The sequence below is a fragment of the Atheta coriaria genome, unplaced genomic scaffold (assembly GCF_025399875.1).
Source record: "Atheta coriaria isolate IRGN ID8LTWV9N9 unplaced genomic scaffold, Caltech_Dcor_3.1 hic_scaffold_3_pilon, whole genome shotgun sequence".
Classification (NCBI taxonomy): domain Eukaryota; kingdom Metazoa; phylum Arthropoda; class Insecta; order Coleoptera; family Staphylinidae; genus Dalotia; species Dalotia coriaria.
The window spans coordinates 6,218,161-6,283,680 of NW_027045445.1; the positions used below are offsets into that span (position 1 = coordinate 6,218,161).

A 65,520-nucleotide genomic window follows, 5' to 3' on the forward strand; every position below is an offset into this window, starting at 1 on the left:
CGCGCCGAAAAAGCGTCATCAATTTTTATTTCCGGCAATAAGTTAGCGCTCGGTTCGTGTTATTGCATTCCGGTTCAGGATAACATGATAAACGGATAATACTGTTGCCAAATGGTGAAAAAACTACTGTAGCAGGTCTGCAGTAACAAATAAATCAACAAAATCAATCAAAATCAACATTTTTTAGGTTCGATTTCAGTGCAATTGAAGGAAATAATTTTGACGTTTTGAAACATAACCTATTGTGAAATGTCAAAATTTGTTGTGTTTTGACATTGAGGTTATGACATTTTGTCAGCTAGGTTAGAAAACAGTTCAAAATTAATCAAATTAGGTTACGATGATTAATTGAAAATCACATTTTATAGATTTTTTCTTTTTAATTTTTTGACATTTCTAAAGCTGTTTACTGGTTTTATGTTTTTGCATTCTGTTTAAGGATAACACGATAAAAAGGTGTAAGATTAACAAAATAGTAAAGATATTGCCATTTTGGTCTGTAAGCGCAGGTAAACATTAAAATCAATCAAAATCTATTTTTCTGTTGATTTTTATGCAATATCTTATGAATTTGACTTTACAACATAACCTCTAACTCAAAATCAATAAGGTTATGTAATTTGACGGCTACATAAGAAAAATAACCTCAATATTCTACCAAATTTACCAAATAATCAATTCAAGGCAATTTTACATAAACCGCTTTTATAATTTTCAACAATTCCAAAACTAATTTAACCTAAGAAACTAAAATAATCTTCTGTGTCTTAGAAGAAGCTTACCTAAATATTCCTCGGAGATTTTCCAAGCATAACACTTCCACATCTCAAGGTTTTAATCCAGGTACATAACACTGGTTTTAAACAACAATTGAAAACAAATCAATAATATACAAATACAAAAATATACAGGGTGTTTGCAAATTTCAATAAAACCAAAAACATTAAAAAACTTGCCTTATCATCATATCGTATGCCATTCAACTCAAGCATTTTGACAACCACCGTGGAATTACCAGCGTGGAGCGTAACAAATGACAGAATCCATAGTAGATTGGGGCAAAATTGACACATACGCATCATTAAACACCGTCTCATTCGCCCATCTTGATGACACGCCTGTTCACCCAACGTTGACACTTCCTCTCATCCGGTGCAAGTGTCAAATTCATGGCTGCGCCAGCAGCTCTTTCACGTAATTCCGCTTTGGACAACGATGCATGTTGTCTTGCGAAACTCTTCATCCAGATCCATTTTAATATTGTATAAATCAACGCGAATTTTTATATAAACACACTGTATACACAAATATTTATTAAATACACGGACACACTGTATGAGTCACATTTTAAGCAGCAAGATGCAAAGTTTTCGCCTATTTTTGCTTGGCGTGCGTAGGCGGCGCCGGACACACGTTATCGCATGCCAGCGACTGTAATTAGCCGAATGTCGTCGGAGTTATCATCGCATGTGTAACAAATTTTATTCCTCTCTTATCTCTTGGCGGCGCGCGGCGCCTATAGTAAACAAACCGCGAATCTGTGTTAATCTCCTCAAAACTCATTTTGCTTAATATTCTCTTCGACTCGCGTCACGCCCGTGTGTGTTTTCCACAATTTTCACGGTAAAAATATTATAAAACTCCGCGGGAAATTCCGCTAGATGGCGTCACTGTACACAAAATCCACAAAACACTTAAAACTATTAATTAAATACAGAGATTATAGTAGATATTACATTAAACATTACACATGATTATTTTTAGATGTTGTTGGAGTGGATACACAGGGTGTTTATAGAAATCTGCAACAAAAATTAAAAATTAAATTTTTTTTGATGTTTTGAACACTTTTGTATATAAAAGTATACATTTTGCTACATCTTTTTGTCTTAATATTTACGGCGGCACAATGCCTATTATCAGACACATTTTGTTGTTAATTAACGATTTTAAAGTGATTTATTGGTACTTGTCTTTTTGAGGTTATTTACGTATTTTGGTTATAAAAGAATTATCTCAACGGTGGTAAGGTGCTTCTGTGCGTTAATCTGTAATCTGTTTATAGGTTAATTATATTTCCGAGGTTTTTCGACTCACCACGCTGCAATTGCATTAGTGTAAACTTGTGCGCACTTGCTGTGAAAATAAGCGTGTGAGCAAATTTAATATAATGAGATTATGATTACACAAAATGGCGCGCTGGTGTGCGTCCATGTGTGTAAAAATATGCTGATGTCATCGGCTGTGGCGATGTGCGAAGATAACCGATAACCTTCGATGTGTGTGTGTGTTGTTGCCTATCACCCAAACGCAAAACACTCATTTGTTTATGATTATCAATTAATACTAGTTGGTAACTGAGTGTGGGTAAACATAAAACAAACGGGATTGGATTTAGTTGTGTGGTTGGATGTTGGGATGTTTTGGCTGTTTGTGCGTTTAAAATAACTATTTTTAGGTTTAAGGGTCTGCAAGGCGTGTGTGGACGATATAATGTTTATTTCATTTGTTTATGAACCGTTATTGCGTCATAAATAAAGTGCTCGACAATCTCGCGGCCCGTGGCGCGTGGATTATTAAAATCGAGCGGGGTGTAATGTGATATACAGTGTGTAACCATTAAAACATTCACTTCCGGTTTTGGGAAATTTTTATAAATTGTCAAAAATGTTTTAAATTTAATTTATTTTTGATTTAAAATAGTTTTTTTAATCTTGTTTTCCATAGGTTTTTCGGTTTCCGGTTTGGGTATGCCTAGCTCTAGTTTGGTTTAATTTCCTTGCCAGCGATAAATCCTAGACGTCTGCCGCATTTCTAGTGAACAATCCTGTCACAGGACAATTTAGTTTCACTACGGGCAACCGGAGGTATAATTTACGTACAATAGAATGGTATTTATAGTTTTAGACATTTATATTATATATATATTTTATTTTTTATATTATTTATTATCTTAAATATTTTTTAATTTTTTTTGTTTTTATTTCTTTTCGGTATATTTGTGATTTGTTTTCTTGATCCATAATCCCGGATGCTGTGCGTGTTATGACCGTCTACATGATCCATTTAACGAGATCCGCCCGTAATACGGAATCCACTTTGATTGAGATGACGCGAGCATTCATCCCCAGCGAGAAAAAGAGGAAAACGGAAAGTAAGCTGCGCGTGACGCCTGACGTTGATAGATGACGCTGTCGTAAATTATAGAAAAGCTATTACAATCGATATAAACCTTACACGAAATCACACGACGCATGAGAATATATAAATATTTTCAAGATAGCTTGCCATGTGACACTTTCACTTCACTTTTATATTCATTGGTTTTATTTACTTTTTTCGTTTGTTTTGAACATCTCTCTATCACTCGATTTAATAAGATTTGCGTCCATTAAAATTTTCCCTCAGAAAAGTTTCAGGCAATACAGCAGTTTCCCTTTCCAGGCACAAGTATTTCTGTTTCGTCAGCCGTTTTTCCAAAGTTTCCACATTGCGAAAATAAGAAACGAGCGGTTGAAAAAGGACTACCATAACCATAGGTAGCATTAAACGTTAGAAGACATTAAAAACGAAGAAAAGAGAAACAATCTAACACGCACATTTTGTACGCTGGAATAAAATAAACCGACGATGAAGTTTTTTCTTTATTGTATATACAGTGTGGTTAGTAGTTAATTTCGTTTTAATTTTGATGAATGTTTTTATGGTAATAGTTGGATGTTTAATTTAGTGTTGTGATGTTTGTGGCTGGGAGAAGAGGTAAGTCATTTTGTTGGTAGTGAGTAAGAGGAAAAAATATTCAACCTTGTTTTGGAAGATAATGAATTTCGACCTTCGCTGGCCTTTCTGGCGCCCTGGAACCTGCTTGTCTCGCTTTCCAGTGGTTTTCTCATAATTTCTCGCGACCTTTCGCCACGCTTGTCTCTACGGCCTTATGTTTCATCATGGCCGACTTAGCATGACGGGTTACTAATCCTTTAGCTTTTTTGGGTTAATGGGGAAACGCATTGTTTTGGTTAATATTAAGTTAGGTGAAATGTTTTTGGTTTTGTGGGTGTTTTAAGAGGGTTTTTAGAGGGGTTTTAAAGTTGGAAATGTATGGATATCATTGGGGACTCTTTAACTAGTAAATGACGAGTTAAAATAGTCATATTATTTGTTGAGACAGGAGATGCAGATTGTTTTTTTACGAGTTCGTTTTTGAATTTCGAAAACTTTTTGAAAAATATTAATTTTTTGACGGGTGTTTTTAGGGCATTTTGAGGAGGGGTTTAAAGGGTAGAAAGAAGTTATGTATGTGTCATAAAGGACCTTATCTGTTAAATGACATGTTAAAACCGGAAAATTCTCCATGGACATAGAATTTGGCAGGGTGTTTTACCACTCTATGATTTGAATTTCCTTTTAAATTTACAAAATTTCAACGAGTTTTTATGACATTTCCACATAATGTAAAGCCATCAAAAATTCACACAAATCATATAAAGAAACTCTCACCACCAAATAACGTTGAGATAATCAAAACTCTCAATTTTTACTACAAAGATACGGGCTTACATTTCTCTACATCGTGTTTAAAAAAATGCCAAAACAAAAAGCCACCAAATGCGACATTGTTTTACGCATTACTGTACTAACTTATCCATAACCCCGACACATAAAAATATCTCTTATCCTGAATACTATAACGCATTACACTCTCGAGCGTAAAATGCGCTGCAAAATTACCACGTAAAGGCAATAATTTTAATTAAACCACCTGATATCGCATCAAGTTTGTTGCGTGCAGCTACCGCCACTGGCCAGTAGTAATAACCATAGTATACGTTACAAAACACAATACCGCTAATACAGAGGGGTATGTTAGTAAAAGTTTTATACGCCGTTGCTTCCAGAATAAAACGTAGGAACAGTTGAATAGCCTGCAGCTTCCAGCGTCCAAAAATGCCGAAAATAAAAACGAACGCAAAAGTAAACAACATGTTATGCAACTTTTATAGCGTTTTACGTAAAGGAGAAGGTTTAGCGGGAATTACATAAAATTCCATATGTATGTAGAAATTCATTAAAAATAATGCGTATTTTAATTTGGTACTTCACCAATATTATTTTAAATTATTTTAATTTTCGAGTATTTTTGCATGAAATGAATTCACTTAAATGGAGGCGAGAACGTGATATATTCGCTAAATAAAACGCTGTTACATTTAATATCACCTCGTTCTCAATTTGCTCATACTTTGTTCCGGTATGTAATGGTACCAACCAAAGTTAAGGCGCCATTCCCGAACGTACATTTCGGTTCCGCTTCATTTCGCCGATACTACAATTGTATGTTTTTGTTTTGATTTTTTACCACCACTGAGTCTTAATTTGGTCGGTGTAGAAGTAATTTTGGTTTATCATTTATTCTTCATTTTTCTTCTGCAGACTTGAAAATAACTTTTAAACACTCATTTTTTATATTACTATATGCAAAAACAAACACAAATGACCGCCGATGCAAATTTGCTCAATATAACCTTATATTGTGCTGGCCTATGCGTGTAGATGTCGCCACTCTGGTAAATTAAATAAATGTCTGTGCGGTTGCTCGCAAAGCGGCGTGAATTTGGCTCTTGTACGTGAAATAAATTACAATTACGCGCATCGCCCGTAAAAGAAGCTTCCACGAACGTATTCGCTGTCAACAAGCACCGCAGTGATCTCTTTCGCGGTGCGTTTCAATAAGCGTGTCGTTACGTCGCTGGGTTCCAAATCTCCCATCCAACACGGCGTCCGCCACCTATGTAGGCAACCAGTTAAGTACAATACATCCCATTTCAATGCTTTATAAACGGAAAAGTTCTGATGTTTGTTACACTTTCACGCAAAAAACTAACCGGATCATCATGAAAAATTGCGGCACATATCCTTAGTGGTCCCCTGAATGGTTATAGGCTACTTTTAGAGCGGCTTAATAAAAAAAATTCGTTTTAAATAAAATGTGCGAAATTTAGTTTGTAGCCGACAATACCTACCTGGCTATTTTACCGCCTACACGCCATCCATCTCTGCAATGAAGCTCAAACCTAAGTACCTGGCAGTACCATCACACCTGTATTATCACACTGGTATTACCGACAGCTACGTCAACATCAAACCACCTCGACTACACGGACACGTGCCACTATACTTCCATAGACTATACTTCAGCCTTTTACTTTTGTAAACTTCCTGCCATTCTACTTCATTGTTACTTCTGTGACTACGCGGCATGTAATACGGAAGCAACCATTTTAGATATTCGCGAGCTGTGCCGCATGCTTTTTCAGTGTACATAATAAAAATTGTATATCTGTAGGGTGTTTCCTGCCGGATATATATGAGTAAAAGCAAAAGCATTATTATTTTTTGCCGCTTTTGAAGAAATTTGCGGTATACTCTCGTGTCTGTGCGGGTGTCTAAAGCCAGTGATTTGGCGGAGGGAAGTGCTTGGTAAAATGAAAAGAGTGTGAAAACGAGAAAGGCCGTGGGGGTACTTCACATAAGCATGCTAGAACACAATAGCGCAATACGGGAGTCTAAAATAATTTACGAGGGCGGTTTCCTGCTTTAAGTTTCCTCGTAAAGACCTAAAAAGAAATTTCAGTCGGCAATAATATACATTTCTATAGGTTACATTACGTACACTTATAATAAAGTGAATAGGACACAGGAATAATAATCATAATAATAATACAAATATTAATTCAATTAATTTGAAATTCAGGGAATAGTTTCGTAGTTTTATTAGAAAACTCTGAAATTGGTGTCATTTTGAAATTTGTTTAAGATAATTATTGGTACATATATGTATAAATTGTTAAATTTAGTATAAATTATTCGTAGAAATTCCTCTTTCATTCGATGTTAAGTATATGTGAATTTCTATGGTAGTTCAAAAAAGTTATTAATGAAAAAACTACCCTACAAAAAATAACGGAAAATCGATTTATTTTCTATACAAAATTTAAAAATAATCTTGATGGATATCATTTTATTCGTCTCACCCTGCGTCGATTGATATAAAACAGTATAGTATTGCTAATTATTTCTGAGTTACGGCAAAAACTTAAGTAAAATTAGAAATTTTACTTGTTTTCAAATTTTGACCAAATTCGATGTAAACCTATACTAACAAAAAATATTAATTAACACCATGGTTATTCCATAATTCCTCTTTAAATTTGATGTAAAATTTTACGAAAAATCCATTGACGCAAACAAAAGTTATATTAAAATTCCACTTTTTCATAATATTTTTCACGTCTACTTTCGTATTCTTTGTTAAATATCCCATGGCTCGCTATACAAAATTAATGTTAAGGCATAAATCCTCGTATCTCTCTCTGTCCCTATACCTTAAAAGGAAAAACAAATGTAAAAATAAAATAATAAAAAATTCGCTCGCGAGATATCACCATTAAATTCTTCAAGAAATGAAAATTTAATGGAGTCGCTTTCATCACGCAGTGAATGCATATAAAGATGCCACAGTCGCGAGTTTCATGCACCTTGCCCTGCTCCAAGCTTCCCAATTAACACAACAACGCACACACTACCACAACAGTACCTAATAATAAATTAGCAAACGGTGACCCCGAAAATATCTTACTAATTTACGCATGGGGATGCAATTATTGGAAATATGCAAGCGGAGGCAGGAAGCTCATAAACACACACTCTCGCGTCGAACATATTACCCTGTGTTTCAGCATCAATTTAACCTCAATTTTATCACGCTCATCATTCGCCATCGTATCATATTTTGCTATAAACTAACCTACGGTGAATAAATTGTCAATTTGTAATTAAATTATTTTTATCTTGTTTGGGCATTAGGAAATTGATTTTAAAGAGCAAAAAAAGCGAAAAGAATGAAACCGAAACCGGAAGTCAACGTTTCATTTGATACAATAATATACGTTCGAATTAAAAGCCATTGGCGTTTAAAAATATTTTTGAGCTAAAAGTGGAAACTGGAAAAACCGGAAGTCAAATTTTATTAAAGGATAATCTGTTGAAATGTCCATTGATTGTTTTTTGAGTTTATAATGGTATAACGAAACCGGAAACCGAAAACTAACCTGAAACCACAAAACCATTGAAATATTGTATATAAAGCACGCGCATTGAAAGGAGGCTTCGTTTGACGAGAGAATGCTGATGATGATGATCCTCGTTGTTCTATTTCCAATTTTATCCTCACAAAGGCTTTTATTCGCATTCGTTTGTACTCGCCAAGTCTTTGTTGCTGGCGTGATTTATTGTTTGTTAATAAATAATTATTACACACACCTAAATTATTTTGAGAGCTTTTAATATTATATTTTTCTTTTTTTGTAAAAATATTTGTAAAATATTTGAGGCGTGGAAAAGAGTGTTTGGTTAGTTCTTTAGTTTGTTTGGCGCAAACAGAGTCGGGGAAGTGGGAAGTTTCCACAAGCAATTTATTAATTACTAAACCAAACACGGTTTTAACCAGTCACTTCCGTGGTCATTTGGGTAATATTTGAACTGCGGGAGCTAATGAGGCTGCAGGCAACCAAATAAAACATCAAAAGTAAATTAAGTTATGCAGTATAAAACTTTTGAGAACATTTTCTATGTTCAAAATAGTAAAAATTAATTATTTTGTGGTGGATATTAAGAAAAATTGTTTTCTTTTTTAATTGCTGTGATGGATATGTTTTTTGTGGATTTCTTTTCATGCAGTAGTTTAATAGTTATTAACAAAACTAAATTTTTCACTAAAATAATAACGTAAAAATTCGAGTTATTGTTCATAAAAAATATATAAAAGTAATCATGTAGGGTATCATTTTATTTGTAATTAAATTCTGCGTCGATTTGCAAAAATACTATTAAATTAATTAGTTCCAAGTTAATTAAAAACTGAGGTAAAAAGGAAAATTTTCAATTTTTGATATTTTGAGTTTTGATTGCCAAAAATTAGTTACAAATGAATTTTCAAAATTAACCCATGTCATTCTCTAATTTCCTTTAATTTGATAATTAAATTTAATAAAATCCATCGATCCAGGCGAACAAAAGTTATGAGCAAATTTAAAAAATAAATTCTACATTTTCACAAATTTTTGCCATTTTATTTATTTTAAATCTTCTAATAAATAACCCGCATGCAGCTGTGAAACAAAAGTTACAAACCAATTATTCCTCCTCTTGCATGTTTTTTTAACAATAATATTTTATATTTTTCTAAATCTGCTATAAAATCAGCTTGCATTTCTCGTTTTACGTTATTTTTGTTATTTCCAACTTTTCACGCGTAAAACGAAAAAAAAATTGTTTTATTAATGTACGCTTTGAAAGACGAAAACTTCATACACCTCATCACGTCAATTCACTCGACTGTAAATCAAAGCGCACCAAAACGAAACAGAGTGCAAGTGAAAAATTAACGTTACTCCTGAGTTTCTTGTTTATTCCAAAATATGATTTTTACATTTTCACATTATTTCCTGTTAGGTACTCTTTAAAACTTTTTAAAAATTTTATCAAACCCATTGCGCCATTATTAATTCAGCTTAAAGCGCCTAAAATTCGAGGTTACCTCTCATAGGCAACCACAACAATACACACAAGTCAAAATCACAAAAAATTAAAACAACATGCGGTGACACACAAAATGATTTCCCATTAAAGATGAGTGTATTCTGCGTTTATCCAATTGTACCGAAGGCAAAGTGTTATTTATCGGTGCATACTGCGTATGCACTCCAGAGCTCGCGATACGTTGTTTGGTGCGGCTGTGCCTAACGTCGACGTGATTGGAGTGTTACACATTACGAAAACGAAACGAAGTGGTGCGGAAAAGCAAAAACACAGCGAAATACGAGAGTGATAAAAGAAAAAATAAACAAAATAATTCAGCTGCAAAATTCCGCGCTGACTAATTCGTTTTAGACGCTAATTAACATGCTACCAATTGTCTCTGCCAAGTGACTAATGATGTAGATACTAAAAATAAATACTTTTTAGTGTTTCTTAGTATCTTTTGCTAAAATAAAGCCTGAAACTTTGAAAAAGGGCTTTTTTTAAGCTTAAAACATGCTAGGCAAACTAGTCGAACGTTCTTATTTCGATGAAGAAACTAATAAAAATACAATTTTTACAATATTAAAATGAAGTGAAATAAAGTCTTGAAACTTAGAAAAACGGTTTATTTAAAAGTTTAGATAATTGTGAAAATCCAGTTTAAACTGGCAAAAGTTGCCTTGTTATTACCTTTCATTAAAAGCAATATTTTACATAATTAAAGGAATATTTAAAATGCTTTGCAAGCTCTACAACACAAATTGAAGTTTCCACTCATTTTAATCAACTAATTAATGAACAAAACTACTAAAATTCATTTCTTTGCTAAATAACATTTAAACTTCTATTTAAATGTAAAATAAAACTGTAAAAACTTTTTAAAACAAGTTTTTAAGCCCAATCATGCTAGGCAAACCAATTGAACGCCCATCATATAAATAAAAGTATAAAGTTAATTCTTTGTCATTATTTAAAAAACAATATTTCCTTAAATTAAAAGCAAAAATTTCAGAGTTTTGCCAAGCTTTCCTTCGTCACAAAATTGAAGTTTCATCGAAATTAATTAACTTTCTCTACCAAAAAAACAACACAGACAACTAATCTCTTTAAAGTGCAAAACTAAATTCAAAACCAGACATTGTGTAATGTAACGCCGGTTATCTAGGAGTTCAACATGCTAATTACGTCCACAACGTGTTGTTAACCTTTGTATGCACAGTTCGCCGTTCGCAAAACGCTGAATGTTGCTTAAGCAAATTCGCACTCTAAGCAATGTGGATGCATCTTGATACTAAATACCACCTACCTGGCGAGTATACGTTAAGCACGCAACCAAAAATTACCCACACTCTGTGAAATATTTCCAAAAAAAAAAAAAAAAAAAAAAACGCGTGTCTGCGAGTGCAAATAGTGCGCAAATTGAAAGAAAAAAAGAGGTGAAAAATTAATTATTATTTTCCGTGGATATTGAGAAAATTGTTTTATTTTTAATTATGTTGTGTGATGGATATGTTTTTGTGGATTTACATGCAGCAGTTTAAAAGTTATTAACAAAAAAAACTATTTTCAAGCAAAAATATTAACGTAAAATTGAGTTATTTATAAAAATGTACAAAAGTTATCATGTGGGTGTATCATTTTATTCAGAATTTAATTCTGCGTCGACGATATATAAAACAATATAATATTAAGTTAATTAGTTCCAAGTTAATTGCAAAAACTGAGGTAAAATGAAAATTTTCAAATTTAATATTTCTGAACTTTGATTGCATGTAAAAATTATGCTACAAATGATTTGGCAAATACCAATTTACCACATTCCCTGAATTTTCTTTAATTTTATACTAAATTTGATAAAATCCATCCAGGCAAACAAAAGTTATGAGCAAATTTCTAAAAATAAATTTCCTACATTTTTAAGCAATTTTTCGTTATTTTATTTATTTTTAAATTTTTTTGTTAAATAACCTGCAGCTCATGTGAAAACAAAAAGTTACAAATTGCACTCAAGCAATACATGCGGATGCATCTTTGATACTAAATTACCTACTGGCGGAGAGTATATACTTAAGCACGCAACCAAAATTATACACACTTGTGAAGCCTTAAAAACGCGTGTCTATGAGTAAAATAAAGTAAAATTGCATGAATAATAAACAAAGTCGTAAAATCATAAACTCATAAAAATGCACAATTATCCACTTTGAAATAAGAAAAAGCATTTAAAACACAAACAACACAAAAAAACAGCGCCATCTTTTCATCACGTACATAATTGGTACATGAAAAAACATAACCTAAATATCACAACATTTACGCGTGTAATAAATAAATATCAAGTCAATTAATTAAATTTCCAAAATGAAACAATGTATTGTAAACGCTAAAATAAATAAATACATGTCCGTAACGTGTTTATTTATTTAAAACTCTAATTACATGAGTGCAGCTGACGATTGAAATCGAATATGAAATTGATCGATGGACATGCTCAACAATTGTGTAAATGTACTACTATACACTTGATATTTTTCACTGCAACCAATACGGCTACTATGTATGTGTTTGGTGTGTGTGTATTTGCCCGCGTTCTCGCAGCCTATGCGAGTTTGTTAGTTGGTTGTATACAGTGATGGGAGGATTTACCCTCTGTTTGCAAATGTGGTATCACGATCTCCTCCGTCTCAAACGACGGCGAAATACAAAATGCTGTAAAACGACGTTTTCTTTGCGATTTTATTTTGCGTTTTGCGCGCCATTGTGCTCGCTCGCGCATTGCATTGTATTTTTATGTGGACGTGGCTTCCTTACTTCCCACCGCCATTTCCTGGCTATGTGCTGCGTCATTTTTGTCATTTCCACCACATCACATCTTCCAACGCACGGTTGTGATTTAGTAGTGTGTTTTATTTTTTATTTTTGGTTTATTTTTGCAGTTTTCAAATAAAGTTGCGTGTATTTTTACTTAGATGGCATTACTATCGCTATTAATACAACTGTGTTTTGTGTTATTTTTTGTGTTATTTTGTCATTTTACATTGCTTTTAAATGTTTTAGTCGTAATTTATTGAAATATTGATTTTTGAGGTTTTGGCTTATTTTTGGTAGTTTTTTAACAAGTTGTGTGTTTTAAATATAGGCGCTAGTTGTATGTATTATATTACAACTTAAATTTTATCGTTTGTGCTTGCAATTTACTTCTGGTGCTATATTTTTTACAAAGCTTTTAAATTTTCATTTGTTTCTATAAGTTTCAAGATTTTATTATAGACTGCTTTAACCCTTTTTGCTGCTCGCAATAATGAAGCGCCTGTAGTCACAGAAATAGCACAATGGAATGGCGAAAGTTTTACTGGCGGCCGCATGTTGTGTTTATTTGATGTTGACGGTTGCCGGTAATACAGTGCGATAATACAGCGTGATGGCAATTATAGTACTGCGGTTTGAGCTCAGTTTGCTGGAATGCTAGATGGCGTTGAAGTAGTCAACAGCTAGATGCAGAGTGCATATTAATCAATTTCTTTGCCTTTTATTTAAAAATACTATTTTTATTAAATAAAAAGTAGCCTATAACCATTCGGGGACCACTAAGAATATGTGTACAAATTTTCATGATATCGGTTAAGTAGTTTTTGCGTAACAAACATCAGGGATATCTGCATTTATAATATTAGTAGAGATGACGCTTACTTTGTGTCAAATTAACCTTCGTTTTGTGTTATATTTATACTCTACTAATTTTACCTCATTTCAACGCGTTTTCTCTATACCCATTATACTTTTACCTTTTTTACTTAATTCTAAAACATTTTTATGTAACTTCAAAGTATCGCAACATGTATGGCGTTACTAGTTTGACATAAAATTTAAACAGGATGTCCGATTGAGTAAAACTCTGAAACGTTAGATAGCCACACCCAAAACAGTATTACGTGCGGTTTCCTAAAGCGTAAAATAAGAAGCGAAGCGACGTAATACAAGAACGCGACGAAAAGAAACGAAGAAAACTGAAAAAATCGAAACCACCTGTGGCCACTGTTTACGCCGCTCTTCGCTCAAAAGCACTGCGTAGTGTTAAAGTAACACAATACAACCCCAAGACGCAGGGGATGTGCTTAGCCGTTTGCCAGACCCCTCAAACGCCGAAGGACTTGAGCGGCGTATACATCAAAATAACAAGCAATACACCACAAGCAACAACTTACGCGTGCTCTTTAAACAGATGACAGATTAATATACTCATAGTATTTTACTAATAAATTCATTATCAAATGTTTAAATAAAACTAATTATTGTAGAAAGTGATTTAAAATATTTTAAACCTACATGCCATATTTTCCGCGAATACTGGTGACGTTGTTTGTTGTTCACGATAAATTTAGCCGATGAAAATTGTTTGCGTTTACGACTTTTAGGCTTTCGAACATTTTAGCGCGCGCTTTCGCACAATACGTTGTCCCTGCCGCATTTTACCGGTGATGCAGGTACTGGAACGCTTGACGGCTCGTAACGCGAGGCGCGGCAGCCGGGCGCCTACTCTGACGGAGGCGGCGGCGGTGGCGGTGGCAAAGCGGTAGAAACACGGCTGCCGCAGTGTCGGCACGGCAGAGCCCGCCCCGCCTATGATGACGTCCGTTAACTGGCGGTACCATCTTCGACAACCCATGAACCAATTAAAATATTGTGTATGTTTATTGTATAAAAATATTCAAATCAAAACTAGTTAATCACAAATGGCGCTTTGAAAAAAAAAACAGTTTTATTTGATATTTTTTCATTTTGTTATTTATCATTTTAATTCGTGCGTTTGATGAAACGTATGATATTTATTTTTTATTTATTTATAACTATTTTGATTGATGCAATATCTACAAAATAAATATGGCTTTTTTATATTTAAATGTATTTGTTTTATATTTTTGTATGTGTTTTGTGTTTTATGTGCATGCATTATGAGTTGCATGACAAATGTCAATCGTCAACCTGTCAACTGCCGTAGAATTTCTTAGCCTACCTGTAAGTAAACTCCAAATACGTTGTTTACCTTAAAGTTTAAAGTCAATTTAGCAGTGCACGAAATTTTAATTCAGAGCTGCCATGGAAGGCAGCACCGAATGTCGTGCGGTGGCGGCAGAGCGGCGGCGTGAGTATAAATAAAATTAGTGCATCTGCTGCACTCGACCGTAAATTTTCACACGCAAGCCACATAAACACACAGAGACATAATTACCTGCAAAACCAATGAAAGCTAAAGCAGTTCCATGCTTAAGTCACCAAAATATTCATTATTTAATCCCTACTAATATTATAAAATGCGAAAGTCCTGATGTTTGTTATGACTTTCACGCAAAACTACTTTTAACTGGATCATCATGATAATTTGTACACATATTCTTAGTGGTCCCCTGAATGGTTATAGGCTACTTTTTATTTAATAAAAAAAAATTATTTTGAAATAAAATAAAAGAAATAGCGTTTAGCTAATAATACTCTGCACCGCGCTATTGACTACTTTAACGCCATATCTAGCATTCCAGCAATGAAGTCAAACCTAAGTACTATAGTACCATCACACTGTATTATCACACTGTATTACCGATAGCCATGCCAACATCAAATCCACCCCATCGGCTACTCATGGAGATCACACTATAATTTCCCATAGACTAAATGTCACTTTTTAAACTTCCCGCCATTCTATTTCATTGTTACTTCTTCTGCGACTACAGACGCGTAATGGAAGCAACTTCATTATTTTAGATATTCGCGAGAGAAGCTGCGGGTTAAAGCCAGTAGTCTAAGTAATTTTCAGTTATGCAACTCAATTTACAGCTTATAATATTTAGAAATATTCTTAAACAAAAATTGTAGAAATTGGAAGAAATATTTAGAAATTTACAATTTTTAAACTAAAAATCAAGTTTGATGGTTTTTTCCGCCATTTTAATAGCTGCTCAGAAATTAATCCAAGTATTCCTGATATGTTACCCTAACGCCCTCTATTGTTTTTTTGTAATTTAAGCTGAATTAGATATTCGCGAGCGAAGCCGCGGGTTAAAGCTAGTAAACAATTAAAAGAAAATAATTGCTTCGGACACATTGTATGATATTATACTAAACAATAGTCTCGGTTTGGTTTTGGTTCTGCTTTTAGATAATCTATAATATGAATAAAGAGAAACAAAAGAAAATCGCGCAAACAATACATCAGTGGATGGGTAGGGCCAAAAAAAAAGAAAAAACAGCCAAATCGGATCAGTAACGATGAAAAACGATGTGAGGGAAAGAAATCCAGTGGCGGGTGACGTCTTTCAACACTTTTATACATTAAATGGAGAAAAAAATCGTTTTTAAAGAGTTTTCATCAAGTTACGTGAATAAAAACATAGATGGCGCTGTTTATATGACATTTTAATTTACTCTTTCAATGTTTTTATACATTTTGAATGTATTAGACGCTACGCCACTGGAATTTGGCGCGGACGATGTACAAATAAGACTATTTGATATGTCAAATATTGTCCGGCTAATAATAATGTCAATATTGACTCCACGACTGACTGGCCGCTGTGTGGGTCAATACACGTTGCAAACAAACGCTAATAAATAGAAATCAACGTGTATTGGGTTGCATACATTGCAAAAAAAAAGCCGAAGTTAATTACATGTTTGCATAATATATTTTTATGCTTTGATAATAATTGCGTGGATATTCTGCTGGTATTTGTTACTATTTTTAACGTTTTGTCGCTGATTGTGTGCTAATTAGCCGCGTTTATAAACCGCTCATCGTGTTTGTTTGTTTTTTTTGTTTCCTCGGCGTTAAAAAACGTAAATAAATCATAAAATGTATAAAAATATATTGATATTTATTACACTCGGAGCAAAGCTGCAGCAATTTGTATTACATGTGATGTGTATTATTGGTTGCCTATATATGTGTATGTGTGAAAACACGCAATGATAATGATTATCATGTTAATCGTATTAATTATGGTAATCGCTTAATTACCCCGCAACAGATGTTTGCATTATCGGTTGATTGTCTGTCGCTGACGCACATTACGAGTATATCTGATTATAGGTTATGTAAATGTCACACACACAGAATGACAGATGTGGGCGTGGTGTGAGATTAAGAAATATGCTTTTAAATTTTAATTTTAAACTCACTCGCCGAGTGAAATATAAAATAGTGCGTCGATGAAAATCGGCGATTTATGAGTGTGTCGCGCGCACACGCTTGGAAATGCGAAAATGATGGCCGAGAAAATGTAACTAAGTCACCAGGTCGTCACCAGACGTCGAAATAATAAACGAGCGAACAATTTTAAATCGAAAAAAATGAGCACAGAGAAAAATTTAATAACAAATCACAAATCATGCGCAGATTGACATGTTTTTTCAATCAGAATATGTAAACAATGATTTTCTGGGTTATTAACTTAATATAGGCAACCAAATGAACACAAATAAACGAAATAATGTGTTGTTTTGCGCGGTGTATGTTTGGTTGCGGATTTATTACACTGCAGGCTTATAAATTACAAATTGCAACGAATATGGATGAAAGTCTAGCGCAAAACGCAGCCGCACGCATCAAATATGCTAATTTATTAATTAATTTAAATTCACGTCGTTCACCTTGACACTCACAAATATCATATGCAAAATTACAATTCAAATTCAAAAGCGGAAATATTACATCATTAATTATTATCAACAATAAAATTACTTACAAATTAACTTTAAAATATCCAATAACAAAATGGCGGCTTTAAATTTATATAAACTGATTTCTATTAAAACTATTAACTAGTCAATTGAATAGCGTTGACTTTTTCACTTGACACGCGCACTCGCAACATTCGCGCACTCGATTCTGATCAAGAAACAACTAGCAACGCTTCGTGTTAATAACATTCGCATTGCGTCCGAGCAAATACACACATTTCACACCGACAGGCGACGCAACAACAACTCGCGATGCAAACAAGATAAAAATCGCAGAAAACATCATGTTTTTCATCGCGTATACACGATAAAGCAATCATAGGCAACCCGTTACACGCGCACGTGTTGCATTTGCATAACATGATGTCATCTGAATGTTAATATTACAAATTATAACGTTGTAATTATTCGCCGATGACACAATAGATAATTTTAGCGTTTGATTTCGGTGTAAATGTCGCGCGGAATAATTTAAATCTAGTTTAATGTTACTAGCCACGCCCCCTACGACGAAATATTCAACTATGGACTATAATTAACCCGTGTAATTAGAAATTTAATGTTGGACAAGCATAGATTAATTTCGTAACTAAACCAATACGGTTGTTATTGATTAAAGTTTAAATATTAATTCTACGGACACATTGTATGTTTGGGAAATGATTTTATAGGTTATCATCTGTTTCCCATGCAAGTATTGTATTCATACTTGCAATGTTTTTTGTACTCCATGGTTCGAGAGGATCTGGGTCACTTTCTGTGCTTCCTGGGCTTGTTTGTTTGACAGCTGATTGACAGCCGCGGGTTCCAGGTGGCGCTGCTGGTGAAACTCTAAAATTTTAAGGTTAAACTATGTTTTTGAGATTTTTGTGATGTTTACCTGTTATTTTTAGCTGTTTTGGGTCTTTTTGCACGTTTGGGTACTGCTTGGTTGTCAACACCTGCCCCGGAACCTTCGACCTTGACCACATCAGTTTTGATATCTCCTTTTGGGCTTGGTCCTTCTTTGACAGCCGCGTCTAGGTTAATAGGACGGATATTCTCATAATCTTTGATGTTTGTCTTTAAATATTTCATTCGGAGGTCTGCGTCGTCTAATTCGATAGCTTTGTTGTCATAACCTGTCTTTTTGGGTTCTACTCTGATGTTTACCACAGTGTCAACTGAACTTGAGTCACTTGTGAGGAGTTTTTTCTTGTCTGATGTTGTGGGACGTATTTTACCAGCTGATTTACGTTGTGTTGCACTTTTAGCTCGTTTTATACGTGAGACCCTTCCGAGGAGTGGGACTTCACCAGGACCATCACTGTCTGATGGGTCTAAGGCGGTGTATTTTTTCTTTACGGTTGTTTCGACTTTTTTGACGAAGGATTCGGTACCTGCGAAGATCCCAGCTAGGGATTTCGCGGATGATGAAGTTTGGGTTTGACCAGGTGTTGGAATCATGTTGGTATCTGCAGATGGGGTTGCTGCTTGTTTAGCAAGTTGGGAAAGCAGGTACTTTTCCTCGGAAGTTGTCATAGACATGAAGATAAGGTCCCTAAGAGGGTCTTCTGATTGAATACTTGCGGAAATTGTTGGGATTTGAGGTTGGGGACTTTGTATGACTTGTGGGATCATGGTCATTTGGGTTACTAACTGGGGAGAAGCAACTGGGGCTAGTTGGGTTAAGGTATCCAACATTGCTATGTCAGTTAGAGGTGTAGGTGATAAAAGGGTCTTAGGAGTATCACCTTTAGGTGTTGTGGCATTAGTAGGACCTATTCCAGGTACTGCAAGTAAATTAGGTACTACTCCAGGACCAGGTGTTGGTGTTGGTGCAGGTGGTGGTCCATTCCCAACAACATTAACATCATGTGCAAAACTAATAACCTCTAGGGTAGCACTAAGGGCCCCTTCAAACCCTCCCATAATACTTGGTCCCATTGGGTCCAACAAAGGATCTCCACCTTTGGGTCTAGTGTTTTTCTTCACAGGAGTGTTAATACTCTCCCTGCCCCACATAAGACACCTCATCTCCTCCCCGGTCATCTTTTTACGTTTCATTGCTGTCAAGGTCACCTTGCACACTTTTCTCCAGTTGAGTACAGCACCTTTACGTTGTTTTGCTCTAGTTTTACTCTTACTTTTGATAACCATCACTCCACGTTGTTCATATTTGGGATCATCACTGGGACCAAGACCTATGCTGTATTCTTGAAGGTAGTGATGGGCATCTGCTTGGGGAATGGCCCTTTCTAGACTTATGACGATTTTTGCCCATTGCTTCATCCATTCTTTTTCGCTTTGTTCAATGACATGCGCGTAGGTGTTGCCCATCATGGCGATCAACATGTTTAGGAGTAAAATGGGGACAAAGACCATAAAAAGGGCAAATACTGCTTTCGCCATTGCAGGGTAAGAAGTATTTGACAGTTCTGAATACTAACATAACCACAATTTGTGTTTTATTTTTGGGAGTTATGAAAAAAGTACTTACATCATAATTTCCAAGGGTTATTTGAAAGAGGGCCATCCAAGTTGTTGGGTAACTGCTATACAGGGTGTTCTTAACTCCAGGAAAACCTTTATACAAGAAATAGAAGCATTGGGAGAACCCAAATAGGAAAACTGAGTAAATTATTCCGAAAGTCAACATGTCACCAGTTATCATGCTGTAGATCATTGTCACAAAAGGTCCAGTCAACTTAACAGCCCTTAAAATTGCACTTTAGAGTTTTTGGGACCTAGGTTAGTAAAACATAACCTTACCCAGCAAAAAACATGAGTAGGAACCAACTCCCAGGGACTGCAATCAATAAAAGTGCTTCCTCCATGGTTCTATCTCCTTTTAACCGGTAGTAGATACAAGCAAGGATCAAAAAGTTAGCAACCAGGAAGATGACCTTTGGAGGTGAAGCCCATTGTTGTTTTAGAAAGGTCCAAAGACCTTGGTTTTTGATTTCATCGCCTTGTTGTAGAATTAAGTAGCTTAGAACCCCTAAAACAGTCCCTATCTCTGCTACATATCTGCAAATTACCACAGGGTCATCTGTTGACCTTAATAGGGGTTCATCAGGGTCATCAGGTCGAAGGTACACAGCTCCCGAGAGAAATAAAAGATGTACGAGGAGAATTAACAGACGTTTCAAGAATTGATTCTAAAAACAATCATTTTTTAAGGTTAGGTTATTAAAAAAGGGTTTTTAGTACTCTTGCAAAGGTTTTCCACTTTTCCTCGAGTAGTCTTTGAATAATACCACCATCCAACATGTCTAAATGCTCTTGTTTGGTTCCATTCAGGATAATAAACAACGCAGAATTCCAATCTGCAATTTTTAAATGTTTAAACGTATTAAAAGTTGCATATATTATAATTTACTAGTCCTGCCATCTGGTAACAACGTATCTAAAGCATTCAAAGGGTAACCAGAACAGGTTATGTTACTGTATCTCCAGAATTCTCTCGCAGACAACTCCAACATCTCGTTGAAAACTTCCGCACGACCAAGTTTACACGCCAAAGTTAACGGGGTCAAACCAGCAGTGTTTACTATTCCGTTACGGGCGGGCAACTTTGGATGTCGCAATGCATAACCAAACATGTCCTTTGAAATAATTTTAAATTCTCAAAGTCTTTGATGTTTCAGAGGTTTTATAGGTTTAATTATTTACCAGTTTATCGCAGACGACAACCATGTGTAGAATCATGTTACCAAAACTGTCCTGAAGGTCAGGATGGGCATCAAAGTCCAGTAAAAGATTATAGACACTTTCATTAGCGCAGCACGCGGCCCATGCCAGGGGATATTCTCCCAGGTATGCCAACCCTTCGTAATCAGTGAGTTTCGCGGGTTTGTCACGTTGTTGGTCCCGGGAAGGAAAAACTACCTGGGGAGACATTTTTTTAGATAAATTTAGGCCCAAGGTTAAAAGGTCATAGGTCTTAGGTAATATTGATTACCTGTGGCTCTCTGGTTGACGTTAGCTCCTGCTTCAATGAGGTCCTGGACCAGTTCATTGTTACTGTAAGCAATTGCAAGGTGCAAGGCCCCTGCTCCTAAATATTCTTCACCTTCAACCACATCCAGGGCCAGTTTTGCAAAACATCTAATCAAGGTCCGGGCTATTCTCGTGTGGATCTTGGTATCGCAGATAATGAGGACATGGATTAGGGTTTCACCCAGGGACCCGCGATATTGCATCTGCCAACATGCTTCGTGGTCCTCCCATTTTGCAAGAGGGTCATGAGGGGAGAGACTCGCTTCAATCGGGAGGACCACTTGCTCACAATCTCGGAACTTCCAGCGTAGATACTCGGATCTGTTGATGATTTGGCCTTTACCATCGTTGTACATGAACTGACCAAACTGTTCCTTGATTAGTTTCTCCACTTCGATTTGTCCTCCCAAGTTATAAGCTTCTATTAACTCGCCACCTTTTTTGTAGTTTGCCAGTTTGTAAAGGAGACATTGGTCTTCATTTGAGGATTGACTGATGACCCGATCCAAGATGGATCCACCAGTAAAATTTGATTTTTTCTTTGATTTGCAGGGTTTACAGTTTTTTAAACCCATTTTTTAATGATAATTGGAAGATACTGTTAGTAGGAGTAAACTTAGAACATAAAATGATTGTGGGGAAGGTTCTGGATGGTATTATCATTGATTTTCACAGAAGTGGTACGTCCTGATACCTCCTGGTACAAAATAACGATTTTTTGTTCGGAAATATTTAAAAATTTGTGTATAACTGGTTGCCTACGTTATTTAAGCATATCTCAAATGAATTCAAGGTTATTCAAGGGTATTACACAAAAACAGTTAATATTCTTGTTTATTTCTTTATTATTCTTTCTTTTTAAACACTACAGATGAAACAAGATTACCTACTTTACCCCAAACTTAAACTGAGGCGTTGGAATTACTTCCACACATGCAAAACTTTTGTCAAAGTGTTCGCAAAGTTCTTCTTTAGTCCAATTACATGAAGTTAGCACTAATCTTGCATTCTCTTTCATAAACTTATAAACATTGTCAATATAAATTTGTCTGTTGATGTGTGAATCAGTACTTAAACTAATTGCATCATAAGTGCCTTTATCTAACAAAATATCAACATTTTTCAGTAAATCATTATCATTTGATAGAATATCTGCTTTCGCAAAGGTCACAGTTGTTTCCTGGGCTGTAGCAACTTCTTTTGCCAAGTTTATAGCATCTTCTGAATAATCCACACCTAAAAACAGTTAAAAATTAGATTTTTTGTTGTAAATTAATGATTTTTATGGTTATTATACCAATAATGTTTGTGTAGCCTTCCTTGGAGAGTTCTATTGAAAGCATACCATTACCACAGCCCAAATCAACAATTTTGAGTCTTTATTGTCTACATTTTTGTTCATCCATCTGATTATTCGCTCGACAATGTCTTCACCAAACCAAACTTCGCCTACATCGCCATGTGCGCGGAAATTTTGGATTTCTTCTTTATAACGATCATCCCAGTACTCTAAAGTACCTAGTTCAGATTCTCCGAGTTCATTTTCCATTGTTTATAAGGTATTTATTTAGTTTTTAAGAATAACAAGGTTATTTTATTGACAAAAACATCACATGTGTTTATTTCATTGCTGTGCATGTGGTTGCCTATAAATCAAGCACGATTTATTTTATTTTATTGCAATAAAACTTGTAAAATACATTTCATTGATAAAAAGTAATCTATAAGTTGTAGAATTTAATTATGGTTCTATTTCAAATTAATTGGGCTGTGGGATTAGTTCATTAGTAATAATTTATCATTTTTTGCTTTGTGTGTTTGGACTTTGAACATTCCTGCTTGAACTTTGCTTTGTGTACAAAAAATATTAATTCATTGGTTATCCAAATGTAATTAAAGCTAAACCTCATAAGTTTCGACACTTACCATTTGTATTTCAAGCCAAAACGTGTTTATAATCGCTGATAATTCGAAAAACTCAAAATCATTGTCATTGTGGTTGCCTACCGTCAATGCACCGCAGTGTAAAAACAGATGATCGTATACTCATAGACATTTTGTAGTTAGGTTCGTCCGGTGCGTTTGTGCGGCTCATTTAGCAATTGTGCGTACGTTTCGCGTGCTTGTTCAATGCAAAACTAAATTATATAAGACTCACAACAAGGATGACGACCACCGTCGATGATCTGGATCGCACCTTCAACCAGAATCCGGCGCCACGCGAAGATATCGTAAGCAAAACAAAACTTGTTTGTTACAACAACAACAAAAAAAACATGGTGGTTGCGTGATCGGCAATTGTTTTCAGATTCAAACTGCCGTCAAGTTCCTTTCGAATGCGAACGTTGTGCGCACGCCGCTCGCACAAAAGCAGAAATTCCTGCAGCGCAAAGGGCTCACCAATGAGGAGGTGCAAATCGCCTGTGAAAGAAGCGGCGCGTACGCTCAGCACGAGGAAGTGCAACGCACGCCGCCCCCGTTACCACCACAGCTTGTGCCTGTAGGTTATAGGCAACATGCACAACAGCAAATTACCCTTTTTGACAGAATACGTGACATTGTACACAACGCGGCGGTGTTTAGTATTGTCGCATATGCAATTTATAAATTTTACGAAGTAAGTCGGTGTAAATTTACAGAAACAATGTGTTTAATCGATTGTTTTGATTTAGAAATACATTAAACCATTCCTCTTTGGTATACGCAAGAAATCTGTGGAGGATTCAATAGAGGACCTGAGTAAATCAGTAAGCGAGTCAGTCACAGAGCTCAAAGACAGTTTGCAGTCTGTCAAGGTCGAAGTGGACCGCATTAGTCAATCAGGGGAGAGTCACGTTCAGCGGCAGCTGGAAGTCCTGCAGGGTGATATTGCGACTGTCAAAGGTCTTCTTTTATCAAGGTAAGTGATATTTTGAGGTTAATTTAACAAACAACCTCAAATATTCGCGTTTTTTGACAGTTAAACTCAAATATTAGCTGTTTTGAGGTTATTTTGATAGTTGACGTCAAAAATAAGCAATTTTGACGGTAATTTGACAGTATTTTGACATATAACTTCAAATTTACACAATTTTGACGGTAATTTGGCAGTATTTTGACAAATAACCTCAAATATTCGCGTTTTTCGTGGTTATTTTTACAGTTAAACTCAAATATTAGTTATTTTTGAGGTTATTTTGACAGTTGATGTGAAAAATATGCAATTTTGAAGTTAATTTGACAGTATTTTGACATATAACTTCAAATTTACACAATTTCGGCGGTAATTTGGCAGTATTTTGACATATAACCTCAAATTTACGCGTTTTTAACGGTAATTTGACAGTTTTTTGACATATAACCCCAGATTTACACAATTTTGACGGTAATTTGACAGTATTTTGACATATAACCTCAAATTTACGCAATTTTAACCGTAATTTGACAGTTTTTGACTATAACCTCAATTTTCCCAGGAAACAATTTCCTTCCGTGTCAAATAGTCCAGTGGTGCCTCAGTCAATACCCGCCTGGCAACTATCAAGCGTTCAGGACGAAGCCGAAGCCGATCCCGACCCGAAATCCGAAGAATTAATGGACATGTGTTCCGGTTCCGGATCCTCCGATCCCGAACATGCCACCAAAACAAGTGATAGTAGTCTGGAAATAATGTAAGTACCCCCAATAATAAAAATCAATAAAACTCGATTAATACAGGGTGTGTCGTCCATTTTGTGTGTTCTTAGACCGTCGTGTTGTGACAGTAATTGATGTGGTGTGGCGGGGCGTAGTGTATGCAACCAAATAAACATAACAACGTTCGTTCGTTGGTCTTCCACGACACGGCGAGCCAATCACCGACGAGGTCATCCTGCAATCTGATACGCGCAATACAACTAACTAATTCCTAGGTAGGCACCAAATTAAACAAATGGTTAACCAATGATTTCTCTTCTCTATGTGTGTGGTGTAGGTGGGTAAACCTATTTTCAGTCCTCTAACCTCAAATCAAACAAAATGCAATTTTTTACATGAATTTTAAATGAATCAATAGTGGATTTGTTACTTTTGTTTTGTTTTGTTATGAATAAATGCGGACGAAGGAAATAAACTTGCAGGTTTATTTCGAATATCGAAGTCCAGAACACGCTAACCTCAAAATTTACAAAATTCAAACTCTGCGCAGCGGCGTTCTGAAAATGTGTTCAATTCGTACTTAATGTAATCACTAATATCTTCACATTTCACTTTAACTAGGACTATATTTACAATATCTTAGGTTATGTTCTCTAGTTTTGCTTATTATTAGTTAGTATTATTTAGGAGAAGTCTACGAAATTGGTAAAGTGGAAAAGTACGCGTACGAGATGAGAAGTTTCTTTTAGGTTAGGTTACAGTTAACCTTAAATCACTAACCTCAAAGTAATGACATATAAAAATATCTTACTCTCATTCGTCTTTGACAACGCCGCGTAAACAAGTTTTATTATTACTTAAGTTGTACGGTAACCTTTTTTATGTTTTTCTATGATATTTTACCTCTTTCCACTTCAACGTTTTGTTTGTTTGGGCGTCGCATGTGTTTAACATCGATTAGGTCCTTTCATTAACGCTAACAATTATTATTCTGTACATATTAAGAATTATCTCAAGTTTAAACGCTAGTTAAAATGATCTCAGTGTGAAATGTGGTGAAAATCAGGTACGATATTATTTGTATCTGTTGGTTTTCTGTGTGTGTTGTGTGTTTTGCGTGTAGTTTGTGTTGCCTAACATAAACTGTATGTATTTGGTTGATACTTAAGTCCACTTAAACGTATCTTACAAATGTACACGAGTTATTAACAGCGCAGCAAACATAAAAATAGTTTTCATCTGTATAAAGTGCAGTGTTACAAGTTTTTTCCTTAAAATTTTAACTTTTAGGGCGTAACACTGCACTTTTGACAGAAAATAAATATTACATGTACAAAACTTATTACATAAATAGCATATTGACAAGTTCTGGCCGTTCAACAAAATCAAATCAACAAAAATTAACAATTCGCATTAAAATACTAACATTTTGTGAGGTTTTTCTCATGTCTAATATCGAATAACTGATAATTTTTGAGTGGATGATGTGTAATGAGTATGTGCATGTGTGTAAAGTGTTTATTTATCGCAAACTGATCAATTTTACTAAGTGTTAATAACGCACAGCAAAATATTCGGAGATATTTTGTGTTCTGAAATGTTGCATTCTTTCTTTTTAGGTTATCCGCAAAAAATAAATAATATATACTTATATATTAATAGTCAAAGGTGTTTTTAAGTGTTTAAGGTTATGTTGCTTGTAGTTTGTACCCAATTGGTTTGGTAGTTGTAGATGCGCAAAAGATCCAACCTAAAATAACACGCAATCGACTTTAGACGGGAATTTAATGCACAATATATGCGAGAATATAAAATAAATAAATTAAAGCGGGTAGGATTCGAGCATTCGGTGTGGAGAAGGACTATTGTAGCAGGTATCATCGGGAGGTAGCATTGGACGATGGCGACGGTAACGTTCTTTTGACCTTGGGGGCAAGAAAAATGTTATTATTGCATAATACTTACTTAAATGTATGTTTTATGGGCGGGATTGTTGTGTGTGAGTGTGTTTATTGTGAAAGTAGGCAACCAATCTACCATAGGCGATGCAGGTGTAGATTGCGCGAGAGTACGCTGCGCACGTCCGTCGTGAAACGCAGCGCGTCCAGCACCGGCAACAGATTCAGCAGCGCCACGTCCGTCGGATCCGAGAACCACGACTTTATCGGTATGGCATTATCTAAAATAATTAATAATTTACTAAACCTTGAACTGTTATTGTATTTGTTTTTTATGTAACCAAGATGATAAGTGGTTAATTGTTTCGTGAATCGGCGTTTTCGATGCCGTATTAATCGCGATTATAAATAACTTTTGTTTTTGTGTGTTTTATATTGGTACACTAGTGATATTCCACTAGTGTAATCCCCTAGATTTTGCAAACTCACCAGGGTATGCCCTGTATGCGCCCGGGCTATTGTCTAGGATAAAAACCGATGAGAGATCACTGCAAATCGCGCTCAGGTTCTTCGTGTACGAGCCCATGTCGGGCGTGCAGTGCTGTCGGTAGAAACGCTTGTGGAGGATTCCGCGGCCGCCGTCGAGACGATCCGCCACGGCTTTACCGTAGATCTCCATGCTCGCGGTGAAGACAACCAATTCATACCTGGGGTGAAAAAAAGTAAGTTTTTTGTTGTTTTGTGGTGTTTTTTACCATCGTGAGACGATGTCGAGGAAAGTATCGACGTGCGGCCGTTTGTGCACGAAGAAGCGCACCGGATGTCTGTCGATAGTCACTTTGAGGATGAAATCAGGCGGTGTGCCTGGTCGGACTGTTTGTCGAACGACGCCATCGTGAAACGAGTGTATAAGAGTCTCGTCCAGGTCCAACACTAGCGTCTTTCGCTTTACTATACCTAGAAACAGGTAAAAGTTTAAATTATGTTGTCAAAACTAACAAAATATTAATGTGTATGACTGGTTGCATATCGTGAGTTGTTTTGACATAATTATTAGTTTTTCTTTAATAACTCGGTGAATTTTAATGGTAGATTAATAATTCTTGAACTAGTTGATGCAGAATTAAATTCTCTACGTGATTGTTTTTAAAGTTTTAGTGAAAGTCTTTTATTTTTCGAGTTATGAAGTAAAACTAACTATAGTATTTGGTGTGTGTCTGGTTGCATATAGTTGTGGTGTTTCTAACGAATACTCACTTAATCTATGCCTTGAGAGTGGTGATAATGGAAAAATATCATATTTCACCGACTGGTGTTGGATTATCTGCGAAACAAAGACCAGTACCAGCACATAATTGCCTGAAAGTCGTCAATTGCGTAAATAAACTCACTGATCGCGTCTGCTTCTTGACCATAAAGCATAAGCAGTTCCATACTCGCGACGCGAGCAGCAAGAACGCCCGGAGTCCCATTTGCACTTGCTTCCACATTTGTACGAGTGTTTATATTTGTTTCGCTGGTGTGCTGCTGCTGCTGCAGGGGGGGCGCGCACTCACACCCTCCGGCGACGGCACCGGCATCACTTCGTGAACACGGCGGCGGCGCGCTTTGTCATTGCGCGCTAGAGCTGGTGGCGGCAGCTGGTTCGGGACGCGGGTGATTTTGGGGGGCAATGAGCCGACGGAAACGAGTACACACGGTGAACAGCACCACGAAACCGCTGCGAGACGCACACACACCGCTCACCGCGACAGACGGTTGTCAAATGCTGAGCGGGGATTTGTTTTCGCCCGGGAGAGCTCCGTGCGAGCGAGATACAGTATTTGACAACCAGTAAGTGCGAGTGAGGTTAACGCAAAGTTGTGAATATCTACCGCTAGAGGGCAAAGTTATATTTTATGATACACATGGTTAAAGGGGAAATTCCAAAGTAATTTGTTTAATATCAAAGCAAATATTGATATTTACTTGGAAATAATTATAATTTCTGAGTAATTATGATTATTTTAAAGCTAAATACCCTAAGAGTAGCTCTCACTAACTATTTTTATTAATTTTATAAATTAAAATCTACTCCTGTGGACACGGTGTATATAACTTTATAAATCTGCACGAAACATGTCAAAACATCCACCAGATGGCGCTACCAGTACCAAATTTATGTTAAAATAGAATTTATTGCAAAAACTATATTACAGCTCAAAAAAAGTAACAAAATCAACATTTCAGACATTTATTTTGCTATAAAATCTACACATTACTAATTTTATAACCATAACACACGTGTAAACATTTTTATTACATTGTCTCGTGTATTACAGGAACCTGTAATGTGTGCATAACAGTAGCAGCAGCAGTAGCAGCAAAACCTGCTGCAGAAGATGTTGATGTGACAGCTGTGACGAGCAGCAGCAGGCGCAGATGAGCGAGGATAATCGCGCGCGGGTGGATAATTGTGCGTTCTCGTGCGTCCCGAGGGTGGTTGTGCATGCCCGGTGAGCAAACGCCGCGACAGACGTGAGTATTCGCGCATTTCGCTGCGTTTTTTTTATGTGTCACTGCTCTACTCCTACCTCTGTGTACTCATTGCAGAAATCGTCGAAATCGTCGTGATAGATGCGCAAAACAAAGGAATATTCATGGTTTCAAGGTTAAAATCTGTTTGTTGCCCTCGCCAGCGTGTAAACAGCGACGTTGCAGCCACTGCCGGGGTTGGAGTGTTGTTTAAACACCTAGTGGAACAGTGGGCTGAGAAGAGGACTGTCTAGATGTGACCTTGTTTCAATCAGAAGGTGAGAAATGCATTAACATTGCCCCAAAGTATATCAAACAGAGATGTGTTACATAAACATGTCAATGTTTTTTGTGTTGGCATTGTTTTTGCTTAGGAATTGGTGTAAGATGCCAAAAGTAAACTTATTCATATATTGTACATGTTCCGAAGGATAAATTGACTTGTATTTTGTTTATTTTTAGATAATAATCAACGTAATAATGGATTAGGCTGATTTTCAGCCCGTCTACACGCTTCAAAACAATGATTAATTCATGACGCCTCTCAGTTTAACTTAGGCAACCCACAATACACCTCATAGTACCACACACACACGAAGGTAATACAATACCCAAACAGGAAAAACACGTATTTCTGGTTGCGTTCACAACTTTCGCACCAATCCGCCACTCGTCGGGCGGCCATGATGAGTGACGAGCAGCGCACGCGCAAGTGGACGTGCGACTACTGCACGTACGAGAACTTCCCCTCGGCAATAAAATGCACGATGTGTCGTGCCCCGCGTCCGTTTCAATCGGAAGACATCTTTGGTTTGTATGATCACCATCAATCGGCGGAGAATGCGTCTCCGCAGGCGGAGTTACAACTAGGCGCAAGCGCATGTCAACGTGCTGCGTCACCACCGTCATCTTGTAAAGCATGCACGTATCTCAACAGAGGGCGCGACAAGTCATGCATTCAGTGTGGCACGGCGAATAACCTGCATGAACATATACAACCTCTACGGATATCGCCGAGTAATGCTGATTTGGCTGCTAGTTTACCAAGGTCACGGAATAATTCACCACCGGCGAGTTTGACGAATTTGGAGAATAGCAGGCGGAGTAAGGAGAGTAAATGGAATTGTATTGTAAGTAAATTTAAATATTTTTACATTTTGAGGTTATAATTTTTATTTTGTAAGGTTTGTACTTATGAAAACTGGCCACGGACGTTGAAATGTGCAATGTGCGGCAACACACCGAACAATCTCTTCTCGCAAGCGTCCAGTCTGATTTTATCATCACCCGAGCGAGATGTTCAGAATACCAGCACACCTATAGGTTAGAAATAAATAATTTTCACATATTTTAATAATTATTGTAAAAATTGTAGAATCCATCTCGCAAACCTCAAATAACTGCGAATACGAACGTAAACTGCGTCATCTCCGACGTCAAGCCGACTGGAACTGGTTGAATGCCTGCAATGGCGTCATTGAAGGCGATCCCAATCCAGTCGAAGTCTACCTATCCTCCGGTGGTGACCCAGCGCGTACACTGACAGCGTCCGAAGTCGCCATCTTGAATCGATCTTCTGCATTCGACGCAGGGCATACATTAGTCCATCTAGCGATACGTTTCCAACGCGAAGATTTACTCGCCATTCTTTTATCCCAGATAGAAGGTTCTGGATCGGGTATAAAACGCGTTCCGAGTTACGTGGCGCCCGATCTGGCCGCGGATATCCGCCGCCATTTTGCGACAACAATCCGTCAGAGGAAAGGCAACTTTCCGTGCAATTTCGTCACGGAATTGCCTACATTCGCGCTGCCTGCCGAAGTGGATGAACTCCCAGCGCCGGTGCAAGAGCAGCTGTTTACGGAGTTACTGGATAAAGACGCGCAGGAGCAATTGGAGAGCGATCCGGCTGTGATAAACTGGTCGCTGGATCTCACCGTACGGCTGGGGTCGAGGTTATACGCGCTGTGGAATCGTTCCTCGGGTGATTGTCTGCTGGATTCGGTCATGCAGGCGACTTGGGGTGTGTTTGACAGGGATAATGCACTGCGGCGCGCTCTAGCGGAGAGTCTAAGTCAAGGTGGGCATGTGTTTTATCCCAGATGGAAGGAGTATGAGGCTAGCCACGCCTCTTTTTTGCAATATTCGCTTGAGGAGGGGCAGTGGAAGGAGGATTGGAGGAGTTTGTTGTCGTTGGCTGGACAGCCGGGGACTAGTTTGGAGCAGTTGCATGTGTTTGCGCTTGCGCATATACTCCGCCGGCCGATAATCGTGTACGGCGTGAAGTATGTGAAGAGTTTTCGCGGTGAGGCGTTAGGTTATGCGAGGTTTGAGGGTGTGTATTTGCCGTTGTTGTGGGAGTCGAGTTTCTGTGTGAAGACGCCGATTGCGTTGGGGTATACACGCGGGCATTTCTCGGCGCTGGTGCCGTTGGAGCCGTATAGTCGGCTGGACAGTCGGCCGACTTCGCAGAATCCCGATCAGATGCAGAGTACTTTCTTGCCGCTCATGGATAGGGATAGGAAGTTGTTGCCGATACATTTTTTGACTGAAGCTGAGGTTTGTATTTTGAGGTTATGTGGGGCAAAATTTTAATTTTGTGTGTTGTAGTTGGGTCGTGAAGAGATTATTCTGCGACAATGGCTGGATGTGTGTGAAACAGAGGATGGTATACTGGTTGCGCAGCATTTCATCACGAAGCGCCCTCTGTTGGTTGCTCAAATGGTCGAGGAGTGGCTGAATCATTACCGGCGTCTTGTGTAAGTAAATTTTTTTTAATTTTTCTGTTGAATTATTAATAATAATTAATTTTTTTTAGGCAAATGTCGTCGGCTCCATTTGTTAGACCTCTACCCATTCAGGATTACTCGAGCGATGGCGACACCGACGAGGAATAACGCAAACTGAACGCCAACGCCGCCCAGCGCCCCGCCTCGCACAACTAGCGCCCTCTGCTATGCTATGCTATCCCCACCCTATCCTAGATTATCACATCACAAAGTTATTCATTATTAGGCAGCTGGTATTTGTTTGAATCTCAATCTATGCAACCCAATTCACTCTTTCGCACACACAACAAAAGAAAAACACATTAATGTGTTGCTTGTTAATAAAAAACAAAAAGTACGTGTGATAATAAGATGGCGGATAAAATTTACGAGATTTTATTGCGCATGCGCACGCCGGGAAACAGTTTTTTGTGTGCTGTTGGTTGTCGAATATTTATTTATCGGGTTTAATTGAGGTTAGAATATTTGTAAACCGTAGACGAATCACTACAAGTGCTTTCTCTGAACGTCCCGCTGTCTGCGGACGCATTGTATATTTATAGAATGTTTAACATTGTTGCTTTTTGTTGTTATTTTGCGATTTATTACTAAACATACAGTGTGTTTTGTTCAGCAGACACACACTGTATGTTTGCGCATATTTTATTTATTATTTTTTTGAAGGGAGAAAGTTATATTATATTATAACCTAGTTGTTAGGTTTAATTATTATTTTTGTTTTGGATTTGATGCGTTTTTGGAAATTTTATCATACATACATAGTGTCTGAGCGTATTGTTCGCAATTCTATGTCTTCGTTCTCGCTCTCGTCTCTTCTCTTTACTGTTTAAATCGCGTGTTTGTTGTTAGTTGACTTAATGAGAGAAGAAACAAAACCTAACCAAAAAAAAATGCGAAAGTTTCAATTAGTATGTTGCGAAATCAACACAAGTTGTCAAAGTTGTAATAAGAAGTTTACTGTCAAATGTCAAATTACGATGATGAGTTGAATGCAATCAGTGTGCGTGGATGTGTAACTTTAAGCACACTGTATGTGTATCTGCTTGTTGCAAATGCAAAAGTGACGAATGGTGGCACACCGAACGAAATTTACGATTATTGCAATGGATTACAATGATTATTACAGATTTAGACATATTCTAATATGATTATTATTGAATTTTGAATTTATTAACGATTATTATATGAGATATTGAGAATATTATATGAATATTGTTAACACAGTGTGTTATAAACAGAAGAATCTAGAATAAAGCGTTCAAATTATTATCGGTTAACAATTTAAACGTTTTAAAACAAATTTGTTTAATTTTTAATTTGTTTATGCGTAAAATTCTGTTTGCAACACTCGGTTTATATAAAATATGCTGCACTGCATGGTGGCGCCCCCTACACACTTAGTTTAGGTACTATACAAACACACAAATTATTTTAACGTTTTTCGCGTAAAATACGCAAAATTAACGTGTAAAACACCTTAAAAACGGTGTAAAACATTATGTTTAATAGTTTTATATATAATTTATTGTAAATATCAACATATTTGTTGATATATTCCAAAATTGTCAAAACTAAAATGTAATTTATTTTAGTTCCGCAAATGACCGTTTTGCCGGTGTGGCACTACTGGCGCTGCACTGCTCCCGCTGCTCCGTTGTTTCATGCACCTCGCAACCGCGGCGAGCTGAAACCCTGAAAAATAACCGGTGCGCTACGTGCGTAAATCGTGAATTAATCGACATCGCACCAGTGCGGCGGCGAGCGGATGCCAGTCTAGTTGGAATCAGTACACACGCTGTTGCGTTTACGTGCGGGGAACGTTTGGCGATGTGCTCGTACTCGTACTCGCTGCGCCTGGTAGTGCCCGTCAGAGTCGACGTCCAGCAACGGCGGTGATTGCGTGATTACATTACACACAGAAACTACACACAGATTGAGAAAGAAGCGCGTGAAATCATCAATTTTGGTATCATCAACAACCAACAGCGCACACATCAACAGCAATGGGTGAGTTCGAGTTACATAAATTCGTAATTATCATCAACATACACACTAACACATTAACATTCATACGAATATGTAGAGTAGAGTACGCGTACAACCTTCGGGCACAATTTACAATTATTCAGTTGAGTTGTAAGGTTTCACAGTTTGGTTCACACCCTCGCTAAAACGGCGGCGGGCGAACGCGGACGAATAAAAAAACGAACGTGCACGACGCCTGAAAAAAACAAGATGGTTGTGTGTGTGTGTTGAGGTTGATTTTTGCGTGAATTAACAACGCGAACGCCCTTTGACCCATTTTATCTTTGCCGGCGCCATGCAATCACTCAACGTGGTGGTACTGATAAAGAAAATCAACAGAGTAAGTTTAAATAAATATAAATATGATTAGAATACATCACAAACGCATTAAATTTAAGGTTAGTGAAATAATTTTGAGGTTATGTCATGCGTGAAGGTCACAAATCGATATTTTAGGGTGTTGAGGTAGTGTAGGGGTGTAGAATACCACCGAGGGTGTTGATTTGTATTTATTTAGGGGAAATATTTGGACTTTGATTGTTGATTGAGTCCATCGAGATTATTTTTAGTTGTGTCTCGAATCTCGAACCTCGACGGTTATTGAGGTATTGTGGTGGATTGCAATTCAAGTACGGTGAGTAACTAGTACGCTGAGGTGCGTGTGACGCGACTTCCTGGGTCTTTAACCTTTTGCAAGATGGCGGGCAGGTCGAGGCGGCATTCACATTCACTTCATCGATGTAATAAAATTAACTTTCATTGATTCATTTTGTCACTCGTTTATTTATTTATTAGGTTTTTTGGAGATCGAAAGATCAAGTGAGTGGTAAATATTCATCGTGTGTATTTAAGTCAAAGAACAGGACCGTATTTAATTTATTTTAAGTAAAAAATTTAAAAATTTATTAAATACGGGCCTGTAAAGTGGTTTTAAGTGTTGGTTTTAATTAAATTGATATTGATTTCAGTTTGGAAGTGTTTAGGCGGTAAAGGTACGCAGATCAAACAATTTGTGTGAAGTTTTACTTGTTTAAGTAATAATACTTAACGATTTCTGAGAAATTAAACATTTGCGAAGTAATTTACGTACTAATTTTCGATAACGATGTATTTAATTTAATTGTTGTAATAACTGCGTATGCTTGATGTTAATTATAAAATTATAGCTTTGGTAATAATGTGACATCACAGCAAATTTAATATTTATTGCATATTTTGCATAATTTGTGTTTATTTATGTTTTTATTTTGATTGTACGAGCATAGGTGGCGTTAGTAGTGTTAATTTCGGGTCGGAAATGCTCAATGATCAAGGTGTGGTGCAGTGTTGAGATGACTCGGATGACTCCTCGCGTGAAGTTAAGCGGATCTCCGAGCTTAGCCGATGTTAACACGACTTAAGTCGATGTGCGCAACACCGCAGTGTTAACTCTGCTTCTGCTAGCGGCTGTTTAGTATTGTGTTCGCATTCGTCGGGTGTAGATAAGAATAAAAAAATAACAATACTTAAGTTAAGTCACAACTTAAGTCACTTTGAAAGTTGTATATATTGTTACAATTCGTGTGAATTTTAAGTTTTGTTGAATGCAAATAATTTCGATTGTTTTTGGGTGTTGAAAAGGTGGTTTAAGTTGAGTTGGAGTTTAAGTTGGCTTAAACTGAGCCGTACTTAAATTAGTCGTGTCACGATCGGATGGTTTTCGGTGCGTGCGCGTAAATAATTTCCTCTACACAAGAATAACAAGTAACAAGTGAAGTGACCCGCAGGAATTCCTGCGCGAGTTCACTTAAAACGACTTAAGTTAAGTCAAGTTGAAAAAATAAATTTCTAGTGCGTGTTACTGTTGCATCGTCCCCGAAAAAATATAATAACACACAAAAGAAAGTGTACTGACATTACTTAAGTCACATCACATCACATCAACCGGAAGTGAATTGTTTATTCCGAGGGTAAAAAGTAAAAGAAAAAGTTTTAGATTAGATTAAGTTTAGTTTATCGACCAAAAACTGCAGAGTATTTAATTTAATATTTCTAGGTAGGAGATACAGGGTGTTCATAGGTTTTCTTTGTGTTTAAATATAGATTACGTAATTTTTTTTGTTTGATTGTCGTGTTATCATTGTTTGTTCTGATAAAAACACAGTCTACAAAGATGACATCATCCGGTGTATAAATATTACGTCAATAACCAATATAGAATATAGAAACTTGTATCACCAAGCACCTACTTAACTTAAGTACGATCACACTTTAAACAGGTTAATTAAATGATTTCATTTTTTGATTTCTTCTAACAAAACACTCTGTATATCATTATATCAATACATATGACTTAAGTCAATTTTACTTACTTTAAGTACTTAACTTTTAAGTGCCTAGTGATATAGTTATGATTAATTGTTTATAATTTTTAACTATTTTTCAAAAATTTTGATTATCATGACTTGTGACATGTGAGTAATCCAATTACATATCAAATCGTATTGTGTTTCTTATCATTATCATTAAAACATAATTTATTGTTTTTCTGTGACACTCGGTGTGTGATCGAAAACAATACGATTTTAACTCACGCCGCGGAGACGCGATTCGTGCCAAGGTTGTTTCTGCTTCTCGTTTCCAACTATTTTTGCCTGTGCGCAACGTGTTTTTCGCATTTTTCCCGACTTTACTCAACAAGTGCGCAATGCGCATGCGGTGTTTACTTAAGGACTTACCTGCTTGCATTTTGTGGTAATGTGATTATGAATATTGTGCATAATTAGCACATTGTGGTGTTGTTTTCACTTTTAAGTCGACTTAAATTGACTGAGTGTAATTCACATTTACATACGATTTAAGTATGTGGAGTTTATAAGTAATTACTGGTTATTGATGTTAATGCGCGCGTGAGTCATAAGACTTAAGTCGGTTAGGTTTGATCATGCGCAGGTAGCTTAAGTATGGTATTAAGATGAGTGCTTAAATATTACATAATAATCGGTTACTTACGGTGTTTTATGTGTTTTAACACTTTGATTTCATCTGACGTCATTAAATGTCGGCCATTTTGTATGTTGTAGGTGTATTACGTCATTGTAATACATTATTTGCATTCTAAAACAGCTTCTTTGACATTTTACGATTGTTTTTATTTTTATTTTCATTTTAGTGTCGTTTTTCACTTGATATCAGATTCCGAGTATTGTTTTCAATGCCAACAGCTTTATTCAACTAAAAATAAAAATAAAACAGAGACGTATTTATTACTAAAAATTAATTAAAAAAAAAAGAAAACTGTTTCATCTTTGCGGATGAAGTCAGCTTGTTTGATTTAATTACTGAGGAAGCAATTAAACTGCTTTAACAGCACAACGTGCACACTGCGCATGTTCTTCTTACTTTACTGCGCCGCGTTATAGACGCTGAGTAAGCGCGCTGCGACTTCAGTCGAATATTTTCTAAATATAGCATCAATCCACGACTACTGTTGGATTTTTTTGGTTAAATTTCTTCACGTTACGTCTGGAATCGATGAAAACCCACGTCTTAAAATAGTATAGTTGAGTTATTTATAGGCAACCCAACTTACACACGTGTATTGTACAATTTTCAACAAGAAAAAAATACTCTGCAGTTATTTTTGGTCGAATTTAAACTTACTTTAAAAAAATATTCGTTTAGACACCGTGAAAATGTTGAAATTATTCCGCGGAAGTAAATCTGGCAAACACAAGAAGGGCAAGGACAAGTTAGATGCCAAAACAAGCGCGCAACAGTTGATACTCGCCGAACAAGCGGACGCAAAAAACAGGAATAATCAAAAGACCTACCACCAGAAGTGTTTCACTTGTGCACGATGCAGACAAGCGTTTCCCTCCGGAGAGAAAGTCACCTACACCGGAAAAGAGGTGTTATGCGGGCGGTGTATGCACATCCCAACAAAACAAGTCATCACGCCGAAAGTAGGCAGCCCAACGAGTAACACTAGTAAATCTAGTACTAATCAAAATGGTAATATCACCAACACAACATAAAAATCCCTAGATTTTAAACACAAATAAAATTTCAGAATGTGCTGGTTGTAAAGAAGAATTAAAGGAAGGCCAAGCACTCGTGGCCCTCGAACGACAATGGCACGTGTGGTGTTTCAAGTGTGGCACATGCGGCGCTGTCCTACACGGCGAATACATGGGCCGTGATGGCGTGCCGTATTGCGAACGCGATTACCAGCAGCAATTCGGCGTGAAATGCGCCTATTGTCAGCGCTTCATCAGCGGCAAGGTGTTGCAGGCGGGTGACAATCATCATTTTCATCCGACATGCGCACGATGCACGAAATGCGGCGATCCATTTGGTGATGGTGAAGAAATGTATCTACAGGGTGGGGCTATCTGGCATCCACGATGCGGGCCAGGTCCGACTGAGAACGGGCAGATTCTCAATGGGAGTGGGGATCAAAATGGCCACTGTACGGATACAGATGGCGGGCGCGAGTTTGATCGCATGAGTAGCTCAGCTGTCAGCGAGATGCAAGTAAGAATTGTTTTGAGTGAAAAAATTAAACCACGCCTCTTTTTATTTTTTTATTTTTTATTAGAATTAAAAAATTGCTTTAGTTGTTGATTTTTGTTGGTTTTTACTGCACGAGTGTTTTTTATTGTTTTCTTTGCAGTTTTCGATGCGTTCGCGCACGCCTAGCTTGAACGGTTCCTTGTATTGCGCGAGTAGCATGTCTCGAAAGGTTTGTTTCATTTTTTTCTTGTGTCGGCCATTTTGTTAAGTTGAAAAATTAATATTTTGTGTATATTTAGCACTATGGATATAGAACGCCATCTCCCGGGCTTGTTTTGCGTGATTATAATCGTTCTACCACACTGCAAGAAGACATTTCGAAGCTTTACACCTATAGTTACCTCACTGAAGAGCCATCTCTCGGGTATTTGAAGAAACCGATTGATCCGTATGACAAAGCGCCTGTTTCGCCACATTTTCATCGACCTACATGTAAGTAATCCAATAGAAACACATTTTTATGTGTTTTTGAGGTTATATTGATTGTTTTTTATGATTTTTAGCTCAAACTTCTCTGAGGGGTTTGTCTTCCGGTAGTGGGCGTTTCCGACAGACAAAATCCGGTATGATGGTTATGGTGGACGCTATGCGATCGGAAACGCCCCGCCCGAAATCGCCGCACATGAACAACGAGGAGCCGATTGAGCTTGCGCACTTTCCGGATGCGAAACCGCCGAAACCCGGTGATAAACCGAAGATTGAGAGGGATGATTTTCCGGCTCCGCCGTATCCGTACACTGATCCAGGTAATACATTTAAAAAAACATAACCTAACTTATAACATAACCTTATTTATATTAAATTTGTGGTTATGTTTTTTAGAACGTAGAAAAAGAAGGTCGGATTCTTATAAAGGCGTGCCTGTTTCGGATGATGAGGACGCCATTGACGGAGAGGTGCGCACACCGCAGGAAATTGAAGATGCGCAGCTCAAGCGTGAAGAACAAGAGTTGAGTAAGATTGCGACTGGAATTGGTAAAGTTTTCCTCAAGAATGTCAAGGAGAGGGAGAAGATCAAGCAGTGGAAGGCTGCGAATCTTGATCCACGCAATGCTTCAAGGTAAAAATTTAATTGTTTGTATTTTAATGTTTTTATTTGAATTTTTATTTTTTAGGACACCGTCTGCTAATAAAGAACCAGGTTATCGACTACGATATGATTCGCCGATTGGCGCGAGTCCTTCACGAAACCTCGACCACCAAAGACCCTTTGATGATGAAGAATTCGATCGTTCGATGAGTTGCCGCTCGTCGATGGGCCGCTCCACCGGGCAGATACCGAGTTACAATGGTGAGTATAGCGCCATCTTGTTTGGTTTTAGTTAAAATAAGAAAAACACGCGAATTTATTGAAATTATCATGTGAAACTTGAGTGAATCTAATTGGCCACTTGTTTAAGTTCGAAAATTTAGTAAAAATGTCAAAACAATAACAAAATTACACGAAATGACGAAATTTTAGAAAGGTAACTGCATTATCGACCTGCGAGGTGAGCGAAATAACCTAAATTTGTGCATGGATGCAGTTTATTATTAAAATAAGTTTAAGATTTTTAATTATTTGCTAACAATGTGTGAATTTTATGTTTTTTGTTGGTTTTTATTTGATTATTTTGTTTTTGTTTGTTTTTGGTTATGTTTTTCGTTGATTTTCTCACTGGTGAGTAGTCGTGTCGCCTCTGCGTAACCCGCCTCGACCGGGTTACGGTCTGAAGTCGTCCACGCTGCCCGCCCGCAACGGCTACGTAAGTATTACTTAAACTGCATAACATAACCTACAAGTCAGAAATGTAAAAACACTCATCATCACTCACTCACACCGCTCACTGGTAGGCTATATATATACAAGTAGGGTATACATATGAAACGCGTGGCCAATTATGACTCAGCATAAATATCTCTCTTGCACTCACGCCGCCATTTTCATTCTCGTCCCCGCAGTCGTGAGCGCCCTCCGACATGTCCCGAAGCCGGGCTATGGCCTCGCGCCGCGCTCGCACACCTTCAGCTCGACGGCCGGTAGTTATACGCATATTCCCGTAAGTGCAGGTTGTCATAACCTCAAAATATAACACAGCTTTTAGTTATATTTATGATTTAATCATATTTCAATAGTAAAAACATTATATTTTGATCATTTTCATCAAATTTAACGTATTTACACACATTTCACATCTCATTTGTTGATTGTTGAGTGTTTTTCCTGATTGTTTTCAATGCAAGTGTTGATGTGACTGTTGAAACTTTCGCAGGGCGATTACTCGTTTAGCGGGATGGGCGTGAAAACGCATAGTACAGACTTCAGCAGCGGGAAATCCGACAGTGAGTATAAAATACACCACCAACAAAAAGGGAATCAACTAATAATAACAACGCGACGGTTCAAATGTTTATATTCTTTAAGTTTTTATTTATTTTTATCGCTTGTTCGGTTATATGCTTTCCTAATGGCTTTCACTAGTACCTATTGCAGCGCCCTCTTGTGTTTCAAGTGTAAAGGTTATCTTTTAGTTTCTTGGGTGCGAAAGTAACAAAAGTTTATGGTGTTTTCAAACATGCTGCAAGCGCGAATCGATGGCGGTTTATAATACACACACTTTTCTTCTTATTTTCGACAGTTTCAACTGGGTCCATCACTGATGTCGAACGGCGTCCGCTGGTATGTACATTCTCTCTCCAAAAGCGGCCATTTTGTTTTCTGCACACACACAACAAACACTCTTCTAGTTTATTTTAGTTATTTATTCAATTTCAATTCGGCATGCGGTTCTTTTTTTGGTTGTAGATGTAGAAAGATGTAAATTTTTTGCTTATTTTATCAGTTTTTATGTTGTGTGTGAATTAGGGGTGTGAAATACCGGTATTGAAAATAACGGGTTTTTAAAAAACCGGTATTTTAATTATTTTTTATATCGGTATACTGTTTATTTTCAATATCGGTTTTATAAAATACCGGTATACCGGTTTTTTAAATACCGGTATACCAGTTTTTAAATATCGGATTTATAAAATACCGGTATACAGTTTTTAAATACCGGTTTTATAAAATACCGGTATACCGGTTTTTTAAATACCGGTTATTTTTAATACTCAAAATTCACATCCCTAGTATAAATCAGTTTTTCTAGGTTATGTTTTGTAATCTTTTGTATCTTGATGTATAGAATTCGGAAATGCCGGTATCAACGACATACACGGGCGGATTGGGCCGGTACCCAGGCGGATTCGTGTCACAAGTGCGACGCTCCCTGCCGACCCTGGCGCACACGATGCTCATCAACGAGCCGGCGAAGATCTACCCCTATCACCTGCTGATGATCACCAACTATCGCCTGCCGGCCGACGTTGACAGGTGTAACCTTGAGGTATGCAACATAACCTCTATTGCGAAATATATTATAACTAATTTTGTGTTGTTTGTAGCGACATCTATCGGATGCCGAGTTTGAGATGTTGTTCCAATGCCCCCGGCCGGATTTCTACCGTCTGCCGACATGGCGTCGCAGCGAGCTGAAGCGCAAGGCGCGACTTTATTAATTTTCATGCCTAAAGAAACAAAATGGCTGCCATTACACAACACACACACATACACACAACGCATGCGCAAGCATACGAAACAAACAGAAAACGCTGTTTTTATCTCTTGAAATTCTTTTCTTCTAAAAAAGAAAAAAAAACGTTTCACACTGATATCTTGCACGCTGCGCTGACATTTATGTGCAAAACTCAATCTTGCCACTTGGACTCTTACAGTGTTGTCAGTTTAACAGTAGATTTTTACGGGTCATATTCAGACCCGCCATTTTGCCATTACGAGATGATACTAACCTAAAATTGCGCAGGAATTATGTTGAGGTAATTGAGATATTTTTCGTTATTTTGCATTTTATTTCGTGTTTTACGTTTATTAGACCGTGCTTTCAGTTTTTCAACAAGCTGGAACAATTGAATTGACATGAAATACAAAAATATATACAAAATGCAATGCTGTACGCTTTAAAACTTAAAATTCAGTTATTTACTTCATTTTTATGTATTGCTGGAGTATATACTGCTGTACAAGGTCAATGTGGTGTATAACTGGTTGCCTATGTTAAATTTCTAATGCTGCTTTCATATTCTCTCAAATTGTCAATTATATTGACAATCAAAGTCAATGTATGATGCCTACACTTTAAACTTTTAAATTTTAATAATTTACTGCTTATTTCGTAATATTAATTCAATATTAGTATTATTTTGCTTTACTGTGTCAATGTAGTGTATTTCTGGTTGCCTATGTTAAATTTTCAAACATTTTCTCATACTGCCATTGCATACTAACATTATATTGTCAATCAAGGTCAAAATAGTGTATGCAAGGTTGCCTATATTAAAAACAGGTATTTACTTAAACCACATTTTTGCTCAGTGTGTTAAGTGAGCTTGCCGTGGCCGCACGTGAAAGTGAATTTGGCATAGATTAATTATTAATTAACTCACTACCGGTTAGTGTGGTTAAATTCAGTCAATCAGTCAGTACTGAACAGTGAAAGTGTCGCCATTTTTCACTCTGTTAGCATACACGAACAGTAGTTGTTTGTTTACCGCGTGCTTCGTTTGTTTCACGAATCAACCACACAGCAGCATTGACACAAATATTTACGTAAGTTAAACATCATAATAATAATAATAGACTAAGTTTGATCATCATTGCCATTGTCGCCATGTTAACTACATAAATCGTTCGTTCAATTAGAACACAACAGGTTGTTAACAAAATCAAAAGCAAAACCGTTCGTTGAGTTTAGTAGGGTTAGAATTTACTCATCGATGTTTTATGAGTTTGTTGCTCGGCGGATTTGTTTAATACATGCGATCAAGGTCAATAAAAACGAAAGCTGAGTTTCGAATGAGAATCAGAATAGGAATCATGATTTTAAGCAACTAAATATTAAAACTTTCTTGTTTCTTGTTTCATTTTTGGTTTACCGGGTCAGGAAACGTGTGCAATCACAACATTCACTTAGTTTTGGCTTCTAGAAACCAAGAAATAAGTGAATCACGTGAATCGACTAACAAACAACTGAAATATTCATGTTATGTCATGAATAATTGTAGTTTTTAGATGATTTGGCATATTTTTAAGTGTGCAAATGGTGAATTGCGATTATGTAAGATTAGTTTTTGCATGTTTTTTATTTTTTGTTGGTTCAAGGTCGAAACTAATGATAAACGCGATGATGACTTGTATTTTTAGATGTTATATTAGATTCCATTAACGTTCGGTGTTGTTTAGTAATATTTCTGGTTTTGTATTCAAAATGGCGGAGGGAAAAAACATGGCGTCGTGTAGCGCATGTTAAATGACAGTTTTTTGTCATTTATTAAATATATTAGGCTGAATATTGAAGAAAAGTGCTAATATTTGGTTATTTCTGTTTCTGCAAATGATAAAATGTAGAATATTATCATTTTTATGTATTTCTTGGGTTATCTTTTAATTTTTTGAGTTTCCAAGTAGTATTTTTCTCAGTTTATCTTTATTATACAACTGGCTTTAACCCGCGGTTTCGCTTGCGAATATCTAAAATAGAAGTTGCTTCCGTACGCGTCTGTAGTCACAGAAGAAGTAACAATGAAGTAGAATGGCGGGAAGTTTAAAATGGCTGAAAGTATAGTCTATGGAAGTATAGTGTACAGTCTCCATAGTGTAGTCAATTGGATTTGATGTTGACGTAGCTGTCGGTAATACAGTGTGATAATACAGTGTGATGGTACTATAGTACTTAGGTTTGAGCTTCATTGCTGGAATGCTAGATGGCGTTAAAGTAGTCAAATAGCCAGATGCAGAGGTATTATTGGCTAAACTATTTCTTTATTTTATTTTTAAAATAATTTTTTTTATTAAATAAAAAGTAGCCTATAACCATTCGGGGACCACTAAGAATATGTGTACAAATTTTCATGATGATCGGTTAAGTAGTTTTTGCGTGAAAGTGTAACAAACATCAGGACATTCGCATTTATAATATTAGTAAGGATTAAGCAGAATATCGAAGAAAAGTGCTAATATTTGGTTATTTCTGTTTCTGCAAGTGATAAAATGTAGAATATTATCATTTTTATGAATTTCTGGGGTTATCTTTTAATTTCTTGAGTTTCCAAGTCATATTTTTCTCAGTTTATCTTTATTATACAATAATATGAGTAACAATGCATGTTTTTTTTCTTCATTTTTTTCATTTTATTGTTTCAATTCATGCCTTATCAGTGCATACAAAGTGTAAACAATTCCAAGTAGACATTTCATATTATTTACGATTCCAAAGTTAAACACAATTCATTAAATTATTTTCCATCTTTCCATCATGATCTCATCATACTCATTTGCTTAAAAAACATTTTGCACCGTTTATTATCACTTTTAATTTGTTTCTCCCACATAACTCTCTTAATATCTTCAAAATATTAAATTCTTCAACTAATACAAGTTGTAATCCTGATAATTCCCACCTCCACCATCCTCCCCATGTGCCTCATTAACATTAACATACTCTATACTTTGATTATTCTCCCCATTCTCACCCGGATTAGTAATAATCAAAGTAGTAGACAGTGTTGGACAAGTCAAGATGGCATTCGTAATCGCCGGTGTTGGTGTGAGTGATGAACACGTGATAATCGTATTCGCTTCGTTATCACGATCGTTATCTATGTTTATATCATGCCCAACAAAATGTTGCATTTTCCTGTCTCTGTCGCGTTCGTCCTTGACACTATTCACGTTTAGATAGAGATTTAACACCTCGTATTTCGGACGGTTTATTGACTGCTTATCAACTGTTTGATTTGAGTTCTGATCGGTGAAGTCGAGGATCTTCACGCCTTGACTGTTGAAGAACATCCCGGCTTCGTTGAGGCGGTTTTTCAGCGTTACTTTGTGCAGGTTTATGTTTGCTAAGTTTAGAATTTCTTTGCGTGATAGGTGGGGGTTTTCTTTTACTAGTTGGATGATTCGGGCGTCTTCCTCGGGGGTTGTTTTGCGTGGACGCCGGCCACGTTCTTTTTTGTCTAGGTTTAGGCCTTTGCTGTGTTTGCTTAACCATCTTTGGACAGTTCTTCTCTGGAAATATAAAATTAGAGTAGTAAGGAGTTAAATATCTTGTTATTATTTGTAGAAAGTGATGAAGAAGAGGATGGACTGGAGGAGGTCTCAGGCACGACTGAGCACGCAGTGCATGATGAGCTGCCCTTTTATACCTGCGGTTTTGCACACGACCCGCAAAAAGTGGTGGGGGTAAGCACCGTAGTTCCAATAGCAGTCACGTTTTGACTTGCACGCGTTACAGGACCATGTCCGAATGTGCAACGTGCGTTTATTGATCCGCATGATTACCCCCTCCACTTTTTGCAGGTAACCCACAGGTATAGAAGGCCCCGCAGTGAGCAACATGCTCAGTCGTGTCTGAGTCGTTCCCTAGTCTACTCCAACCTCTTTTTCGGTCTGTTTTTAGTAATTTTTAATCTAAAACTTACAGATTTCTTCAATGATCTTGCAATATCCTCTGTTGTCATCCCGCATTCCGCCATAATCAATATTTTCTTCTTCTCTATATCAGTCGTGTCCTTCCTGTCCTTCTCCCATTGTGTTTTTTCTTTAGGCATTTTCCTCTTTGCTCTTTTAGTCGTAGTCTTTTCTTTCTCTTTCTCTAATTTATAACAACTTTCATCACCAACTTCTCTTCCTTTTCTCTTCCTGCCTCGTTTCTTAGGCTGATCTTTTACTTCAACATCACAAACACTTTTCTTATCATCGTCTTCTTGTTCTTCAACATAATTCACCTCTACTTTCGGACGTCTTTTTCTTGTATATATACAATCATCATCAACAGGTGTTTGTGGTGTCACATTATTTTCTTCCTGAGAATGAGAAATTTTTGTTTTCGGTCCGCGTTTCTTATGAAACTTTAACTGTTCCTCTTCGTTTACTTGAATCACTACTTCTAAATGTTGTTGATTATTTTGTTGTCGGTCATGTTCATCTTCATTTTGGATAAAATCATGATGATCAACAGTTATTTCATTAGATAATTCATCAGGTATTATAGTTTCGCTTTTGGGAAGTGAAGAATTACTTAGATCATGCATATTACTTGAATCATTTGTATTTGTGGGTAAAATTTCATCTTTTGTATAAACTTGCGTGCTTTCCATTGTGTTTTCTGTGATTGTAAAGAGATTATCTTCAACATTAACTTCTGTTGTATCAAAGTGATCGGCTTGTGGACTCATTAATATGTCTAGTAATACTTTTGTTGTTGGTTCAACTTCTGCAACAGGTTGTATAAGAGATGGAAGCTCTTCTTTTGTTTCTTTTATTTCTTTTATTTCTGTAGTCTCTGTTTTTAATATAGCAGGTGTAATTGTGTCATTTTCATGTGATTTTTTAGTTTTTCCTCGTTTCTTAGGGCTTTTCTGTCCACTTTTGGCCTTTGAATCAGCAAATAAATCTATTTTGTAGATCCCATTGGCTTCTTGTATCCGTTTACGAAGTGTACCTTTGTAGATATTGAGATTACAAATAGTTAGGATTTCTTTTTGTGTTAATTCGGGGTTTTCTCGAACTAGTTGGATAATTTTTGCGTCTTCTTCAGGTGTTGTTTTGCGTGGACGTAGACCACGAGGTTTTTTCTGCATGTTGCCTTCACGTTTTTGATGTGCCAACCATCTCTGGACTGTTCTCGCCTAGAAAATTAGGTTTTTAGATTAAAATATTCCCAAAATAGCTGTTTTTTGATATTTACAGATTTATTTACTGATTTTGCTATCTCCGCTGTGCTTTTTCCACATTCCCACATTGTGAGAATGCGTAATTTTTCCATATCTGTTGTATCACTCATTTTTTTGGACTTTTAGGCAATCTAAAAAATATTTTTCCTTTAGACCGTTGTTCTTCATAAACTTACATTAATTCTAATGGGATGCAAGTGAAGAGTCACGGTCTAAAGTGAATAAAAATGAAACACAATAAACTACAATGATGACTTTTAATATTTCTAATTTTATAGTACATTCATAATCGTTCTCGAATACGTTTTTATCTAAATAACTTTGGATAACTTAATAATGATAAAATTTAATTAGTTTTTAACTTTATTTGTGACACGGCTACACATTTCATTTGCACACTCACCGAAAACACTTATTAAACACTAATTTTGCGATAAAATCGCACTATCTATGGATGTGCCACTTGATGTGCGGAATAAACTCGTCGGAAGTTCCAATTTTGAATCAAAATAAACACATTTACTGCGTTAAATTCGTGAGATTGGCTGGAACTGACGCCCGAAACGCGTTTATGGGATAACCACAAACACACAGTGGTCCGATAATATTTGTTGTTTGAGAGCCACTGGAAAACTTGACAGTAGTGACATCTTATGTTGTATCTAAAACTAGTTTCACACAATATTTTGTGCCGCACGTGTAAATCTCTCATAAGGAGTGGTTATATTATTTAGTATATAGTGTGAAGTCGGCTTTAGGTGGGGGATTGAAATTGTGGTGGGGTTGTTGATGATGTAGTGTTGGTTTCACAGTGCGGTATTGACCGCATTGGTACTGTCGCCATTTTGAATTTGTTGCTCTATTTGTATTTCAAGGAGAATAACTTAATTAATTTGTTATTTAATTATTTAAGACTAGAAAATATGTTCGGGAGTAATATTGTAGGGAATAACCGTTGCTGGCTAAGTAAATATTATAAACATTTACTTGTTTAAGTATGCAGGCAGCTTCATTAATTTTCAATAATTTTGACAGTTTTTTGTTCGTTTTGACAGTTTGCCCACTGACACAAACAAAACGGAAGCACAAGCCTACGAGAAATTATTCCGGCTGTGATGGTCCATCGCCGACGCGCGTAAAAACGCGCCGTTCCAAAATTCATGTGTCCGTCATTGGAGAAAAGAAAGTTTTTCGCTGTTCGCCATTCTCCAACAAGTCTCGTCTGATCCGCGCCGTGCACGCAACGCATGCGCAGCACTCAGCCCAGCCAACCAGCGTCGTTTCGGCATCCTTCGTGCGCGCTCGCATCTGCTGCGCCTCAACTCCAGTTGGTCGTGTGGCAGCGCGCAGTAGAGAGCCGGCGAGCGCGGCGACCGACGTACACGCGTCCCACACACACCGGGCCAACACAATCACCACCAGCTCTCTCACCGTGTGTCTAGAGTCGACAATTGCGTCTGACACAGGATGAATCCCGAGGACTATGAGTCGCTGCCGACCAACAACGTCGGCGCACACATGACGGCCGGGGCCATCGCTGGCGTGATGGAGCATTGCGTAATGTATCCACTGGACTCTGTCAAGGTAAAGCAAAAACTTCTTTCCATCATTCAATCATTCAACAATCATCATTGCACCCCGCAATTCAATCCACAATCATCTATTACATAACCTATAATATCTAGTCCATCTGTTAAGCTTGTTATCTAATAATCTCGATAGGTTAACGAGGTTATGTCATGTTCTTCATTTTGCTTGCGCATTCACACAATCATAACATTTTCAAATCTATTTTTATTCTGTTTATTACAGAAAATAGTTTGTTATTTCGTAATAGATGAATCAGAATAAAAATATCTTTCTTGAGGTTATCATGTGAATACAGATTATAATAAAATTTATGTTTGTAGACTCGAATGCAGAGCCTGACTGTAATCAATCAGGGCGTCTATCAGACGTTCACGAAAATGGTCCAGACTGAAGGCATGCTGCGCCCGGTTCGTGGCATGTCGGCGATGGTTGTCGGCGCGGGGCCCTCGCACGCACTCTACTTCAGCAGCTACGAGTACCTCAAGGACCGCCTGATTTCAAACACCACCTCAAATCGTTATCACACACTTATCTACGGTGAGTAAGCATGAAACACAAAATATTTCTACTTAATTTAATTTATTTCCAAGATTTTATGTTTGTTTTACGTTGCATTACGCGTAATTAATATATAATTGATAAAATAATTGATTTTGATGTGTTTGTAATGGGCAAATATGAATACAAACAAATTCAATTATGAAAACGCTCGAGTGTCATCAATATTTACACACGATTTTATCGTTTCGCACCTGATTGCGCGCATGAATCGTAATTATATATCAATTACGAGGTGTGCGCTTTTGTTATCAGTCGATTGTGGCCGCACACGTAATTTATTATCGCGGTGAAAGATTACACAAAGTAAAAACACGCTTTATTTTTATTCTGTGTTTAATCAGCGCCTTGTTATCGTTATTCTTTTGCTTCCTTTAATAAACAATAACACGATTATTTGATGTCATCGACTTTGGTGGCATTTGCACGCAAAATAATCAGGTAATATGAAACTACGTCTACAAAAACACCGAAATCTTTTGTTTTGCATTGAAACTTTGCAGTTTTCATAATATTTTTGTTGTTTTAGGTGCCTCCGGCTGCATATCGACGTTGTTACACGACGGTATCATGAATCCGGCCGAAGGTAAGTCGTTATCAGCTATTTGCATACATGTTTTCGTTTAAAATGTGCGCATATATATATCGCACAACCGGTATGCATGTCATGCGCGGCCATTTTGAATTTGTGAAATTCATCGAAATTAATATTTGACTCGCGTCCTTGCATAACGTGCACGTTATTAAAATGTAATTTGTACGTACATTCGACATTGAAGCACACTGGTATCAAGGTCACGGTCAGTCGTTGTGGTTCACCAGGTGCGCGGCACAAATTGATTTTAATGCAATCTACGCGTCCATTGTTTAAAAATGTTAATGAACCGAATGTTTCATTCATTTATTTATTGATTCTGTGTTGTTGTAGTGGTCAAGCAGAGATTGCAAATGTACAATTCGCCGTACAAGTCCGTCACGGATTGTTTGGTGCGTGTGTATCGCACTGAAGGATTACCGGCGTTCTATCGCTCGTACACGACGCAGCTGACGATGAACATACCCTTTCAGAGTATTCATTTCATGGTGTATGAATGGATGCAGCACTTGACGAATCGTGAGCATGTTTATAACCCCAAAGCGCATATGGTTAGTGGCGCCATGGCGGGCGCGGTGGCTGCCGCTATTACTACTCCGTTGGATGTGTGTAAGACACTGTTGAATACACAGCAGGTGGGAGCTACTACTGGTATGCTTGCGGCTGTCAGAACTGTTTATAGGTAAAGAAAACTTTAATTTTTGTTTTAAGTTTGGGTTTTTAGTTTGATTTTTTGTAGACTTGGTGGATTGTCTGGTTTCTTCCGTGGGGTTCAAGCACGTGTCATGTATCAGATGCCAGCGACCGCCATCTGTTGGTCAACATACGAATTCTTCAAGTATTTAATCGGCAACAGTCGCCTCGAGGATGTGCGACTTGTCGTGCCGGCCACTTCGACTGTTTTCGCCGAGGATGGCGATAAGAAGACAACTACGTCTACAGGCATTCAACCACCGCCGGTGTCGTGTGAGAAGTTGAATATCAAACCGCGCGAGATTCCCGCCATGTCCGGCGCTGGTATCTACGGCGCGTTGTCGTATAATACAATGCACACGCAAGATCCGACACTGCTCGATATCCGACATACCTAGTGCGCATGCGCACGAGCGCACACAAACCGCATGCGCGCGCGCGCCTAGAAAGTTTTCGACAATACATCACGGCTCGTTGTTTTTCCGTTTTTTTGTTTTTTGATTGGATGCGGTTTATGTAAAATCTTGAATTCTCTGTCGGCCTGTGTGTGTGTGTGCTTGCGCGCGCGCGCATTGTTTTGTCAATATTGTACATACTTAGATTAGAGATAGCGCTGTCGTGCGCGGGCGCACGCCCGGACTACTCGAGCTATGCTAGGCGTGTCTCTTAAGACCATACACACATCCACTCTCACACACACATCAAAAGAAAATACTTCCACTCTGAAGGATGAATTAACCTCTACGTTTATTAATGCTTATATTGTATATTAGATATTTTGCAAGATGGCGTCCGGTTTATTGCGAACACGTGCGACACGAAACGAGACGACACAACGTGTACATATTGTTATATTATTGTTATGTAATTGTTTACGAGAAGCGCGCCCCAAGCGGATGTTGACGGTTTTGACAAGATGGCGGCATGAAATGAATCGTAAAACGCACCAAGTTTAGGAATGCAGAGGGCGCACGTTGTCGACGGCTATTTTCAATAAAATGACGCTGTTCTTTGGCTGTGATAAAGTCCTTATCAGCAATTTTCTGTATGATATTGACTTCGTTCAGATGGGAGTACTATCATATGTGTTTCGAAGTAAACACTGCGCGTTGTACGCGCTAGTGATAAGGGACCTTGTCACTACGTTTGTTGATAGTAGTTTTTAAGTTTGTGTCATACCCTATGATTATTATATTGTTTGTTTGTTTTTTTTTTGTAAAAGATTTTTTCTAATCGACGCAATGCGATTACACACTCATTCAACACACAAAAGAACACGGCGTCGATGTTGATACATGTATGACGAGAGAGGCGAATTGTGAATACATGTGGACGAAAGAATGAAATTTGAAGCCCGAGTTGTTTTCGTAGAAAGCAAAAATATAATAAAATTTTATAGTTCAAGCGGGTGGTAATGGCCGCTGATGTGTATTGACACTGGATTGATGATAATATTGACAATAATCATCCAGTGATGGTACAGATCAGTGTGACATGCATTTAAAATGTAGATTGATGTATTTTTAAATTAGTATTGCGGTTGATTGTAAAAATATTGATATGGTTGCTGGGGCGGGGAATATCCATGGAAGTACATCTGGTAGCTTTGATGGAACGGCGTGAAGCAATTCTGCGTTTGCGGTATGTATCCGTTGAATATTGTGTTGTAATGGCTACCGCTATTGTACATATTCGACTAGAAAAAGAAGTAGTGAGCAACAATGTTAATCCCACTTGCAAGCAGTGTATCTCCTGTCCATCCAGTGAATTTTTATCATGCGCTGAGGATTTACCATGACAGGCCACATTTAATCAACAAAAAGTTATGCGGGTATCAAATTTGTTCTTCTACAACACTCACTTTCAAAGTATCAGCAATAATCTTTCTGATTTAATCAACTACACGTCATTAACTTATGAAACAAACAAAATTGATCATCGTAATTATTCTAAAGATACTTTGAGCACATTGGTTAAAGATTTACTACTTCCTTATGATAAAAATTTAGTTTTAGACGAAATTAGTCAAGAAGAATTTAAAAACACTCACACAGGTATTATTATCACTGTTAGACTTTTGCTACCTAAACAAGAAAGTGGTAATAATACTGTAGAAGTTGTTATATTTAATTACAATGAGCAATATGTTCAGTTTTTGGCTGCTAGTTCAAGTGATAAAGTAAAATTAGTTGCGCCACCTTTTCAGTATAAATTTGAGCTGAAAAATAATTTTCTACAATTGATTGTTGATATTACCAACGCTGATACTTGTAGTGGTGAGTGGTTAGCAGACAAATTGTTTCCAAAGATTCTAAAATGGTCTGAAGAGTCAAATGATGATAAGGTGATTGTTCAATCATTGAGTTTGGTTGATGTAGAGCAATATTTTGATGTTTATCGACGCCTCAAAGAAAAATACGGCAAGAAAATGATTGATGTAAGTGTTTTTAAACATTATTTTCTGTTTTTATTTGAATTTAATTAATTTTTGTTTAGATGTGGACTGAAAACACAGATCCCTTGAAATTCGTTTATGAAGACGTCGCAATCGCATCTTACCTTATTTGTTTATGGAATTCTGAAGGATCAAGCAGTAAAAGCCGTCTTTTCTTGACTTGGGTTGTGGAAATGGTTTGTTAGTGTATATTCTGAGTGAAGAAGGATATCCAGGAGAAGGAATTGATGTCCGCAAGCGAAAATTTGGGATTTGTATCCAGAAACAACTAAATTACAAGTAAAAATTGTTTTATTCTTGCTGTAACAATACAAGTTATATTTAATTTTAATAATAATTTGTTTATTTAGATTAAAACAATCGTTCCATCGGATGAAAATCTTTTCCCGGATGTCGACTGGATCATTGGCAACCATTCTGATGAATTAACACCGTGGATTCCTGTAATCGCCGCGCGCAGTTCACCAAAAACCAACTTCTTTTTATTACCATGCTGTTGTTTTAACTTTGATGGGACTAAATACCGAAGAAAAAACACTGGAGTGAGCCAATACTCTGAATATTTGCTATATATTGAAGATGTTTGTAACGCGTGCGGTTTTGTAACGAAAGTTGATAAGTTGCGTATTCCATCGACGAAACGCACTTGTTTAATAGGTAGCGGACCAAGGACTATTTCAAATGAGCAGATAAATACGAATATTACTAAATTATTAACTGATAGGAGTAAACCCCTTGAAAATTTAAAATTGCGTGAAAGTGAAGAAAAGGTTCGTAATTGTACGAAACTTGATCGGAATTTCCTCACTGAAACGATCCACAAATTAGTTTCTATTTTATTGACGATAAATCCCGATGATAATTTGTTATTGCATAAAGAAAACGAACAGCAATGGAATGCGGGTAGTTGCTTAGAGATTAGAACAATGGTAAATGCTTTGGAGCAGTATGAATTGAAGCGATTGAAAAACGAATGTGGCGGATTACAGACATTGATGCGCAATCACAGGTATATTTTTAATGTTGATAAGGGCAGGGTAAAACTTAGACCACCTTATTTAAGATCAGAGACGGAAAAATATGTGGACAAACCTTGTTGGTTTAAGAAAAACCATCCTGATGGGTGTTTGTATGATGATGAGAGTTGCGGTTATTCACATGTAGCGGTTTGAATATTATTTGCGTTGATTTAAAGTTTGACCTTGTATTGAATTATTGTTGTACAGTTTTGAATTTGGTTTATAAAGAATTTACCATATAGTATTCTTAGATGGCGCAACGATGTACTTTTTAACACGAACAAGTCGAGTTGTTTACAAACTCGGTGCACCTGCGATAACGGCAGGTATCTTTGATAAATTTTATTTCATGTTGAGACATGTTCTCTAGTATATTTCGCCGGGCTGTGCACGCGGGACGGCCGGTCCGCTGTGCGACGGTAGATGCAGTAAAACGTATTTTAATTGTTTGATTATCGCGAATATTTTGATTAAAAGACGTGTTTGGTGTTTTCTAATTAATTGTCGCGTGTGGAATGTTGTGACTGTTAATTTCGTGCGTTGTATAGTTTTCTGCGGGTGTTCTTGAGTTGCCGTCGGACGGCAAACATCGTTTAGACTTCCTCGTAGAGGTGTATATTCGTGGTGTTTGTGATACTTGCACTTGTACAATTTGTTCGGTGCCCTGGATATTTATTTAATCCGAAGACGAATTTCGCGCGACTCGTATTGTTTTATCGGACTTCTATTTTCTACATTTGCATTGTATTCGGTCATCAATCGACGTGTAACATGCATCTGCTGTGTTTTGTGAATGATTAATAGTGCGTTTAATTCCGTAAATGATTTTTTGCTCGCTTTTGATGTTTATATTTCAAATTACAAGAATGCTGCGGTTTTATTGTCGGTTATTGTGTAACGTTGGCGGTCGCTAGATCAATTGGATTGGATTGGAGGTCCCTTCGTGCTTGAGTAAGTAATTTTTATCTCACCATTTCGATATTCCGCACAGAATGTTTGTGTGAATATTATATTATTATGTTGTGTCATAGAATATATATTAAAGAAATATTGCGATTTGATAGGCATTATTAAATTGCTTATGCCTGGCATTTTCATGCAATATCAACTTTGTTGCATATTTGATAAAATGTGTTTTAAATTTAAACCTGCCATTACTAGATAGTCGGTTAGATGGCACAACGATGCACGTTTTCGCGTTAAATATTGCTTGTCGGTGGTAGTGAGTGCATCGTGTCATTATTGCAATCGCGATTTCGCGCAAAGAGATAAGTTTGTTTACCTCGCAGGTATCAGCGAATCTTTATTTCGTGGAATCAAAACACATCGTTGCTGTTTGTTATGTTAGTATAGTAAATAATTCTTCAATTCTTTCATGAATAAATTAACAATTTTATATTAATTCGTAATTTATTATAAAATCATAAAGAAAGCAAAAACATTTTTTATTATCAATGGTCGCTGGCAGATATCCTTAAATGTTTTATAGCGTCATTGTCGGCTGAGAATAGAACACACAAATCGAATTTTAATTTGCTGTAATAATCTAAATTTTGAAACTACTGTTTCATTCATAGATGACCTAGCATGACTCAAAAAATCATAAAATAGATTTGTATTGTTTTAGACACAATTCCACACTTTTCTTATCGCATTGTCGTGTGCCCCGTTACGCATCTCCTCACGCCGCCTGTTATTGCTGCATCATATTTTAGTTTTGATTGCAGATAATGATGCACCTTTTCACGTAAACAGCATAAATGTTTATTTTCTGCTGTTTGAATATAATATTACGTATTGAATATAATGTTTTCTTTTCTTATTGACGTGATAACGTCTTTAAAATCGTTTTAGTCGGGTGACTGTTCAGAAACTGTGTCGCGAGGCCTCACGGGCCGATCGCAGTATACCCTCTCGTTTTTATCGGCCGATAAAAGTTTGTAGTGGGGAGCCTAACGGTAAAACAAATGCTTGAAGTGCAAGAGTGAAGTGTTACAACAATTTACAACAAACAAAACTTATATCTGTAAGACGTTATCACGTAAACATCTCGATCGTAAACCTGCTTTACAAACAACCATTTTTGCTTAACTCTTTTAGTTTTCAGGCGGAATTTAATTCTGCTTTAATCCTCCCTGTAGTCCAAAATTTGTAGAAATTGCAGCGCTTATGAGTTATAGTGATAGTTATTATTGTATACGCATATACGCAATAATGCTTTCGTAGCGCTTTAGGAATAGTACTTTCTTGTAATATTTATAACACGCGAACGCGATCTTAAACTAGGTTCGGATTAATTCTCCCAGAAGCAGAATTTAATTCTTAATCTCCTGTGAAAACGATTTTATGGCGTACAAAATTCCCATGGCAGTTATGGTGATAGTTGTGTGTATACGCATATACGCAATTGTACTCAGCCTTAGGAATAGTACTTTCTTAATATTATAACACGCGAACGCGGTCTTAAACTAGAGTTCGGATTAATTCTCCCAGAAGCGGAATTTAATTCTTAATCTCCTGTATTGGAATTTATTGCGACAAAAGTCCGTAACATGATTATAGTGATAGTTGTGTGTATACATATACGCAATTGTACTCAGCCTAGCGCTAGGAATAGTACTTTCTTAATATTATAACGCGAACGCAGTCTTTAAACTAGGTTCGGATTAATTCTCCCAAGAAGCAGAAATTTAATTCTTAATCTCCCTGTGTGGAATTTGCTAGCGACAAAATTTGAATTCCGTAACGCGAAGTTATAGTGATAGTTGTGTGTATACGCATATACGCATATATACTCATGCGCTTGGAATTGTACTTTCTTAATATTATAACACGCGAACATGATCTTAAACTGAGTTCGGATTAATTCTCCCAGAAGCAGAATTTAATTCTTAATCTCCTGTATTGGAATTTATTGCGACAAAATTCCGTAGCGAGGATTATAGTGATAGTTATTGTGTATGCGCATATACGCAATTGTACTCGTAGCGCTAGAATGGTACTTTCTTAATATTATAACACGCGAACGCCCAGTCTTAAAACTAAGTTTGATTAATTCTCTCAGAAGCAGGGAATTTAACTCTTGAAATCTTTCCTGTATGGAAATATAGTAGAGAAAATTTCCGTAACGCGAGTTATATAGTGATAGTTGTGTGTATACGCATATACGCAATATATACTCGTAGCGCTTGGAATTGTACTTTCTTAATATTATAACTTACGCAGACGCGGTCTTAAACTAGGTTCGGATTATTTGATTCTCCCGGCAAATTAATTCTTAATCTCCTGTATGGGAATTTATTGCGAGAAAAGAATTCCGTAACGCGAGTTATAGTGATAGTTGTGTGGCATACGCATATACGCAATATATACTCGTAGCGCTTGGAATTGTACTTTCTTAATATTACTATAACGCGAACGCAGTCTAAACTAGGTTCGGATTAATTCTCCCAGAAACGGGAATTTAATTCTTAATCTCCTGTATTTGGGTTATTTGCGACAAAATTCCGTAACGCGAGAGTTATAGTGATAGTTGTGTGTATACGCACATATACGCAATAATTACTTTCATGGCGCTAGGAATAGTACTCTTAATATTATATGCGGAACGCAGTCTTAAACTAGGTTTAGTTGAAGCCATACAGAGGCGATTTTAGTTCCTTAATCTCCCTGTAGCCAATATAAATTTTGTGCGAAAAAATTCCGTAACGCGAGGATATAGTGATAGTTGTGTGTATACTTGCATATACGCAATATATACTCGTAGCGCTTGGAATTGTACTTTCTTAATATTATAACACGCGGGCAGTCTTAAATAGGTTCGGATTAATTCTCCCAGAAGCAGAATTTACAATTCTTAATCTCCTCTATCGGAATTTATTGCGGGAAATTCCGTAACGCGAGGTTATAGTGATAGTTGTGTGTATACGCGCCCATACGCAATATATACTCGTAGCCTTGGAATTATGCTTAGCTTGTGGCTACTTAACACGCGAATGCGGTCTTAAACTAGGTTCGATTAATTCTCCCCGAAGCAGAATTTAATTCTTAATCTCCTGTATCGGAATTTATTGCGAGAAAATTCCGTAACGCGAGTTATATTGATAGTTGTGTGTATACGCATATACTTGCGTACTGTATGGCGGGGTTGTGCTGTATGGTATAACACATGACGCGGTCAACTAAATGGGTTGGGTTGGGTTGTAAAACGAAATTAATTCTTAATCTCCTGTGTAAATTTATTGCGAGAAAATTCCGTAACGCGAGTTATAGTGATGGACGTATTGTATGCGCATATACGCAATATATGCTCGTAGCGCTTGGGTAATACTTTCTTAATGTTATAACTTACGCGAACGCGATCTTAAACTAGGTTCGGATTGATTCTCCAGAGCAGGGAAATTAATTCGCTAATCTCCTGTATGGGAATTTATTGCGAGAAAATTCCGTAACGCGGTTTATAGTGATGATTTGTTGTACATATGCGCAATATACTCATGGCGCTTGGAATTGTACTTTGCCAATATTATAACGCGAACGCGGTAAACTAAGGTTCGGATTGATTCTCCCAGAAGCAGAAATTAATTCTTAATCTCCTGTATAGGAATTTATTGCGAGAAAATTCGTAACACGAGTTATAGTGATTTGTGTGTATACGCATATACGCAATATATATAAACGGCGCTTGGAATTGTAACGTATCATTATAACACGCGAACGCGGTCTAAACTAGGTTCGGATTAATTCTCCCAGAAACCGGAATTCCAATTCTTAATCTCCCTGTATTAGGAATTTATTGGGCAAAATTCGTAGCGCGAGGTTATAGTGATAGTTGTGTGTATACGCATATACGCAATAGTACTCATTAGCGCTAGGAATAGTACTTTTCTTAATATTATAACACACGCGAAGACGCGGTCTTAAACTAAGGTTCGGATTAATTCTTACAGAGGCAAATTTAATTCTTAATCTCCCTGTATCGGAATTTGTGCGTTTAAATAGCGGTGCAAAAGTGATAGTTGTGTGTATACGCATATACGCAATATATCTCATGTAGCGGCGGAATTGTACTTTCTTAATATTATAACACGCGAACGCGGTCTTAAACTAGGTTCGGATTAATTCTCCACAGGCGAATTTAATTCTTAATCTCCTCTATCAACGGAATTTATTGCGGGAAAAAATTCCTTAACGCGAGTTATAGTGATAGTTATTATTAATATACGCATATACGCAATATATATCGTAGCCTTGGAATTATACTTTCTTAATATTATAACGATACGATCTTAAACTAGGTTCCGATTAATTCTCTCCCGAAGCAGAACAGATTCCTTGTCCCTGTATCGGAAATTTATTGCGAGAAAATTCCGTAACGCGAGTTATAGTGATAGTTGTGTGTATGCGCGCCGCAATATATATATAGCGCGTTGTACTTTCTTAATGTTATAACACGCGGGCGCGGTCAGCAAACTAGGGTTTGGTGGAATTAATTCTCCCAGAAGCAGAATTTAATTCTTAATCTCCCTGTATCTGGTTCGTAGAGGAAAGTTTAAAGCGCAGGGTTAGTGATAGTTGTGTGTACCTTGCATACGCAATATATACTCGTAGCGCTTGGAATTGTACTTTCTTAATATATTATAACACGCGAGCAGTCTTAAACTAGGTTTGAATTAATTCTCTAGAAGCAGAATTTAATTCTTAATCTCCTAATATCCGGAATTTATTGCGAGAAAATTCCCGTAACGCGAGTTATATTGATAGTTGTGTATACGCATATACGCAATATATACTCGTAGCGCTTACGGAATTAATACTTTCTTAATATTATAACACGCGCAGTCTTAAACTAGAGTTCGGATTAATTCTCCCAAATGAAATTTAATTCTTAAATGTATTTGTTTATTGCATGTAATTTCCATAGCGCGAGGAAGTTATAGTGATAGTTGTGTGTATACGCATATACGCAATATACTCATGAAAGCGCTTGGAATTAATACTTTCGTAATATTATAACGCACCGAACACTTGATCTTAAACTGGAAGTTCGGATTAATTCTCCCAGAAGCAGAATTTGGTGCCAATATACCATGTTTAAGATTTATGGCGACAAATTCCGTAACGCGAAGTTATAGTGATAGTTGTGTGTACGCATATGCGCAATATATACTTTCGTAGCGCTTGGAATTATGCTTTCGTAATATTATAACACGCGAACGCGGTCTTAAACTAGGTTTTGGATTAATTCTCCCAGAAGCGGGGAATTTAACTCTTAATCACCCTGTATGGAAATATAGTGCGAGAAAGTTCCGTAACATGAAGGTTATAGTGATAGTTGTGTGTATACGCATATACGCAATATATACTCGTGGCGCTTGGAATTGTACTTTCTTAATATTATAACACACGGCGGTCTAAACTAGGTTCGGATTAATTCTCCCAGAAGCAATTTAATTCTTAATCTCCTGTGTAAGAATTTATTGCGAAAATTCCGTAACGCGAGTTATAGTGATAGTTGTGTGTGTATACGCATATACGCCAATATATATACTCATGTACTTGGAATTGTACTTTCTTAATATTTATAACACGCGAACGCGATCCTAAACTAGGTTGGATTAATTCTCCCAGAGCAGAATTTAATTCTTAATCTCCTGTGTAGAATTTATTTGCGAGAAATTCCGTAACGCGCGAGTTATAGTGATAGTTGTGTGTATACGCATATGCATAATATATATACTCGTAGCGCTTGGGTGTACTTTCTTAATATTATAACACGCGAACGCAGTCCTAAACTAGGTTCGGATTAATTCTCCCAGAAAATTTAATTCTTAATCTCTACTGTGGGAATTTATTGCGCCAAATTTACCGTAACGCGAGTTATAGTGATAGTTGTGTGTATACATATACATAATAGTACTCGTGGCGCTAGGAATAGTACTTTTCGTAATATTATAACTTACGCGAACGCGGTCTTAAACTAGGTTCAGTTAATTCTCCCAGAAGCAGAATTTAATTCTTAATCTCCTATGGGGAATTTATTGCGAGAAAATTCCGTAACGCGAGTTATAGTGATAGTTATTGTGTATACGCAATATATACTCGTAGCGCGGAATTATGCTTTCTTAATATTATAACACGCAGACACTTGGTCTTAAACTAGGTTCGGTTAAATTCTCCCAGAAGCAGAATTTAATTCTTAATCTCCTGTATTGGAGATTTATTTGCGACAAAATTCCGTAAGCTTACTTGATTATAGTGATAGTTGTGTGTATACGCATATACGCAATATATACTCGTAGCGCTTGGGTGTACTTTTCGTAGCCCATAACACGCGAACATGATCTTAAACTAGGTTCGGATTAATTCTCTCCCAGAAGCGGGAATTTAATTCTTAATCTCCTATATGTTGGAATTTATGGCGACAAAATTCCGTAACGCAGTTATAGTGATAGTTGTGTGTGTGTATACGCATATACGCAATATATACTCATGGCGCTTGGGATATACTTTCGTAATATTATAACACGCGAACGCGATCTTAAACTAGGTTTGGATTAGTACCTCCCAGAAGCAGAAATTTAACTCTTAATCTCCTGTATGGAAATATAGTGCGAGAAAGTTCCGTAACGCGAGTTATAGTGATAGTTGTGTGTATACGCATATACGCAATATATACTCGTAGCGCTTGGAATTGCTTTCTTAATATTATAACACGCGAACGCGGTCTTAAACTAAGTTCGGATTAATTCTCCCAGAAGCAGAATTTTAATTCTTAATCTCCTGTATGGGGAATTTATTGCGAGAAATTCCGTAGCGCGAGTTATAGTGATAGTTATTGTGTATACGCATATACGCAATATTATATACTCGTAGCGCTTGGATGTACTTTTCTTAATATTATAACACGCGAACACTTGATCCTAAACTAAGGTTCGGATTAATTCTCCCAAAGAAGCCAGGGTTACAATTCTTAATCTCCTGTATTGGAATTTATTTGCGACAAAATTCCGTAACGCGAGAGTTATAGTATTAGTTGTGTGTATACGCATATACGCAATAGTACTCGTAGCGCTAGGAATAGTACTCTTAATATTATAACTTACTTGAGCAGCAGTCTTAAACTAGGTTCGGATTAATTCTCCCAGAAGCGGAATTTAATTCTTAATCTCCTGTATCGGAATTTATTGCGAGAAAATTCCGTAACACTTGATTATAGTATTAGTTGTGTATTATGCGCATATACGCAATATATACTCGTAGCGCTTGGGGTGTACTTTCTTAATATTATAACACATGAACATGATCTTAAACTAGGTTCAGTTAATTCTCACAGAAGCAGAATTTAATTCTTAATCTCCTCTATCGGAATTTATTGCGGGGAGAAAATTCCATAACGCGAGTTATAGTGATAGTTGTGTGTATACGCATATACATAATATATATACTCGTAGCGCTTGGAATTATACTTTCTTAATATTATATAACACGCGAATGCGGTCTTAAACTAGGTTCCGATTAATTTCTCACGAAGCAGAATTTAATTCTTAATCTCCCTGTTTCGGAATTTATTTGAGAGAAATTCCGTAGCACTTGAGTTATAATTGATAGTTGTGTGTATACGCATATACGCAATATATACTCATGTACGCTTGGAATTGTACTTTCTTAATATTATAACGCGAACATGATCTTAAATAGGTTTGAATTAATTCTCCCAGAAGCAGAATTTAATTCTTAATCTCCCTGTATCTGAATTTATTTGAAAATTCATGCGCAGAGTTATAGTGATAGTTATTATTATTATACGCATATGCAATATATATACTCATGGCGCTTAGGTGTACTTTCTTAATATTATAACACGCGAACATGATCTTAAACTAGGTTTGAATTAATTCTCCCAGGAAGCAGGAATTTAATTCTTAATCTCCTGTATCTATGAATTTATTGCGAGAAGATTCATGCTTGCGAGTTATAGTGATAGTTGTGTGTATACGCATATGCATAATATATACTCGTAGCGCTTGGGTGTGCTTTCTTAATATTATAACACGCAGACGCGGTCTTTAAACTAGGTTTGAATTGAGCTATACGGCAGAATTTAATTCTTTAATCTCCTGTATGGAATTTGTGCGAGAAAATTCCGTAACGCGAGTTATAGTGATAGTTATGTGTATACGCATATACGCAATATATACTCATGTAGCTTGGAATTGTACTTTCTTAATATTATTATAACACGCGAACGCAGTCCTTAAGCAGGTTTGAATTAATTCTCCCAGAAGCGAATTTAATTCTTAATCTCCTATTATCGGAATTTATTGCGAAAATTCCGTAACGCGAGTTATAGTGATAGTTATTGTGTATGCGCATTAGGGTGTCCGTTATTTCCCAAAAGTAGTTTTTATTTTTCAGACGCCCCAAACTTTAGATTTTGACCTAAAAAATATGAGACCCATTTCAGCCCTTAAAATTGATATTAAACCGTGCCTAAATCATAATCCTTTTCTCATTTTAAATAACATGGGATTTCCTGACGTTTTGCATTTAATTTTTTATCTCCAAAGTAAATAAACTATACAGCTCCTGAACGAGAACGTATTCTAATGCAAAATTTTACCCTCTACAAAAATGATCTCTTTGGTTTTTGCTTAAAAACATTCCTGTAAAAGTTGTTTACGCGATTAAAGTTATACACATAGTTTATAATCTCATTTACAGCAAATTCTAACTGCGCTTACCTATAATCAATTGATCGAAACTTAGAGTTTTAAAGTTACAATAATCGTGTATCGACAACGCTGACTTAATCTTTGAATAATTTTTACAGGTTGATTTATCGAAAAGAAAAAAGTATTCAGACCTTTTTTTATAAATAAAATTTCCGACACAATATGTTTCCAGCGGTATTTTTTAGCTATATTTGTTCGATAAAAAAAAATAACTGTGAAAAGTGCAAAATCATGTTGTTAAATGGGAAAAGGATTACATGATTTAGGCACGGTTTTTAATAGCTCAATTTTAAGGGCTGAAATGGGTCTCATATTGTTACAGATCAAAATCTAAAAGTTGAGAACGTCTAACATAAAATCGACTGGCTCTTCGTTATATCTACTATACATAATATATACTCATGGCGCTTGGAATTGTACTTTCTTAATATTATAACGCGAACACTTGATCTTAAACAGGTTTTGGTGTTCTCTGAGAATTTAATTCTTAATCTCCTAATATCGGAATTTATTTGCGAAAATTCCCGTAACGCGAGGTTATAGTGATAGTTGTGTGTATACGCATATACGCAATATATACTCGTAGCGCTTGGGGTGTACTTTCTTAATATTTATAACACACGCGAACGCAGTCTTAAACAAGTTCGGATTAATTCTCCAGAAGCAGAATTTAATTCTTAATCTCCTCTATCGGAATTTGTGGGAGAAAATTTCGTAACACTTGAGAGTTATATTGATAGTTATTATTGTATACGCATATACGCAATATATACTCGTAGCGCTTGAAATTATACTTTCTTAATATTATAACACGCAGTACTTGATCTTAAACTAGGTTCGGATTAATTCTCCCAGAAGCAGAATTTAATTCTTAATCTTTCCACTATCGGATTTATTTGCGGGGAGAAATTTCGTAGCTTGCGAGTTATAGTGATAGTTGTGTGTATACACGCTATACGCAATATATATACTCATGTACTTGGGAGAATTGCTTTCTTAATATTATAACACGCGAACATGATCTTAAACTAGGTTTGAATTAATTCTCGAAGCAGAATTTAATTCTTAATCTCCCATAATATCGGAATTTATTGCGAAAATTCATAACGAGTTATAGTGATAGTTGTGTGTATACGCATATACACAATATATACTCGTAGCGCTTGGAATTGTACTTTCTTAATATTATAACACGCGGAGCGGTCTTAAACTAGGTTCGGATTAATTCTCCCAGAAGCAGAATTTAATTCTTAATCTCCCTCTATCGGAATTTATTGCGGGAAAATTTCGTAACGCGAGGTTATAGTGATAGTTATTGTATGCACGCTATACGCAATATATACTCGTAGCGCGGGTGTACTTTTCTTAATATTATAACACGCGAACGCGGTCTTAAACTAGGTTCGGATTAATTC

General features: G+C 36.7%; 9 protein-coding genes and 1 long non-coding RNA gene across 16 annotated transcripts; 6 read left to right on the top strand and 4 right to left on the bottom strand.

Annotated features, from left to right (window-relative positions):
- Positions 1-17,139: 17,139 nt before the first annotated feature.
- On the bottom strand, positions 17,140-21,889 carry iav (transient receptor potential cation channel subfamily V iav). Its single transcript, XM_065317537.1, has 8 exons — positions 21,242-21,889; positions 20,968-21,170; positions 20,675-20,900; positions 20,506-20,621; positions 20,065-20,453; positions 19,793-20,009; positions 18,194-19,737; positions 17,140-18,144 (listed from the first exon to the last, which is right to left on the bottom strand). Exons 1-8 carry the CDS (start codon positions 21,867-21,869, stop codon positions 17,979-17,981), a joined length of 3,489 nt encoding a protein of 1,162 aa, XP_065173609.1. The 5' UTR covers positions 21,870-21,889; the 3' UTR covers positions 17,140-17,978.
- Positions 21,890-22,121: 232 nt separating this feature from the next.
- Positions 22,122-23,361, bottom strand: LOC135803830 (EEF1A lysine methyltransferase 2). Its single transcript, XM_065317536.1, is given in 5 exon segments — positions 22,122-22,192; positions 22,195-22,530; positions 22,592-22,669; positions 22,672-22,940; positions 23,221-23,361. Coding segments are annotated over 4 exon segments (639 nt in total). The 5' UTR covers positions 22,844-22,940; positions 23,221-23,361; the 3' UTR covers positions 22,122-22,139.
- Positions 23,362-23,383: 22 nt separating this feature from the next.
- On the top strand, positions 23,384-25,384 carry Pex14 (peroxin 14). Of its 2 annotated transcripts, XM_065317534.1 has the most exons (5): positions 23,384-23,525; positions 23,603-23,911; positions 23,967-24,193; positions 24,750-24,944; positions 25,020-25,384. In XM_065317534.1, the coding sequence occupies exons 1-5, from the start codon at positions 23,460-23,462 to the stop codon at positions 25,042-25,044; spliced, it is 822 nt and encodes a 273-aa protein (XP_065173606.1). In that variant the 5' UTR covers positions 23,384-23,459; the 3' UTR covers positions 25,045-25,384. The 2 variants fall into 2 exon arrangements, with proteins under 2 accessions (XP_065173606.1, XP_065173607.1); XM_065317535.1 differs by lacking the exon at positions 25,020-25,384 and having other exon boundaries at positions 24,750-24,948.
- Positions 25,381-28,589, bottom strand: Dd (CTD nuclear envelope phosphatase 1-like protein dullard). 3 transcript variants are annotated; one of them, XR_010550894.1, is made up of 6 exons: positions 28,199-28,587; positions 28,065-28,131; positions 27,563-27,764; positions 27,297-27,514; positions 26,875-27,088; positions 25,381-26,659 (listed from the first exon to the last, which is right to left on the bottom strand). XR_010550894.1 is itself a non-coding variant. In XM_065317533.1 (6 exons), exons 1-6 carry the CDS (start codon positions 28,295-28,297, stop codon positions 26,732-26,734), a joined length of 831 nt encoding a protein of 276 aa, XP_065173605.1. In that variant the 5' UTR covers positions 28,298-28,589; the 3' UTR covers positions 26,676-26,731. The 3 variants fall into 3 exon arrangements, 2 of the variants coding, with proteins under 2 accessions (XP_065173605.1, XP_065173604.1); XM_065317533.1 differs by lacking the exon at positions 25,381-26,659 and adding an exon at positions 26,676-26,834 and having other exon boundaries at positions 26,947-27,088; positions 28,199-28,589; XM_065317532.1 differs by lacking the exon at positions 25,381-26,659 and adding an exon at positions 26,676-26,834 and having other exon boundaries at positions 26,947-27,088; positions 28,065-28,144; positions 28,197-28,589.
- Positions 28,590-29,121: 532 nt separating this feature from the next.
- On the top strand, positions 29,122-33,377 carry trbd (ubiquitin thioesterase trabid). The gene is made up of 7 exons (XM_065318024.1): positions 29,122-29,324; positions 29,400-29,599; positions 29,784-30,451; positions 30,506-30,644; positions 30,697-31,880; positions 31,932-32,080; positions 32,140-33,377. The coding sequence occupies exons 3-7, from the start codon at positions 30,005-30,007 to the stop codon at positions 32,216-32,218; spliced, it is 1,998 nt and encodes a 665-aa protein (XP_065174096.1). The 5' UTR covers positions 29,122-29,324; positions 29,400-29,599; positions 29,784-30,004; the 3' UTR covers positions 32,219-33,377.
- Positions 33,378-33,737: 360 nt separating this feature from the next.
- LOC135803861 (uncharacterized) lies at positions 33,738-37,932 on the top strand. Its single transcript, XR_010550897.1, has 3 exons — positions 33,738-34,117; positions 35,104-36,091; positions 37,799-37,932. It is a non-coding gene; the product is annotated as an uncharacterized lncRNA (long non-coding RNA).
- Positions 37,933-37,939: 7 nt separating this feature from the next.
- Unc-115a (Uncoordinated 115a) lies at positions 37,940-42,551 on the top strand. 4 transcript variants are annotated; one of them, XM_065317576.1, is made up of 12 exons: positions 37,940-38,128; positions 38,187-38,650; positions 38,790-38,858; positions 38,929-39,121; positions 39,193-39,435; positions 39,512-39,749; positions 39,805-39,980; positions 40,358-40,434; positions 40,942-41,011; positions 41,308-41,348; positions 41,854-42,054; positions 42,113-42,551. In XM_065317576.1, the coding sequence occupies exons 1-12, from the start codon at positions 38,044-38,046 to the stop codon at positions 42,224-42,226; spliced, it is 1,971 nt and encodes a 656-aa protein (XP_065173648.1). In that variant the 5' UTR covers positions 37,940-38,043; the 3' UTR covers positions 42,227-42,551. The 4 variants fall into 4 exon arrangements, with proteins under 4 accessions (XP_065173648.1, XP_065173647.1, XP_065173650.1 ...); XM_065317575.1 differs by lacking the exon at positions 40,358-40,434 and adding an exon at positions 40,631-40,728; XM_065317578.1 differs by lacking the exon at positions 38,790-38,858.
- Positions 42,552-43,110: 559 nt separating this feature from the next.
- Positions 43,111-52,301, top strand: mfrn (mitochondrial iron transporter mitoferrin). Its single transcript, XM_065317299.1, has 6 exons — positions 43,111-43,334; positions 48,517-49,045; positions 49,372-49,588; positions 50,139-50,195; positions 50,538-50,886; positions 50,944-52,301. The coding sequence occupies exons 2-6, from the start codon at positions 48,929-48,931 to the stop codon at positions 51,293-51,295; spliced, it is 1,092 nt and encodes a 363-aa protein (XP_065173371.1). The 5' UTR covers positions 43,111-43,334; positions 48,517-48,928; the 3' UTR covers positions 51,296-52,301.
- LOC135803630 (uncharacterized) lies at positions 44,527-48,082 on the bottom strand. Its single transcript, XM_065317297.1, has 4 exons — positions 47,865-48,082; positions 47,476-47,592; positions 46,208-47,416; positions 44,527-45,794 (listed from the first exon to the last, which is right to left on the bottom strand). The coding sequence occupies exons 2-4, from the start codon at positions 47,569-47,571 to the stop codon at positions 45,153-45,155; spliced, it is 1,947 nt and encodes a 648-aa protein (XP_065173369.1). The 5' UTR covers positions 47,572-47,592; positions 47,865-48,082; the 3' UTR covers positions 44,527-45,152.
- Positions 52,302-52,606: 305 nt separating the features above from the next.
- LOC135803631 (probable tRNA (uracil-O(2)-)-methyltransferase) lies at positions 52,607-54,610 on the top strand. The gene is given in 6 exon segments (XM_065317298.1): positions 52,607-52,721; positions 52,724-53,334; positions 53,394-53,492; positions 53,495-53,594; positions 53,597-53,631; positions 53,703-54,610. Coding segments are annotated over 6 exon segments (1,770 nt in total). The 5' UTR covers positions 52,607-52,618; the 3' UTR covers positions 54,525-54,610.
- The last annotated feature ends 10,910 nt before the right edge of the window (positions 54,611-65,520 follow it).

Excerpts from the sequence above, each read along its gene's own strand:
- iav (XM_065317537.1), bottom strand. The coding sequence starts at position 21,869 with ATGGGTTTAAAAAACTGTAAACCCTGCAAATCAAAGAAAAAATCAAAT. Across the intron at positions 20,901-20,967 it reads TTGTCGTCTGCGATAAACTG|GACATGTTTGGTTATGCATT; the intron begins GTAAATAATTAA and ends ATTATTTCAAAG. Across the intron at positions 20,622-20,674 it reads GTTACCAGATGGCAGGACTA|ATTGGAATTCTGCGTTGTTT; the intron begins GTAAATTATAAT and ends TAAAAATTGCAG.
- Pex14 (XM_065317534.1), top strand. The coding sequence starts at position 23,460 with ATGACGACCACCGTCGATGATCTGGATCGCACCTTCAACCAGAATCCG. Across the intron at positions 23,526-23,602 it reads CGGCGCCACGCGAAGATATC|ATTCAAACTGCCGTCAAGTT; the intron begins GTAAGCAAAACA and ends AATTGTTTTCAG. Across the intron at positions 24,194-24,749 it reads AAAGGTCTTCTTTTATCAAG|GAAACAATTTCCTTCCGTGT; the intron begins GTAAGTGATATT and ends CAATTTTCCCAG.
- Dd (XM_065317532.1), bottom strand. The coding sequence starts at position 28,297 with ATGTGGAAGCAAGTGCAAATGGGACTCCGGGCGTTCTTGCTGCTCGCG. Across the intron at positions 28,145-28,196 it reads AAGAAGCAGACGCGATCAGT|CTTTGTTTCGCAGATAATCC; the intron begins GAGTTTATTTAC and ends GCTGGTACTGGT. Across the intron at positions 27,515-27,562 it reads CTCGACATCGTCTCACGATG|GTATGAATTGGTTGTCTTCA; the intron begins GTAAAAAACACC and ends TTTTCACCCCAG.
- trbd (XM_065318024.1), top strand. The coding sequence starts at position 30,005 with ATGATGAGTGACGAGCAGCGCACGCGCAAGTGGACGTGCGACTACTGC. Across the intron at positions 30,452-30,505 it reads AGAGTAAATGGAATTGTATT|GTTTGTACTTATGAAAACTG; the intron begins GTAAGTAAATTT and ends TTATTTTGTAAG. Across the intron at positions 32,081-32,139 it reads AATCATTACCGGCGTCTTGT|GCAAATGTCGTCGGCTCCAT; the intron begins GTAAGTAAATTT and ends AATTTTTTTTAG.
- Unc-115a (XM_065317575.1), top strand. The coding sequence starts at position 38,044 with ATGCACATCCCAACAAAACAAGTCATCACGCCGAAAGTAGGCAGCCCA. Across the intron at positions 38,651-38,789 it reads CAGCTGTCAGCGAGATGCAA|TTTTCGATGCGTTCGCGCAC; the intron begins GTAAGAATTGTT and ends TTTTCTTTGCAG. Across the intron at positions 39,981-40,630 it reads GCAGATACCGAGTTACAATG|TCGTGAGCGCCCTCCGACAT; the intron begins GTGAGTATAGCG and ends TCGTCCCCGCAG.
- LOC135803630 (XM_065317297.1), bottom strand. The coding sequence starts at position 47,571 with ATGAGTGATACAACAGATATGGAAAAATTACGCATTCTCACAATGTGG. Across the intron at positions 47,417-47,475 it reads CAAAATCAGTAAATAAATCT|GCGAGAACAGTCCAGAGATG; the intron begins GTAAATATCAAA and ends CTAATTTTCTAG. Across the intron at positions 45,795-46,207 it reads CAAGATCATTGAAGAAATCT|AGAAGAACTGTCCAAAGATG; the intron begins GTAAGTTTTAGA and ends TTATATTTCCAG.
- mfrn (XM_065317299.1), top strand. The coding sequence starts at position 48,929 with ATGAATCCCGAGGACTATGAGTCGCTGCCGACCAACAACGTCGGCGCA. Across the intron at positions 49,046-49,371 it reads ATCCACTGGACTCTGTCAAG|ACTCGAATGCAGAGCCTGAC; the intron begins GTAAAGCAAAAA and ends TTATGTTTGTAG. Across the intron at positions 50,196-50,537 it reads TATCATGAATCCGGCCGAAG|TGGTCAAGCAGAGATTGCAA; the intron begins GTAAGTCGTTAT and ends GTGTTGTTGTAG.